This window comes from Gossypium arboreum, chromosome 2 (assembly GCF_025698485.1).
Source record: "Gossypium arboreum isolate Shixiya-1 chromosome 2, ASM2569848v2, whole genome shotgun sequence".
NCBI classification, from domain to species: Eukaryota; Viridiplantae; Streptophyta; class Magnoliopsida; order Malvales; family Malvaceae; genus Gossypium; species Gossypium arboreum.
Window position 1 is genome coordinate 33,472,567 of NC_069071.1, and position 72,089 is coordinate 33,544,655.

Below are 72,089 nucleotides of genomic sequence, written 5' to 3' on the forward strand. Positions count from 1 at the left end.
TGAGTAACTCATAATCTTTCAACAATTCGACCCATCTTCGTTGTCATAACTTCAAGTCCTTCTGAGTCATCAAATACTTTAAACTCTTATGATCGATAAAAACATGACATTTCTGACCGTACAAATGGTGCCGCCATATCTTTAAAGCAAACACAATAGCAACTAATTCCAAATCATGTGTCGGGTAATTCTTCTCATGTGGCTTCAATTGTCTCGAGGCATAAGCTATCACCTTGCCTTCTTGCATCAACACACATCCTAGTCCATTCAATGACATATTGTAGCACCCCTAACCCGTATCCGTCACTAGAATAGGGTTACGAAGCATTACCAATCAATACTCATCATTCTCATACATCTAAGCATTCATAATCAAAGTCCATTAAAATCAATCATAAAGTCCCTTATATAGGTCTACAAGACCTTTAAACATGCTTAGAAATGGTTCGGGACTAAACCGATATCATTTGCAAACTTTGAGATACATAGAAAATTTTCAAACATTTCAGGGTCACACGCTAGTGTGAATAGGCCGTGTGCCTCACACGGTCATCAAACACGCCAGTGTCACAAGCCGTGTGAAAACAGGTCGTACATACTGACTTCACCACATGGCTGGAGACACGCCCGTGTGCCATGGCCGTGGAAAAATTGGAGGGGTTACTGACTTAATTTTGAAAGGCTACCCCAAGGGACACACGGCCGTGTACCAAGACAATGTGTCACACACGGTCGAGCCACACGACCGTGTGCTCAGCCGTGTGGAGTGAAAATAGGCTTGGTTTAAACCATATTTCTCACCCTTCTCATGCATACCTAAAACACAACAGTTTGCACCATTTTAATACATTAATAGTCAGCCAAAATATGTTATTTTATGTACCAAACACATAATACCAATTCCCTCTAATTCATCAACTCAAATCATAACCATTTCCTGTACAAAACACATACCAGAACTAGCATGATTCATTTCTCAATTTACACCTATTCCATCACATACCAAAACACATATCACATTCATTAATTCAACCTATTTCAAATATGTATTTTATCATCATCAATCAAACACAAAGCTTGACTTATAAATCATCTATTAACCATTTATTTATTAAGTCCAAATTCATGTTTTTCATAAGTAAATACTCAACATATACCAAATGACCAAATGTTCATCTTGAACATCACCAACCATACCAAAATATACCATTACACAAGGAAAATTACACATCAAACATAAGTCTTTATTAAGCCAATATAAAATGATCAAATACATCACCAAAACCTTTATCAAAAAGACTCAAGCCTATACATGCCATAAAACCAAGCCACGGGGTGTAAAATACCAAAAATCAATAACTGGATAGTGTGATGCAATCTCCATTGACTCCCAACCCGAGCGAACGTCCAACGCACTATAAAACATAGAAAAATAACACAAAGTAAGCTTCACAGCTTAGTAAGCTTGTATGAATATTAAACTCATATATCAAATAACCATATTATAAGTAGTTACACAAGATATAATATAGCTTATATGATTTCATCATTCTCTCGTGTACTTATTTACAAACTCAATCATGAATTTCATTTGACTACACAATTTCATGCTCGTTTGATTTTAGTACAACTTATCAATTCATCCACAATTTCATATGCATGAACAGATAAAAATATACTACATTCAATTCAATAGCTATCACCTTTATATAGCCAAATAATTCATAGAGAATCTCATAAATTTCCACTTACTCATCATATGAATTTCATAGATATCACTTACTTGTCGATTTTCGTGCAAGTACCTGAATTGATTCACATCATCATTTATATTTCTTCGCAACATCATCTTTACTCATTGACTCATTTAAACTTCGGTGAAAACACATTATCTCAATTCAATATTAATAAATATAACATATTAATAAACCTTTCTCATTTTATTCACAAATTTAACTATGAATTTCACAAGTTTCTTTGATTCAATGCTCATATAACTCATGTACATACCTATACTTTCTCATATTTAACCCTTTCTTATTCACATCTTTGACATATCTGTTATCCATTGGGAATATTTTTGGATACTTGGAAAAACTAGCACACTTAGTGCCAAATAAATAGTTGAAGCTTTATCAACCTCGCATACATAGTGCCAATATATATATATATTTAGCAGAAACTATTTCAATCTCACACACCAAGTGCCAATGTAACATCCCGAATTAGGGCCTAATTGGAATAGTAGTTTTGAGACCACAAATCCAAAGTAGAAATAATTATTTTATGATTCTTATGAGGTCCATGATATGGTTGTATGCTTATGTTAAAGTTTCATGAAGAAATTCTATTGATAAAGTGTCCAATGATATTTAAAACTAAATTGCAAAGATTGCAAAATGTGAGTTCTAGAAACTTTAGGCATGAACTTGCCATGGATTATTAATTAGAGGTCCTTAAATAGTAATTTGCCCAATTTCTATTTTTTATGGATAAAAAAGGGTATGAATAGGAAAATTTTGAAAGAAAGGCCTAAAGGGCATTTTTGTCATTTGGTTAATAAAAGAATAAAAAGGGAAAAATAAGTCAAAATTTTGTCCATCTTCTCCCACCTTGGCTGAAAATCTCAAGGGTTCCATAGCTAGGGTTTCTTCAACTTTCAAGCTCAATAATCAAGAAAACTGGAGTCCAGACCTAAACCAAAGAAAGAACAAGGTTGTGGACTAAATTGAATAGTAGTCATATTTTGGGTATTGAGTTAAGTTTGTGTGTAAATAATGCAACATTACTTTATTATGTATTTAATGCTTTAATATTGCATGAATTATATAATTGTCTTTATGGATTTAATTAATGATGACTCGATGATGATTTGATGAGTTCGATACCTCAAAATCCCGGTTGAACCTTAGGAATGGTTAGGATACAAATGTCATGACATTAGGGTTATGTACGATCCCATGTAAAACCATGTCTAGGACATGGCTTTGGCATCGATATGTAATATCGTGTATGACCATAGCTGGGCTATCAGCATCAATGTGTGATCCTATGTAAGACCATGTCTGGGACATGGCATTGGCATCGACCTACGATCCTATGTAAAACCATGTCTGCGACATGGCATTGGCATCGATATGTGATCCCATGTATGACCATATCTAGGATATGGCATTAGCATCCTACCATGTTTATGAGAGTTCCCAAGTATCCTTTAGTATTCCAAGTGGTTTAACGGGTAATTCAACAATTATGCCAAAGAGATGACAAGGTATGATTATGTTGGAAGAATACATGTACGTACACAAAGCTCATAAACATTGAGATTATGAACCGATGAGACCTCAGAAGAAGTGATTGCATGAATTATGATTCATGAGTTTTATTGCACATTATGTAAATGGCATGATGTAAAATGTACCTATAATACTTGATAACATTGTGATAAATATTATTGTGTTATGTGTATAATGTTGCATGGTTAATGTTGCTAATTATTTACACGTAAACTTACTAAGCTTTATGCTTACTCCATTTTCTTTTTCATTTCCTTATAGCGTCGTCAAGCTAGCTCAGGGATTGAAGGACGTCGGATCTCGATTCACACTATCAAACTAATCTTTTGGGTATAGTGAATTTAAGTATTTTGAGTATGGCATGTATAGGGACTTGGTCTTTTTGTTATATGTCATATTGGTTCAGCCAAGTGTGTTGGCTTATAATGATTTGATGATTCGTTTTGTATATAGCCATGAGATATGGCTTATATTAACTATGGGGATGTAATCCTATTCGTACATGTGTACGTGTGCTATGGTCACTCATGTTGTGGCTAAATTCATTTGGCATGGATGAATTGTGGATATTGTGACAGCCCTAAATTGACCCTAGTCAGAGAGTGGTTTCGGGACTACGAAACCGAGTCTTATAAATAATTAAAGGTTATATTCTGTGTTTATGATGTGCGTAAATGCTTGTGTGATAGTTCCATACTTTAATTTGGTCAGTGTATGTGAAATTTATTAGTAGGGACTTATGTGAGACAATTTAGAAATATGCTAGGCAAGTGTTAAAATGGCCTATTAATACATGTGGGAAAGTGCTTGTCCTTGCATGTCAAATTAGCCAAATTGAAGCATAGTGGCCGGCCATGCTATGGGTGGAAACATGTCACAAACATGTTAGGTTAGTGATGTATGTTAGGAAAAATAAAATAATGAGCATGGTAATTAAATAATGAAAGGGAGGAGTGATGAAAAAAAAATGGTCTCATCCATGCCCCCCCCTTTTGCCGTGAATGGAAGAAAGAAAACAAAAAAAAAATGTGTGTTCATCCTTGAACATCTTTGACCGAAATTCAAAAGGAAAGAAAAGAAGAAGTGTTGAAGAGGTTCGGCCATGCATGTAACTAGGCTAAGGTATGTTTGAGGTTGCTCCATGAGATTCATGTATATTTTAGTTGTTAGCTTGAGTTCTAACTAGCCCATGGTTCAAATATTTACTATGTCATGGAGATGATATTCGGCTAAGGTGGATTTGTGTTGATATCATTTGCATGCTAAAAGTGAAGCTTTGTAATGGTGCATGTGATGGTGGATTGATGATTCTTGAATCTTCTTTTTAGCATTTTTGAGTGAGACATTAAGTCCTTTGTTTAACCATGACCAAAAATTGAAATGGTATGGTGTTGTGATGCATTCGGCCATGGTAGGAAGTAGAAGGGAAAATATGGTTGTTGTTAGATGAAGTAGAGTCTAATATGTGCATTAGTTGCTTGATGGAGAAGAATTGGCTAGCAAGTTGTGTGCTAAGGCCGAATATAATTTTTGTATATTAATGAGTAATGCATGTATTGAATTGATGGAAAGGGAGAGGATGCTTTACTAGGGTATATATGTGTATGGGCCAAGTTTTGAACTTGAAACAAAATGGTGTTTAGTCAATACAAGTGACCATACTTGTAGAATGTATTGAGTGTTGCAATCGGCCTCAACATAGACATGTATGTTCGGCCACATGAATGAGTACATAAGTTGATGTGTATGTTCGGCCATAGGTAAGCATATTGATGGCCTTATCTTGACTTAGAAAATTCGGCTAAGGGGAATATTAGCTAATATGTTGGATTCGATTCGTGATTTCGTACATATGTGACTCTAATGACTAATGTATATATGGACTAAGTACCTTGAAGTTCTCCTTTGATGTTCAAATGAATTGTGTTAAATTGCTTAATGTGATTAAAAATGCGCATGACCATTGTGTATTTGAGCTAAAGGGTGGCCATATGACCTATTAAACTCCTTGTCATATTCGGCCATAAGCTAGCATAATGAGACTTTAATAAGTTAAATTTGTTTGAATTCGCTCAAGAGCTTAGAGGACCACAGTTGGATAAGGGGAAGGAAAAAGTTATCGAATAGCCGCCGAAATCGTTCGACCACATCTAAGGTAAGTTTTCGAGTAATGGAACTTAGATTATGATTTGATTAGATCATGTTTTAAGCAAATCAAAATCATGCTCTTGTATGTGGCTATTGAGCCGAAATTGCAAGTGTGATAAGTGTCTTGTGTTTGAGCTTTGGTAATGAAAATGAAATACGGATTTGTCATGATTTATTGATAAATGTGCATGGTTATTCGAATGATGTCCAGGCTAAGTCCCGAAGGCTTTGTGCTAAGTGACTATATCCGGACTAAGATCCGAAGGCATTTGTGCAAGTTACTAAATCCGGACTAAGATCCGAAGGCATTCGTGCGAATTACTAAATCCGGACTAAGATCCGAAGGCATTTGTGCGAATTACTAATTCCGGGTTAAGTCCCGAAGGCATTTGTGCGAGTTACTATAACCAGGCTATGTCCCGAAGGCATTTGAACGAGTAGCTATATCCGGTTAAATTCCGAAGGTACGTGATTCGGGAATGAGCGATCTTGCTGTAAAATTTCAGTTAATACGCTTGTAAAATCCCAACAATGAGGTATGTTTCAGTATGTGCATTGGAATAGTTGATTCCTTGAATAATATTCGCTCGATCGAGTAATGAGCTTAGGTATTTGGCTAAGATGATCCCTTATGTATGAATATAGGGGTTGGAATGTGAAGTAGGAATGATTTGAGAATATGTATATATGGAATTATCCGTTTAGTTATATGAATGCTATACTTGATTGTGCTTAAATTCTTTGCTCAAAACTTACTAAGCATTTAATGCTTACTCCGCTTATTTAATTCTCTGTTTTATAGATTTTGGTTCTTCACTATCGGACTCGGGATTTTGAAGTCGAAGTCGCCCACACTATCAAAGGTCCTTTTGGTATACTTTTGGTTGAACTTTGAAATGGCATGTATAGGACTACCCTTTTGTTGTTGGTCGGTACCCTTGGTTTTGTGTAAATTTGGATAGCCATGCGAAAATGGCTTAAATATACTTTGATCATAGCATTATAATCGTTTTGTATGTTGTCCGTCGAGAGGTATGGAAATGTTGGTAACGGTTAGCCATGGGAATGGTTATTCATGATCACTTTTGGTATATGTATGACAAACTCTAGTTGATCCATGGAGGATCATGAAATAGGTAAAGTTTACCTTAAAAATAGATGCTGGCAGCAGCAGTGATGTGGATGTGACAAATCACTAAAAATAGTAGGAATTAAATAGTGAATAAATTATTTAATCGAACCTTGATGAATCTATTTTCATAGGAGAGTAACGAAATGTTCATATGAGCAATATATTATGAGATGTTAAAGTTTTCGTGAGACAGGGCCAGGACGGTTTCTAGATCCCCAGATCTGACTTTGGAAATTCTCTATAAATTAACCAGAGACAATTAGAAGTCATACCATATATTTATAGATTCCTTTTTGAGTCTAGTTTCATTAGAAACAAACGGCATAAGTATTGAAGCCCTGTACAAGGAGTTATCCAAGTCGCATTGCAGGAAGGTCAGAGTAGTCGAACCCTGTAACAGGGGAGACTTTAACTAATAAACTGTACTAATTGGCCTCACCAAAAATTCTAGAAAAAAATATGTAGATTGACATATGAGTCTAGTTTCAGGGAAAAATTACAAAACTGATTTTCGAGTTTTGTAACTCAAGATATGATTTTTAAGGTGACAATGACGCAGTTAGCCAACTGCCTGGAAATTTTTAAAATGGACTGTGAAAGCAAGTGGATTAAGCCCGTTAACCCCTCGTGTCCGACTCTGGCAACGGTCTCGGGTACGGGGTGTTACAGATATGGCCATGAATGCTTGATGATGGAATTCTGAGTAAATGGCATAATAACAACTAAGACATGAATGTGTAAAATGGAATTAAAATAATGTTTCATATTGTATGTGATTTGGTAAACTTGGTCCAAATAAAATATGAAGTCTTAAGTAAGTATAAATTGTTAAGAAGTTGACATGCATGAGTCATGATTATGAATATGTAAGTGCTCATTTGTGCCATGTAGGATGTCATTGATATATATAACTGTGCATGTGTTGTTGAGGATGATAAAAGGCTTGGAAAATAGCCTCAAAGTTGTCCATACGGGTAGACACACGGGCGTCTGACTACCGTATGTGACATACGGTTTGCCCCATGGGCGTGTGATCCAACCGTGTGTCCCCTGCACCCTATTAAATGCAAAATAGAATGCTCAGTAGTAAACACATGGGCAGAGACACGGCTGTGTGTCTCAGCCATGTGAAGCACACGATTGTAGGACATGGGCGTGTACCCAGGCCATGTGAAATCTGCACTTAATTTTTGGAATTTAGTTTGCTACACGGCCTAAGCACACGGGAGTGTGACTTGGCCGTGTGACCCTAATTGCATTGATGATGTCATAAACAGAGAGTTACACGGGCTGAGGGCAGGAGCATGTCCCAAGCCACACTGGAGCGTGCGACCACATGGCCTACCTACACGAGTGTGTGACCCTGTTTCATGAAAATTCTTCTAAGTTCTCCTAAATTTTTCTAAAGTTCTCTATTTAGTCCCGAACCACTCTTGTTATATGTTTTGATCCTCGTAGGCCCATATAAGGGACAACATGCAAATGTTTGAATGAATTTAATTTGAACGAAATTTTGTGACTCGATTTTTGTATATGTGTTTACGTTTAAGTCCGGTTGTAACACCCTAACCCGAATCTGATCACTGGATTAAGGCTAAGAGGTATTACCGAACTAAACATTTAACTATCTCATTCATACTGTCAAAAAAATATAACAGAGATCAAGCTGAAATACATATTGATATTTAAGTTATACGCCATTTTCGTATGGCCAAAATATTTACAATTTCAAAACATCGCTATCATCAGCCTAACCTATACATGCCATATCGAGTCCAAAATATAACTGTACCCAAAAAGATTGATAGTGTGATGAACTGCTGACGATCCCCGAGTCGGTGGCCAAAATCAACAATCTATAAAACAGAGAAATAAAGAACAGAGTAAGCTTCCAATGCTTAGTAAGTTTTAAGCATCACTAACAATTAAAGACTTATCGAAAATCGAAACATTCATTCAAACAGACTTATTCTCAATCCAAATTGCTTCATGGCCGATTACACATAAACATATACATAGATTTCTCAGCACATATTTTTCTTCTACTTAAAGTTCATACGATGCATTTAAATCAAATAATCTCATAAATTAACAACATTTGACCGAATAGGTCATTGTTTTACTCGTAGATATAACAATCATTCACATTTAAATATCATTATTTAATACTAATAATTTACAAAATCATTAACTGAACGTACATGAGTACATAAAGAAATTTTAACATATAATTCATATACAAATATACCATGACCGATTAAATCATTCTCATATTCGCAGATATAACCATCAATCATATTTATATATATATATTCTTTTTTGATGCTAATGATTCACTTCGAAATCAATTCTCCGATGAATAAGTAATACGTACCTGAACATCTTAAATGTATAGTACTTACTTGGCAATGGTTTACTGCGTACATTCAATATCATAATCTTACTTAACTTACTGGCATTAAGCCTATCAGGTCTTAGAACTTGAAACCAATTACAAAGCACAAGCTCTGGGAATTTAAACCGGTATAATACCATTTCGAAGCTCGGGACTTTAGCGGACATATTTCGATCGTAGCTGCGGACTTTAAGTCCGGTTATAATTCCAGTACATAGCCTGTAGACCCTAAGTCCGGATATAATTCCAACACATGGCCTGCAGACCCTAAGTCCGGATATAATTCACTGAATGTCATGTATACTTATTCACAAGAAAATTCAATTCACATAACATCTCACAATTTATTCCATTCGAATAACAGCATAACATGAGCACCATTCATATAACTTTTGGCTCAATAACATACATAAGAATATATATCCATTTTACTTTCCAAGCTTAAATTCTAATGTCTATTCGGCTTTAAGCCTTAAACATAAATTATTTGTCACTCAACTATATTCAAATAGAATCAATAGATCATGAGACAGGTTATCATACACATATCAAGACATTATCAATTACTTACTAAATGTGACTATTCAAAACTTACCTTGGATATACTTGAACGGTTGCGAAAAGGCTACTCAATTACTTCCTCTTTTCCCCTATCCAACTTCGACCCTCTTTGCTCTTGAGCTTAATTTAAAACAAATATATTTATTTAATTACTTAACCAAGATCATTTACTAATTAATCACTTATCAAATAGGCAATTTAATATAATACATGTATATCATATAGTTAAGGTACAAATGACCTTAATAACTAGTTATTTAAACACCATATATATATTCCCTACTCATGCACAACCGAACACATTACTAGGCATTATCAAGTTTATAATTATAAGCATGTATACGTTAAGACAAATTATATATTTAATAAATTCTACAGGTATGGTTATTTATATTTTAATTTCCAAATCACAAGTTGATCAAAACCATTTCAATTTACTTCATTTATAACAAACAATCAATATGGTCACCTATGCCAAACAATGACCGAACCACTTAATCATGCTCATGGCCGATCCTATCTTGCTCTAATCAAGGTCATAACCCACTTTAAAATTTCTAGCCTTTCATGCACTCATCTCTAATGTTAATTAAGTAATGCCGAATGTCACCAACTAAATGGCATACACACACTCACATGCATAAAAGTTATCCACACCTCCTATAGCTCATTCAGCATTTACAATTAACCTTACTCAAGCTTCATATAAATTTTTCTTGACCGGATATAAAATGAACTTAAAATCCAATCGATCAAACTTTAACATGTTCATAGCTCTTTTAACAAAATTTCATTCATGTTTCTATCACCACATAATTATGAACTATTTAAAAACTTTCATATTACACCATTTCAATTTATGCCAATATGCCGAATGCACAAACTTAACAAAAACTCAAAATTTAACCTCCTTCACTTCAATTAACGACTACTTATTCTTCAAAACATCAAATACAATATGAATAACACCTAAACAATTATATCCGAATTTGCTAGCACATAGGGCCTTTGGCCGAATGTCATTAAACTCAAGCCACAATTATATTATTCCTTAAGACACTTTCAAAAACCACATTCGGCACCTCCCTTCAACAATTTAACAAATCTCAAATTCACTTACAAGCACATATATATATATAACATATAAAGCATTAACATTTTTCATCATGAATCTATAACATAACCGAATGCTTAATTCATCACCCAAATTCAAAATTTTGACATGGGCTAAGTAAGGAACTTGATAATTAACTTAAAATAAGCTAAAATTTCAAAATCTAACATAATTTACTAACCTTGTCTCAAGCTTAAGATGACCGAATGGTTTGCTCCTTTTCTTTCTTTAAAATCGGCTAAGAAGAACAAAGATGAACACTTTGTTTTCTTCACCCCTTTTTTTCTATTTTTAATTATCATTATTATAAAATATAAATCCATTTAGTTGCCATTATACTAATAGTTAATACATAGATTTTATATTAAATAACAACATGGCTGGCCACTAACTTAAAATGGATAATTTGACATGCAAGTCCATTCTTTTTATATCATGCATTAATAGACCATTATAATTTAACCTATCACATTTTCAAAATGTCTCACATAAGTCCTATTTAATAAATTTCACATACAAATGATAAAATCAAAACATGAAACTTTCACACATACACTTACACATATAAATAGCCTAGAATATAACGGTTAATTATTTTTGTGACTTGGTTTTGTGGTCCCGAAACCACTTTTCGACTAAGGTCAAAATAGGGCTGTCACACTGGTAATGCCTCAAACCCTGTCCCGACATAGGATACGGGTAAGGGGTGTTACATTTAGTGGTATAAGAGCTACGGTTTAGTCAATTCTTGGATTAACGTAGCATGTGTACGAGTCTAGCTATACATGCCATAAATGAATTATGATAGTGTGATGACTCCTTACCTTTTTAATTGTGTTTTCATATAGAAATGAATCCCAATCGAGCTAAAGCTCATGATGTAGAAAGTAATACGTCGGCTCCCACTCAAAGGGCAGCGCCAGTTGAGAGTAGACCTGTGATTGTGAGTCAGAGAGGAAGAGATGAGGCTAGGGAAGCCTTTCTCCATATGATGAATGCCTGGTATACGGAGTTCGTTTGAAAGAACCTGGACGCTCAACCCCCTCCACCCCTACCTATTCCTCAACCTATCCCCGTAGCATCCCGACGTATAGATTTTGTGAGACTAAATAGACCTCTAGTTGATAAGATTCGAAAATAATGAGCCAAAGGGTTCTGAACTAGTATAGATGATGATCCCAAAAGGGCAGAGTTTTGGCTCGAGAATACCATCAGGGTATTTAATGAATTATTATGCACCCCAGAGGACTGCATGAAGTGTGTAGTATCACTTTTGAAAGACTCGGTTTATCAATGGTGGAACACCCTTATGTCAGTTGCACCAAGGGAGAGAGTTAAGTGGGAATTTTTCCGAGAGAAGTTTCATAAGAAGTACATTAGTCGGAGGTTCATCGATCAAAAGTGAAAGGAATTTCTTGAGTTAAAACAGGGTCGAATGTCTGTAATGGAGTATGATCGTGAGTTTGTGAGACTTAGCAAGTACACTCGGGAGTGTGTATCAACTGAGGCCATCATGTGTAAGAGGTTTGAGGATGGATTAAATGAAGACATCCGATTGCTAGTTGGCATCCCAGAATTAAAAGAGTTTGTTGTACTAGTTGAGAGAGCTTGCAAGGCCGAGGAATTGGCCAAAGAGAAAAGAAGAGCTGAGTTTGAGTCTCGAGATTCAAAGAAGAGATAGATGAGTAAGTCACTACAGTCATCATCTAAGAAACTAAGAAAGTTTAACACTCGATCGAGTGCTTCAGTTGGGTATTCAAATAGAAATAAGGGTAAGAAGTACTCGGTTTCAAAAGCTCAGACTACTTCAATTGCTAGTGTTGTAACGCCCGACCGAGTAGACTCGAATGTTCAGATTGTGGTAGACGTCACCTCGGCGAGTGCTGAGCTAATGATGGAACTTGTTTTAAGTGTGGTTCCCAAGATCATTTCATTAGAGACTGCCCTGAGATAGTTGAAAAGGAAAGATTTCAAAGTGTAAGATCGGGCAATGTTACTTCTAGAGGGAGACCACAGAGAAATCCGACAAATGGAGCAAGTAGTAAAAGTGCACCTAGAGATTCAACTATGAGACCCAAGGGTAGGGCACCTGTGGGGACTTATGTCGTTCGTGCTTACGAAGAGGCTTCATCTCCTGGTGTGATTACAGGTACTTTTTCTCTCTGTGATACTCATGTTATTGCTTTGATTGATCTAGGATCTACCCATTCATATATTTGTGTGAAATTGGTGTCTAGCATGAATATACCTGTTGAGTCTATAGAATTTGTGATAAAAGTGTCAAACCCTCTAGGCAAGCATGTGTTAGTTGACAAAGTATGTAGAAGTCGCCCTTTAATGATTAAAGGTCATCGTTTCCCGGCTAATATTATGCTTTTTCCGTTTGATGATTTTGATATAATACTTGGTATGGATTGGTTGACCATGCATGATGTAGTAGTAAATTATGGAAGGAAAATCATTGAATTAAAATGTGAAAGTGGTGACATTATTCGGATTGAACCAGATGAATCGGATAGCTTGCCTGTAGTGATTTCTTCTATGACTACTCAGAAATGTATAAGAAAGGGTTAAGAAGCTTATCTTGCCTTTGTGTTAAATACAAAAGAGTCTGAGTCGAAAATTGAATCAATGCCTGTAACACCCCTTACCTGTGTCCAATGCCGGGATGGATACAGGGCATTACTAGAATAAAACGCAAACATACATACAGAACAGAACCATAAAATTTCTTTTGAACACAAAAGTGTACATACACGTGCAAATCACCCCTATTACAGGCATACAAGACCCAAAGCATACATCGGGGGTGGTTCGGGACTAAACCATGAACTTTAGGAAATTTTTCATAAAACAAGGTCACACACCCGTGTGGACACAAGGACACGCCCGTGTGCCCTTGACAGACCCATGTCTCTAAGCCGTATAACTATCTGTTTACGACGTTAGCATCAATTTAAGATCACACAACCAAGTCACACGCCCGTGTACTAGGCCGTATGGCGAATTTAATTTTCACATTTAAGGTGCAGATTTCACAGGGCCTGGGCACACGCCCATGTCCTAAAGCCGTGTCCTCTACTTGATTGAGACATACAGCTGTGTCTCTGCCTGTGTGATTACTACCATGCATACTGGCTTGAACAATTTGGGTGCAGGGGACACACGACCGGACAACACGCCCATGGGGTTGGCCGTGTGTCACACAAGGCCTAGACACACGCCCGTGCATCTACCCGTGTGGACAACTTTGAGGCTATTTTCCAAGCCCTGTTGTCACCCTCAACAACCCATACACGCACTCATGTGATAGTGGTGATTATCGTGGCATAAATGGACTACTTAGACATCCATAACTTTAACTCATGCATGATAAATTTATGTCAAGTATACATAACTGGGACTCCATGACTTGGTACGTTCATTCAATCTATCTCTTTGCCTTTATTCATATTATGACCATGCCAATTAACACCCTTTATCCATCAAGCATAAATTCCACATTTCATCATCCATTGTTAACAACCAATTAGGCACACACCAAAAGAATAATAACAAATTTCATGCCATACTTAAATGTATCAAGTCAAATATACCCCAAAAGATTTGTTCATAGTGTGACTTGAACTCCAACATCCACAATCCCCGAGCTAGCATGGCGATACTATAAGAAAGAGGAAAAGAGAGAGGGGTAAGCATATAGCTTAGTAAGTCATGTGCAAATGATAAACAACTTAGGTCATGAAACTCATGGATTACATATACTATCAATTACCACCACATTATCATACTACACATAATGAACACATTGCGAATTGATAGTAAATGTATTTGAACATCATGCTTTTCTTACTCTTTCATACCTGTACCAAATTTCCCAACATGAATCGAGTCCAAAACTCAAGAGGTTTACGTACATACTTGTACCATGCATTATTACTCATTCTACCCCACATTCTTAATCATAATCTTGAATGGCTCGTTCAATTACTTAGAATACTAAAGGACGTTTGCTATCATCACACACCACATAAACTGCCAAAGCCATGTCCCCGACATGGTCTTACATTAGTCTACATACCGATGCCATATCCTAGATATGGTCTTATATGAAGTCTCACGTTGGTGTCGATGCCATGTCCCAGACATGGTCTCATACGGGACCTCATATCGATGCCATAACCGAGACATGGTCTTACACTGGCACAAATATCAATGCCAATGCCATGTCCTAGACATGGTCTTACATTGGCACACATATCAATGCCGATGCCATGTCCCAGACATGGTCTTACACGGGATCTCATTAACCATGGTGTCATGATGTCCGAATCCTAAGCATTCCTCAGGGTTTTCCGGGATTTCTGATATACAAGGCTATCATCAAGTTACCATTGAATCATCACAAGCCAATTTCATTAGAACATACATGCATGTATTACATAATATCAAATATTAAACATACAATAATGGAATTGTTGAATTACTTACACACAACTTACCTCGGTGCAAAATATGACAAATTTGCGATTTAATCCATAACCTTGCCTTTTCCTCGATCAAGGTCTATCCCTTGTCCTTCTTGATCTATAATAGCACATTTAGCTCATTTAATACACGCACTATTCAATTCAGTCCAAAAATCACGATATGGAAAAATTATAATTTTGCCCCTAAAATTTCACAAAATTACGAAATTACCCCTAGGCTCGTAAAATGAAATGTACCCATTTATCTCTTTATTCTAGCCTAGAGACATCATTTTCTCTCTTATACCAACCCACTTTTTTTATTTATTCACACATTTACACATAGTTTTTACAACTTTTACAATTAGGTCCTTTTTATCAATTTCCTCAAAAACTACCTAGTAAAAGTTGTTTATCACGCATCAAACTTTCATATTCTTCCATTAGACATCAAAGCACAAGCATGTCATTCATGGGTATATTTTTGAACATGAACCCTAGCTCAAACTAAGGGTAGAAATAGCTAAATCGAGCTACGAGGATTTCAAAAATATAAAGAACATTAAAAACGGGGCTAAAATGCACTTACTTTTAAGCTTGAAGATGAAGGAAACCCTACCTATGGCTTCCTTATGATATTCATACAAGGGAGATGAAGATGAACACAAATTTTGACGATTTTTCCTTAATTATTTTAATAATCAATGGACTACAATGCCCTTCCATTAATACTTTAATATTTTATCCCTCCTATGTCCATTTTTGTCCATAATGACATATAATGGTATAATTACTAAAAAAGGACTACAAATTTCAAATCTCAAATCTCATCACAATTAAGCCCTTAAATCAACTAGAACGTATGCTTTTTTTCACTTACTACAATTTAGTCCTAATAACTCAACTGGCCACCTTATCGGTAAAATTTCTTATCGATATTTTCACACAGGCATGCATATATCATGGACCTCATAACAACCATAAAATAATTATTTCTATCTTGGATTTGTGGTTTCGAAACCACTTTTCGTTTAGGCCCTAATTCAGGATGTTACAATTCTCCCCCTTAGGGATTTTCATCCCCGAAAATCTTACCGGTAAACAAGTGCGGGTATTGATTTCTCATTGCTTCATCGGCCTCCTATGTAGCCTCCTCTATCCCATGCCTATGTCATAACACTTTCACTAAGGCAAATTCTTTTTTCTCAACTGTTTGACTTCTCGATCCAAAATTTTGATCGGCTCTTCACTATAAGTCATGTCCGGTTGAATCTCAACTTCTTTCGGAGATATCACATGTTAGGGGTCTGATCTATAATGGCGCAACATAGACACATGGAATACATCATGGATCTTTTCCAACTCAAACGGCAAAGCCAACCTTTAAGCTACCGGTCCTATCCTTTCGGTGATCTCGTAAGGTCCTATAAAATGAGGACATAACTTGCCCTTCCTGCTGAATCTTAAGACTTTTTTCCAAGGGGATACTTTCAAAAATACATTATCACCCACTTGAAACTCAATTTCTTTCCTTTTTAAATCCACGTAAGACTTTTGTTTATCTGATGCCGTTCTCAAACAATCTTTAATTACTTTTACTTTGTCTTCAGTTTCCTTAAACAAGTCAACCCCGTGCAATTTATTTTCCTTGAGCTCTATCCAATACAAGGGAGTTTGACACTTCCAACCATACAGTGCTTCATAAGATGCCATTTTTAGGCTTATCTAAAAACTGTTGTTATAGGCAAACTCAACCAAAGGTACAACTACCTTGGAATTCTAGGACACAACATCTCAACATGTCTTCCAAGGTTTGAATCACTCTCTAGGATTGGCCATCGGTTTGTGGATGGAAGGCGGTACTAAAATTCAATTTTGTGCCCAAGGCTTCTCGCAGCCTTTTCCAAAACTACGAGGTAAACCTTGGATCTCTATCTGATATGATCGATAAGGTTATTCCGTGAAGTCTAACAATTTTAGAAATATATAACTCAGCCAATTTATCAAGCGAGTAGTCGGTACATACCGGGATAAAATGAGCCGACTTCGTCAATCGATCAACTATGACCTACAACGCATCTTTCTTACTCGGTGTCAAAGGTAAGCTTGATACAAAATCCATGGTAATTCGGTCTCATTTCCACTCGGGAACCATGATAGGCTGTAGTAATCCTAAAGGTACTTGGTGCTCAGCTTTTACTTGTTGACAAATTAAGCATCTTACAACAAACTCGGAAATATCTTTCTTCATACAGTTCCACCAATATATTTTCTTCAAGTCGATGTACATTTTCGTACTATCGGGGTGTATTGACAGACGACCATTGTGTGCCTCATTCAAAATCTTATGAATTAACTCGGTGTCTTTAAGAACACAAATCCTATCTCAGAGCATCAAGCAACCATCGGAATCAACCTGAAAATTAGATTCAAAACCCGACTCACACTAAGTTCTCTTAGCTTGCAATCCATTGTCGTTACTCTGAGCTTCAAAAATTTCTTGAAGGAACATTAGCCTAGCTCTTAACTCTGCTACAACAGCACCATCATTTGATAAGGCGATCCGAGCATCCATGGCTCTCAAAGAAAACAAGGATTTTCTACTTAGGGCATCGGCGACCTCATTCGCCTTTCCCGGATGGTAGTCGATTATTAACTCATAATCTTTTATCAACTCAACCATCTTCGTTGCCTTAAATTTAAATCCTTTTGAGTCATCAGATACTTCAAACTCTTATGTTCGATGAATATTTGGCAAGTCTCACCATACAAATGGTGTCTCCAAATCTTTAATCCAAACACAATGACAGCTAGTTCTAAATCATGTGTCGGGTAATTTTTCTCATGCGGTTTCAGTTGTCTAGATGCATAGGCTATCACTTTGCCTTCTTGCATAAGCACACATCCCAAACCATTCAAGGATGCATCACTAAAGATCACGAACTCCATTCCCGGCTCAGGTTGAACTAACACTAGAGCTTCAGTCAACAACGCTTTCAATTTCTCAAAACTCTGTTCGCACTTCTCTATCCGTTCGAACTTAACATCCTTTTGTAACAACCTCGTCATTGGAGTGGAAATCATTAAAAATCCTTTAACAAACCGCTTGTAATAGCTGGCCAAGCTTAAAAAGCTTCTGACCTCTGTCACATTTTTTAGTGGTTTCTAGTCAACAATGGTTGAAATCTTACTCGGGTCAACTTTAATACCGTCTCCTGAAACAATGTGTCCTAAAAACCCGACTTCACGAAGCCAAAATTTACCTTTACTAAACTTGGCATACAACTGCTTGTCCCTCAAAGTCTGCAAAATAGTTCTCAAGTGCCCAGCATGCTCTGCCTCATTTCTTGAATAAATCAAAATATCACCGATGAACACCACAACAAATTTATCCAAATAAGGCCAAAATATTCTATTCATTAAATCCATAAACACGGCAGGAGCATTTGTTAACCCAAATGGCATAATGAGGAATTCGTAGTGGCCATACCTCGTTCTGAAGGTAGTCTTAGGCACATCTGATTCTTTAACCTGCAACTGATAGTAATCGAACCTCAGGTCTATCTTTGAGAATACCCTGGCTCCCTTCAATTGATCAAATAGATCATCAATCCTTGGAAAAGGATACTTGTTCTTTATTGTCAACTTGTTGAGTTGTCGATAATCTATACATAATCTCATCGAACCATCTTTCTTTTTCACAAATAATTCGGAAGCACCCCAAGGTAAAAAGCTCGGTCTCGTAAAACCCTTATCAATCAACTCCTGTAACTAAACCTTCAACTCTTTTAATTCTGTTGGAGCCATCCTATACGGAGCAATCAAAATAGGCGTAGTATCAGGAGTCAAATCAATGCCAAACTCTACTTCCCTAATAGGAGGTAACCCCGGCAATTCTTCAGGGAACACATCTAGATATTCACATACTATCGGTACCGACTCAATCTTTAACTCAAACTCTTTAGTGTTCAACACAAAGACAAGGTAAGCTTCGTACCCCTTTCTTACACGTTTCTGAGCGGACATGGAAGAAATCACTGTAGGCATGCCCTTTAATTCATCTGCTTCAACTCGAAGAACATTACCATTCTCACATTTCAGTTTATTTTACCATTCTCACATTTCAGTTCAATAAACTTTCTTCCACAATGCACTACCACATCATGAGTGGTCAACCAATCAATACCAAGAATTACATCAAATTCGTCAAATGGTAATAGAATGAGATTAGCCGGAAAATAATGACCTCTAATCATTAAAGGGCAATTTTTATACACTTTATCAAATAACACATACTTGCCTAACGGGTTTGACACCTTTATTACGAACTCAGTAGATTCAACAAACAAGTTCATATCAGACATTAACTTCATGCAAATATATGAATGGGTAAACCCCGGATCAATCAAAGCAATAATAGAAGTTTCATAGATAGAAAATGTACTTGTAATTACATCAAATTCGTCAAATGGTAATATCATGAGATTAGTCGGAAAATAATGACATCTAATCATTAAATTGAATTTTTTACACACTTTATCAACTAACACATACTTGCCTAATGGGTTTGACACCTTTATTACGAACTCAGTAGATTCAACAAACAAGTTCATATCAGACACTAACTTCATGCAAATATACGAATGGGTAGACCCCGAATCAATCAAAGCAATAATAGAAGTTTCATAGATAGAAAATGTACTCGTAATTACATCAAATTCGTCAAACGGTAATAGCATGAGATTAGCTGGAAAATATTGACCTCTAATCATTAAAGGGAAATTTTTACACACTTTATCAACTAACACATACTTGCCTAACGGGTTTGACACCTTTATACGAACTCAGTAGATTCAACAAACAAGTTTATATCAGACACCAACTTTATGCAAATATACGAATGGGTAGACCCCGGATCAATCAAAGCAACAATAGAAGTTTCATAAATAGAAAATGTACCTGTAATTACAGCAGGACACGAGGTTTCTTCGCGAGCGCGAATGGAATAGGTTCTCGCTGGTGCCCTGCCCTCGGGTCTCACAGCAGACTCTGTAGGTGTACCCTTACTGCTTGTTCCACTACCCGAATTCTTCTGAGGTCTTCCCTTATTAGCAGTGCTATTTGACCTTGTTCCTTGGAAATTTCCTCTTTCTGTCCTCTCAGGGCAATCCCTAACAAAGTGATCAGGGGAATCGTACTTAAAACAAGTCCTATCACTCCCTCGACACTCGTCGAAGTGGCATCTCACACATTGGGGACATCCTGATCTATCAGGTTGAGCATTCCCAACATTAGCGATTGAGGTAATCTGAGCTTTCAGAACTGAGTACTGTTTACTCCTATTCTTCCTCGAATACGCAGCAGAGGCATTAGATCAAGTAGTAAACTCTCTCGAGTTCTTAGATGAAGATTGGAAAGATTTTCCTAGTTGCCTCTTCCTCAAGTCTCGAGACTCTAGATCGGCTTTCCGCTTTTCTCTAGCCAATTCTTCAGCCTTGCATGTTCTCTCAACCAACACAACAAACTCTTTCAACTCAAGGATAGCGACCAACAATTGAATGTCTTCATTTAACCATCTTCAAATCTTTTGCACATGATGGCCAGTAGATACACATTTTCGAGCGTATTTGCTAAGCCTCACAAACTCACGCTCATACTCGGTAACTGTCATTTTACCCTGTTTCAACTTGAGGAACTCCTTCCTCTTTTGATCCATAAACCTTTGACTGATATACTTATTAAGAAATTCCTCTTGAAAAAACTCCCAAGTCACTTTCTCTCTCGGCACTACTGATACGAGGCTGTTCCACCACTGGTAGGCTGAATCTCTTAGAAGTGATATTACGCACTTCATGCACTCTTCCAGTGTGCATGGAAACTCATCAAAGACTCGAATGGTGTTCTCGAGAAAAAACTCCACTCTTTCTAGAATATCATCAATGTTAGCTCGAAAGTCTTCAGCTTATTGCTTTCTAATTCGATCAACCGGAGGCCTTTCCCTTCTTACCATCTCAACAACTTGGGGAGCTACAAGAGTAGGCTGAGGAATAGGAGGGGGTGGGGGAGGTTGAATGCTCAGATTTGTCTGAACAAACTCAGTGTACCAATTATTTATCATGATGAGAAAGGCTTCTCTACCTCCTTTTCCTCTACTAACCGTCTCAGGTCTACAATCAAATGGCACTGCTCCTTTAGCAAGAACAGGCGCTTTACTTTCTACATCATTAGCAATTTTCAAGAGTTGTCACACTATCATAATATACGAATGACATGTATAGCTAGACTTCCACACTAGTTACATGGTCCTAGAATCTACTAAACCATAACTCTGATACCAATAAATGTAACACCCCTTACCCGTGTCCAACGTCGGGATGGATACAGGGCATTACTAGACAAAAACGTAAACATACATACAAAACGGAACCATAAAATTTCTTTTGAATACAAAGGTGTACATACACATGCAACTCATCCCTATTACGGGCCTACAAGGCCCAAAGCATACATCGGGGATGGTTCGGGACTAAACCGTGAAGTTTAGAAAATTTTTCATAAAAAAGGGTCACACGCCAGTGTGGACACAAGGACACGCCCGTATCACCAGGTTGTGTAACTCTCTGGTTATGACATCAGCATCAATTTAAGACTACACGGCCAAATCACACGCCCGTGTGCTAGGCTGTGTGACGAATTTAATTTTTGCATTTAAGGTGCAGACTTCACACGGCCTGGGCAATACCCACGTCCTAAGGTCGTGTCCTTTACATGGCTAAGACACATGGCCGTGTCTCTGCCCGTGTGTTTACTACCATGCACACTGACTTGAACAATTGGGGTGTAGGGGACACACGACTGGACAACAAACCTATGGGGCTGGTCGTGTGTCACACACGCCCGTGCGTCTACCCGTGTGGACAACTTTGAGGCTATTTTCCAAGCCTCTTGTCACCCTCAACAACCCATACACGCACTCATGTGACAATGGTGATTATCATGGCATAAATGGACTACTTAGACATCCATAACTTTAACTCATGCGTGATAAATTTATGTCAAGTATACATAACTGGGACTCTATGACTTGTTACGTTCATTCAGTCCATCTCTTTGCCTTTATTCATATTATGACCATGCCAATTAACACCATTTATCCATCAAGCATAAATTCTTCATTTCATCATCCATTGTTAACAACCAATTAGGCACACACCACAAGAATAATAACACATTTCATGCATGTATCAATATTTAGGGATTTCAACCCCATAATCAATATGAGCAATATTTCTTGGCCATATACAAAATGGAATAATATACCAAAATGAGCCATCACATTAGCTAACAAATATGACACATATAAAAAAATACTAAGTCCCCTATACATGCTATACTTAAATGTATCAAGTCAAATATACCCCAAAAGAGTCGTTGATAGTGTGACTTGAGCTCCGACATCCACAATCCTTGAGCTAGCATGGCGATGCTATAAGAAAAAGGAAAAGAGAGAGGGGTAAGCATATAGCATAGTAAGTCGTGTGCCAATAATAAACAAATTAGGTCATGAAACTCATAAATTACATATACTATCAATTACCACCACATTATCATACTACACATAATGAACACATTGAGAATTGATAATAAATGTATTTAAACATCATGCTTATCTTACTCTTTCATACCCGTACTAAATTTCCCAACATGAATCGAGTCCAAAACTCAAGAGGTTTACGTACATACCTATACCATGCATTATTACTCATTCTACCTCACATTCTTAATCATAATCTAAAATGGCCCGTTGAATTACTCGGAATACTAAAAGATGTTCGCAATCATCACATACCACATAAACTGCCAAAGCCATGTACCGACATGGTCTTACATGGTCTACATATCGATGGCATATCCTAGATATGGTCTTATACAAAGTCTCTTGTCAGTGTCGATGCCATGTCCCAGACATGGTCTTATACGGGACCTCATATCAATGTCATGTCCTAGACATGGTCTTACACGAAATCTCATATCAACGCCATATCCCAAATATGGTCTTACATGAAATCACATACCGATGCCGATACCATATTCCAGATATGGTCTTACACTGGCACATATATTAATGCCGATGCCATGTCCTAGACATGGTCTTACAATGGCACACATATCAACGCTGATGCCATATCCCACACAGGGTCTTACGTGGGATCTCATTAACCATGGTGTCATGATGTCCGAATCCTAAGCATTCCTCAGGGTTCCCTGGGATTTCTGAGATACAAGGCTATCATCAAGTTACCATTGAATCATCACAAGCCAATTTCATTAGAACATACATGCATGTACTACATAATATCAAATATTAAACACACAATAAAGGACTTGTTGAATTACTTACACACAACTTACCTCGGTGCAAAATATGACAAATTTGTGATTTAATCCCCAACCTTGCCTTTTCCTCGGTCAAGGTCTATCCCTTGTCCCTCTTGATCTATAATAGCACATTTAGCTCATTTAATATACGCACTATTCAATTCAGTGCAAAAATCACTATATGGCAAAAATACTATTTTGCCTCTAAAATTTCACAAAATTATGAAATTGCCCCTAGGCTCGTAAAATGAAAAGTACCCATTTTTCTCATTATTCAAGCCTAGGCGCATCATTTTCTCTCTTATACCAACCCACATTTTAATTTATTCACACATTTACACATAGTTTTACAACTTTTACAATTAGGTTCTTTTTATCAATTTCATCAAAAACCACCAAGTAAAAGTTGTTTATTGCCCATCAAACTTTCATATTCTTCTATTAGACATCAAAGCACAAGCCTGTCATTCATGGGTATATCTTTTAACATGAACCCTAGCTCAAATTAAGGGTAGAAATAGCTAAATCGAGCTACGAGGATTTCAAAAATATAAAGAACATTAAAAACTAGACTAGGATGCCAATGGCTTCCTTATGATATTCGGCCAAGGGGGATGAAGATGAACACAAATTTTGACAATTTTTCCCTTTTAATTTTTTTAATAATCAATGGACCAAAATGCCCTTCCGTTAATATTTTGATATTTTATCCCTCCTATGTCCATTTTTGTCTATAATGACATATAATGGTATAATTACTAAATAAGGACTTCAAATTTAAAATCTCATCACAATTAAGCCCTTAAGTAAACTAGAACACATGGTTTTTTTCACTTATTGCAATTTAGTCCTAATAACTCAATTGGACACCTTATCGGTAAAATTCCTCATCGATATTTTCACACAAGTGTGCATATATATCATGGACCTCATAACAACCATAAAATAATTATTTTTATCTCAAATTTGTGGTTTCAAAACCACTTTTTCATTTAGGTTCTAATTCAGGATGTTACAGTGCTGGTTGTATATGAGTATCCGTATGTGTTCCCAAAAAAGTTGCCAGGATTGCCTCCTATTAAGGAAGTTGAGTTTGGTATTGAGTTAGCTCCTGGTACTGCGCCTATTTCGATCGCCCCGCATAGAATAGCTCTGACAGAGTTAAAGGTGTTGAAATTTCAGTTACAAGAGTTAACGGATAAAGGCTTTACGAGACCTAGTTATTCTTTGTGGGGAGCACCGATACTATTTGTGAAGAAGAAGGATGGTTCAATGAGATTGTGTTTGGTTAATAAAAGAATAAGAAGGGAAAAAAAGTCAAAATTGTGCTCATCTTCTTCATGTGTGCGCCAAAAATTTGAAGAGCCATAGCTAGGGTTTTTCCTTCAACTTTCAAGCTCGATTGTAAGTACTCCTTATGTAACATCCTGGAATAGGGCCTAGTCAGAATAGTGGTTTTGAGACAACAAAGATGATATTAAAATAATTATTTCATGATCATTATGAGGTCTAGGATATGAAAATAAGCATTTGTTAAAGTTTCATGAAGAAATTCTAAGTATAAGGTATCCAATTGGAAATTAGGGACGAAATTGAATAAATTGCAAAACTTGGGTTCTAGAAGAAATTTACATGAAATTGATTTGAATTATAGATTAGAAGGTCTTAAATAGAAATTTTCCCAATTTCTAAGTGTGTGGACAAAAATTTGCTTGCATAGAAAAATTTGGAAGTTTTGTAAGGAAGGGCATTTTGGTCATTTGGTAATAAACTTAATAAAAAGGGAAAAAGAAAGCCAAAATCAAACATCTTCTTCCCCATAACTGACAAAATTCCTAGAGCTCCATAAGCTAGGGTTTTCAACATTTCAAACTCAATAATAAGTGCTTCCTAGCCTCGTTTTTAATGTTCTTTGTAATTTTGAGATCCTCGTAACATGCTCTACCCATTTCTACCCATATCTCAAGCTAGGGTTCATGTTTGGAAATTTAACCACATATAAGATGCTTTTGTTTTAATGATTTATGGAGGAATATGAGAGTTTAAAGGATGGTAAACAACTTTTACTAAGTAGATTTTCATGGAAATGGCCTAAAGGACCATTTTGTAAAAAGTATAAAATATGTGGTAGAAATGTGAAATAGAGGAAAATATGGGTTGGTATGAGCTTAGGATACATTCGGATAGGCATAGGTAACTAAGGAATTTCATGCATTCCATTATACGTGTGACAGCCTTAAAACGACCCTAGTCGGAATGTGGTTTCGGGACCACAAAACCGAGGCATAAAAATAATTTAATATTTATTTTATTGCCTATAATATGTGTTAACTCATGTGTGACATTTTTGATGTTTTGATTTAGAGTTATAAATGTGAATTTCACTAGAAAGGACCTAGTAGAAAACTTTGGAAGTATGATGGGGGAATGTGTAATGACTAATTAAAGATGCATGCAAAACAATGGCCTTGAATGTCAAATATCCCTCTTTTTATAAGAGGTGGCCGGCCATGACAATGAGGGATGGGCAAAACATGTCATAGACATGTTTTGTTCGTGCATTAGGGAGAAAAGAAATAAACAAATAAGCATGGGTAATAAAGAATGAAAAAAAATGTGTGTGAGTGAACCCCCCTATTGCCGTGTATTGAAGAAAAGAAAAGAAAAAAAAAATTGATCATCCTTTCATTCTCTCTTGACCGAAAATCCTAAGGAAGAAGAGAATTTTTGCTTCATGTTTGGTTTGGAAGAGGATTAGGAAGGGTTTGGCTATACTTGCATCAAGATTAAGGTATGTTTGAGGTTGTGCCATGAGATTCATGCATGTTTTAGTTACTAGCTTGATGTTCTTATTAGCCCATGGTTCAAATCTTTGTTATATCATGGGGATGGTATTTGGCCAAGGTGGATTTTGTGTTAATGCCATTGCATGTTAAATATGAAGCTTGTTAATGGTATATGTGATGGGGATTGATGGCTCTTGGACTTTCTTTTTAGTATTTTGAGTAAGACATTAAGTTCTTTGCTTAATCATGACCAAAATTATGGTGTTGTGATGTACTCGGTCATGGTATATCCATAAGTATGATTCATGCATGTTGCATGGTAGGTAAGATTTGAGCTTTGGATATGTGTTTATATTTGGATATAAACAACTTGAGATTCGCCCTTGCACCTACATGAATATGTGTTTGCACATGATGAATTGGTATGACATATATACTATTTCAAGGTGTATATTTGCTTGTGATGATGTTTGGTTATGTAGTAAATGAGAGATGTGTATTGATCTACAATATGTAATCGTTAGTTAGTAAAATGTATGCTGTTTTTTTGTGTGGTATTAAGTGTAAAATTGGCCTCAACATAGACATGCATATTCGGCCAAATGAAGTAGATTGGTGTGCATGTATTCGGTTAGAGGAACGTATTGAAGCCTTATCTTGGCTTAGATAATTGACTAAATGGGTAATAAGTGAGGATGGTTGCGAATATACAAACATACATATGCATGTGTAATTGAATTATGAATGTTTAGCAAGATGGTTAAACTAGTTGATTTATTGATTAAGCTCAAGGAGTTAAAGAAGGAGAATCAAGCAAGGGAAAGACGAAGGTCATCGAGTAGCCGACTTGGACCTGTTTTACCCAACACAAGGTAAGTCACTAAGCATATATTTTGTATTGATTTGAATAGACATAATGTCTATGTAATTATGCCGAAAGGAATGATGAATTTATATACATGTGTGTATGTGGTGATGGAAGTATTGAATGGAAGGAAAAGAGGTGAGATGTATTGAGTTGTTGATTTGGCACTAAGTGTGCGGGTATAAACATTTGTGATCATGAGAATGGCACTAAGTGTGCGGGTTTAAAACTTGTACAAGACTAAGTGTGCGAGTTTGATCATGTAGCACTAAGTGTGCGAGTTGATTATATAGCACTAAGTGTGCGGACTCACTATATGCTTTTGAATCACTATTGACCTTGAGTGTGCGACACTATTGAGTTGATCACGGACAGCGGATCGGGTAAGTACCTTGAGTTCATGGCTAATAGGCGCTATGTTTATATTTGGGGTCGAGCTTGGTAAGTTTGAACCTATGTGACAATGTAAATTGAAGTCACGTACATAAGAATTATCGCGGAATGAGTGAAAGGTCATGTAGATGTATGATTGAATCGAAAGGTCTAAGGAACTATGGTATAGTTCGGTTTGAATGGAGTAATTAGCCTCCTTCCATTTTGTTTCCTCTTGCGATAATGTTATTAATGGTTGTTAGTGCATTGCTTATGACTTACTCAGTTATATACTCATTCGGTGTTTGCTTGTCACCTATTTTAGGTTTCTTGGACTCGATTTTTTGCGTATTCGGGACCGTCATCGAAGTCATCACACCGGCTAACAACTTTTGGTATTTTCTTCGTAGTTGGTCTTGCAGTACATTTCGGCATGTATAGGCTATTATGTTTTGTTTGAACTTGGTATGTAAAATTTTGAATAGCCATGCGAAAATGGCTTATAAATGTTTTGAGCATAATGTTATAATCATTTGGTATGTATATGCTCATTAAGAAGCACGGAAATGTTTGGCAATGACCAGCCATTAGAATGGGTCATCATGATTATATTTTGGACTATATATGTAAAAGGGGTGGTTGAATCATAGAAACTATGTGTTAGAGAAAGTCTACCCTAGAAATAGATGCTGGCAGCAACAGTAACGTGGATGTGAAAAATCACTAAAAATAGTATGAATGGAATTAAATAGTGAATAAATTATGTAAATGAACCTTGATGAATCCATTTTCTTATGGAAGAAACGAAACGGTCATGTGAGTTGTATGTTAAAAGATATTTGGGTTTTCGTGAAATAGGGCCAGAACGGTTTCTGGATTCCCTGTTCCGACTTTAAGAATTCATTATAAATTAACCAGAGATAATTAGGAGTCATACCATATATGTATAAATTTCTCTTTGAGTATAGTTTCTATAGAAACAAACGGCATCAGTATTGAAGCCCTGCACAGGGAGTTATTCGAGTTGTAACGCACGAAGGTCAGTGTAGTCGACCCCTGTAACATGGGAGATTTTAACTAATAAACTGTACTAGTTGGCTCGATCAAAAATTCTAGAAAACAATCTGTAGATGGACATATGAGTCTAGTTTCAGGAAAAAATTACAAAACTGATTTTCGAGTTGTAAAACTCAAGTTATGATTTTTGAAGCGACTAGTACACAGATTGGCAGCTTGTCTGGGAAATTCTCAATAAGTGGTTTGAAGTCTGTTAACACCTCGTGTTCGACTCAAAAAACGGTCTCGGGTTCGGGGTGTTACAATTTTATTGGTATCAAAGCTATGGTTTAGTCGGTTCTAGGACTACCATAGCACGTATGAGTCTAGCTATACATGCCTTAATGTTAATGTTTAAATGTGTGATGACTTGACGGTTAAAATTATTGTTTTGATTAGTAAATGGATCCGGTGTAGAGAACCTTGGCGGATGGCGTTGAAAGTGTAACGGCTGCTCCTGCACAAGGGCGCCACCTGTTGAACCTCGGTCATCTGCGAATAATCGGGGTGAGGGGCTAGACAAGCCTTCTTTACCATGATGATTGAGTGGGTCGCATAATATGCCGAACCAATCCATTGTCCAACAATTCCGAATTTGAATAATCCACCCAAGAGCCCGTAATGCCATTAGTTATCGACCACGTGAATTTGAGTAAGCCACCTGTAGACTTGATTAGGAAGCGGGGCTGAAGAGTTCAGGGCCATAGTTACCGATGATGCCGAAAGGGCCGAGTTTCGCTTGATAACACCATTGGTGTTTGATGAACTATCATGCACACCGATGAATGTCTAAAGTGTGCTATATCCTTGTTGCGGGACTCACCTACTATTGGTGGAGGACCTTGATTTCCATAGTCCCAAACGAACGAGTTACTTGGGATTTCTTTCAAACAGAATTTCGAAAGAAGTATATTAGTCAACGGTTCATCGATCAAAAGCGTAAGGAATTCTTGGAACTCAAGCAAGGCCGTATGGCAGTATCTGAATACGAACATGAGTTCGTAAGACTCAGTCGGTATGCCCGAGAGTGTGTGGATGATGAGGTTGCTATGTGCAAGAGGTTTGAAGAAGGATTGAATGAAGATCTAAAGCTACTAGTGGGTATTTTGGAGATAAAAGAATTTGTAACACTAGTTGAACGAGCCTACAAGGCGGAGGAACTTCGAAAGGAGAAGAAGAAGGCTGAATTTGAAGCTAGAGACTATCGCAAAAGATCGACGGGTAAAGCTCCGTTCTCGGCTGTAAAGAAGTTCAGGGAGGACACCAATAAATCGAGGACGATGCGGGAATTTCCATTAGAGCACGACCAGTTGGCGGACTCGAGCTACTTGTAGCTAGTGTGGGCAATAACCGTCAAGAGAAACTGAATGCCCCCAATGTGGGAGAAGACACATAGGTGAATGTTGGGGTAAGTCTACCAATAGGGCTTATTACGGATGCGGTTGAAGGACCACTTCCTTAGAGATTGCACGAGCTTGATGAGAAGAATAGGATGCAAGGTGCAAGACCTAGTGGAATGATGACTAGAGGTAGACCACCAAGAATTTCGGGAGGTAGGGGTGGTAGTCGAGAGAGGGGCCACCGACACGGCTACTTCGATCTGAGACAGTACTCTGCTAGGGCATATGCCATCCGTGCACGAGAGGAAGCATCCTCCCCGATGTTATCTTTGGTACTTTCACTCTCTTTGATACTAATGTGATTGCTTTGATTGACCCCGGTTCTACTCATTCTTATATATCGAAACCTTAGCATCCAAGAAGACTTTACCTATTGAGTTTCTTGAGTTCGTAATTCGGTGTCAAATCCCTTGGGTCGTTACGTGCTTGTCGACAAAGTGTGCAAGAAATGTCCCTAGTAATCCGAGGGTCTTGCTTTCCGGCGGACCTGATGCTTTTTTCGTTTGATGAATTTGATGTTATTCTTGGTTTGGATTGATTGACCGTGCATGATGCGGTTGTGAATTGCAAAAGCAAGACTATTGATTTGAGGTGTGAATAATGAGATAATCCGAGTTGAGTCTACGGACTTAAAGGGTTGCCGGTGTAATATCAACAATGTTGGCCCGAAACATGTAAGAAAGGGTGCGAAGCATACCTTGCGTATGTACTTAATGATAAGGAATTGGAAAAGAAACCGAATCGGTGCGGTGGTTTGTGAATACCGGATGTTTTTCGAAGAATTAGGGTTTACCACTGTTCGGGAAGTAGAGTTTGGTATTGAGCTTGTACACGGGACTACGCCAATTTCGATAGCTCCGTATCGTATGGCACCAACCGAGTTGAAGGAGTTGAAAGCTCAGTTGCAAGAGTTGGCGGATAGAGGTTTCGCTCGACCAAGTTTTTCACCTTGGGTGCACCGGTGTTGTTTGTGAAAAGAAGGACGGAACCATGAGGTTGTGCATCAACTATCGTCGACTTAATAAAGTGACAATAAAGAACAAATATCCGTTATCAGCGTATCGATGATTTGTTCGATCAACTGAAAGGAGCCTCGGTGTTCTCAAAAATAGATTTGAGAGCGGGCTATTATCGATTCTTGAATTCGGGATCGGACATACCCAAAGCGCCTTGAGCGAGATATGGTCACTACGAGTTCTTAGTGATGCCGTTTGGGCTCACTAATGCCCTACAGATTTATGGATTTGATGAATCGGATCTTCGGACCGTATTTGGATCGGTTCGTAGTTGTGTTCATTGACAACATCTTGGTCTATTCAAGAGATGAGACCGAACATGTGGAGCACCTGAGATTAGTGTTGCAAATTTTACGGGATAAGCAATTATATGCTAAGTTCAGCAAGTGTGAGTTACGGTTAAGAGAGGTTAGCTTCTTGGGTCATGTGGTATCTGATCGGTATTCGAGTCGACCGAGCAAAATTTTAGCCATACTTAAGCTGAAGCCTCCAAGAAATATTACCGAGGTTCGAGCTTTTGGGACTTCTTTGGTTACTACCGATGGTTTGTAAAAGGATTCTCGATGATAGCCACACCCATGACTTAAACCGCTTCAGAAAGATGTCAAGTTTGAATGGACGGAAAAGTGTCAGAAAAGGTTCGACCAATTGAAAACTCATTTGACGGAAGCTCCAGTACTAGTACAGCCCGAATCTAGCAAAGAGTTTTTCATCTATAGTGATGCCTCCCTACTTGGGTTAGGTTGCGTATTGATGCAAGAAGGTCGAGTTGTGGCCTATGCGTCGAGACAATTAAAGCCACATGAGAAAAATTATCCGACCCATGATCTCGAATTAGCTGCCATCGTATTCGCCTTGAAAATATGGCGACATTACTTATTTGGTGAGAAGTGCCATGTATTTTCGGATCACAAAAGTCTCAAATATTTGATGACTCAAAGAGACTTAAATCTGAGACAAAGACGTTGGCTTGAGTTGTTGAAAGATTATGAGCTGGTCATCGATTATCACCCGGGAAAGGCTAATGTGGTTGCGGACGCCTTAAGCGAAATCCTTTGCTTGTTTTACGAGCAATGAATGTACACTTGTCTATCCTACCCGACAATGTGTTAATAGCCGAATTAAAGGCCAAACCATTATTGACTCATCAAATTCGTGAAGCTCAGAAAGTTGACGATGAGTTGGTTGCAAAACGGGCTGAGTGTGTTCCAAACAAGGAATCGGAGTTTCAAATTGATGATGACGATTGTTTGAGGTTCAGAAATCGTTTGTGTGTTCCAAGAAATTCAGAACTCATTTCGATGACTCTAAACGAAGCTCATTGTAGCCGAATGTCAATTCACCCAGGGAGTACGAAGATGTACAACGATTTGAAATGTCGGTTTTGGTGGCATGGTATGAAATGAGACATCTCCGACTTTGTTTCGAGATGTTTAATATGTCAACAAGTGAAAGCGGAACATCAAGTGCCTTCAGGGTTACTTCAACCGATCATGATACCCGAGTGGAAATGGGATCGAGTCACAATGGACTTTGTGTCCGGGCTGCCATTGTCAGCTAGTAAGAAGGATGCGATTTGGGTTGTTGTTGATAGACTGACTAAGTCGGCTCACTTTATCCCCGTGCGTACGGATTTTTCATTGGATAAACTAGCTGAATTGTACGTTTCTCAGATTGTGAGATTACACGGGGTACCGATTTCTGTTGTGTCGGATAGAGATCCGAGGTTCACCTCGCGATTTTGGAAGAAATTGCAAGAAGCTTTGGGTACCAAGTTGCATTTCAGCACCGCCTTTCACCCCCAAACCGATGGTCAATCCGAGCGAATAATTCAGATACTTGAGGATATGTTGAGATGTTGCATCCTCGAGTTCAGTGGTTCATGGGAACGATATTTACCTTTGATTGAATTCGCTTACAATAATAGTTTTCAATCAAGTATTAAGATGGCGCCTTACGAGGCCTTGTACGGGCGTAAATGCCGTACACCATTGTTTTGGACCGAGCTCGGTGAGAGCAACATTTTGAGTGGATTTGATTAAAGATCTTTGAAGAAAGTAAGAGTAATCCGTGAAAATCTGAAGATAGCCTCCGATCGTCAGAAGTCGTACGCGGATCTGAAACGAAAAGACATTAAGTATCAGGTGGGAGATAAAGTGTTTCTTAAAGTTTCGCCTTGGAAAAAGATACTCGATTTGGCGCAAGGGCAAATTGAGTCCGAGGTTCATCGGGCCATATGAGATATCCGAACGAGTCGGTCCGATTCGCGTATCGTCGATTTTGCCCCTAAACTTGAAAAGATTCACGACGTCTTTCATGTTTCGATGCTTGACGCTATAGATCTGATCCGTCGACGTAATTAGTCCATCGGAGGTTGAAATTCAAGCCGATATGAGTTATGAAGAAGAACCGATTCGTATCCTAGCTCGTGAAGTGAAGGAGTTGCGAAACAAAAGGGTTCATTGGTGAAGGTGTTATGGCTCAAACACGGGATAGAAGAAGCTACTTGGGAACCCGAGAACTCTATGAAAGAGCGATACCCAAATCTATTTATCGGTAAGATTTTCGAGGACGAAAATTTCTTAAGTGGGGAGAGTTGTGACGACCTTTAAACGACCCTAGTCGGAATGTGGTTTCAGGACCACAAAACCGAGGCATAAAAATAATTTAATATTTATTTTATTGCCTATAATATGTGTTAACTCATGTGTGACATTTTGATGTTTTGATTTAGAGTTATAAATGTGAATTTCACTAGAAAGGACCTAGTAGAAAACTTTGGAAGTATGATGGGGAATGTGTAATGACTAATTAAAGCATGCATGCAAAACAATGGCCTTGCATGTCAAATATCCCTCTTTTATAAGAGGTGGCGGCCATGACAATGAGGATGGGCAAAACATGTCATAGACATGTTTTGTTAGATGCATTAGGAGAAAAGAAATAAACAAATAAGCATGGGTAATAAAGAATGAAAAAAAATGTGTGTGAGTGAACCCCCTATTGCCGTGTATTGAAGAAAGGAAAAGAAAAAAATTGATCATCCTTTCATTCTCTCTTGACCAAAAATCCTAAGGAAGAAGAGGAATTTTTGCTTCATGTTTGGTTTGGAAGAGGATTAGGAAGGGTTTGGCTATACTTGCATCAAGATTAAGGTATGTTTGAGGTTGTGCCATGAGATTCATGCATGTTTTAGTTACTAGCTTGATGTTCTTATTAGCCCATGGTTCAAATCTTTGTTATATCATGGGGATGGTATTTGGCCAAGGTGGATTTTGTGTTAATGCCATTGCATGTTAAATATGAAGCTTGTTAATGGTATATGTGATGGGGATTGATGGCTCTTGGACTTTCTTTTTAGTATTTTTGAGTAAGACATTAAGTTCTTTGCTTAATCATGACCAAAATTATGGTGTTGTGATGTACTCGGTCATGGTATATCCATAAGTATGATTCATGCATGTTGCATGGTAGGTAAGATTTGAGCTTTGGATATGTGTTTATATTTGGATATAAACAACTTGAGATTCGCCCTTGCACCTACATGAATATGTGTTTGCACATGATGAATTGGTATGACATATATACTATTTCAAGGTGTATATTTGCTTGTGATGATGTTTGGTTATGTAGTAAATGAGAGATGTGTATTGATCTACAATATGTAATCGTTAGTTAGTAAAATGTATGCTGTTTTTTGTGTGGTATTAAGTGTAAAATTGGCCTCAACATAGACATGCATATTCGCCAAATGAAGTAGATTGGTGTGCATGTATTCGGTTAGAGGCAACCGTATTGAAGCCTTATCTTGGCTTAGATAATTGACTAAATGGGTAATAAGTGAGGATGGTTGCGAATATACAAACATACATATGCATGTGTAATTGAATTATGAATGTTTAGCAAGATGGTTAAACTAGTTGATTTATTGATTAAGCTCAAGGAGTTAAAGAAGGAGAATCAAGCAAGGGAAAGACGATGGTCATCGAGTAGCCGACTTGGACTGTTTTACCCAACACAAGGTAAGTCACTAAGCATATATTTTGTATTGATTTGAATAGACATAATGTCTATGTAATTATGCCGAAAGGAATGATGAATTTATATACATGTGTGTATGTGGTGATGGAAGTATTGAATGGAAGGAAAAGAGGTGAGATGTATTGAGTTGTTGATTTGGCACTAAGTGTGCGGGTATAAACATTTGTGATCATGAGAATGGCACTAAGTGTGCGGGTTTAAAACTTGTACAGCACTAAGTGTGCGAGTTTGATCATGTAGCACTAAGTGTGCGAGTTGATTATATAGCACTAAGTGTGCGGACTCACTATATGCTTTTGAATCACTATTGACACTGAGTGTGCGACACTATTGAGTTGATCACGGACAGCGGATCGGGTAAGTACCTTGAGTTCATGGCTAATAGGCGCTATGTTTATATTTGGGGTCGAGCTTGGTAAGTTTGAACCTATGTGACAATGTAAATTGAAGTCACGTACATAAGAATTATCGCGGAATGAGTGAAAGGTCATGTAGATGTATGATTGAATCGAAAGGTCTAAGGAACTATGGTATAGTTCGGTTTGAATGGAGTAATTAGCCTCCTTCCATTTTGTTTCCTCTTGCGATAATGTTATTAATGGTTGTTAGTGCATTGCTTATGACTTACTCAGTTATATACTCATTCGGTGTTTGCTTGTCACCTATTTTAGGTTTCTTGGACTCGACTTTTTGCGTATTCGGGACCGTCATCGAAGTCATCACACCGGCTAACAACTTTTGGTATTTTCTTCGTAGTTGGTCTTGGAGTACATTTCGGCATGTATAGGCTATTATGTTTTGTTTGAACTTGGTATGTAAAATTTTGAATAGCCATGCGAAAATGGCTTATAAATGTTTTGAGCATAATGTTATAATCATTTGGTATGTATATGCTCATTAAGAAGCACGGAAATGTTTGGCAATGACCAGCCATTAGAATGGGTCATCATGATTATATTTTGGACTATATATGTAAAAGGGGTGGTTGAATCATAGAAACTATGTGTTAGAGAAAGTCTACCCTAGAAATAGATGCTGGCAGCAACAGTGACGTGGATGTGAAAAATCACTAAAAATAGTAGGAATGGAATTAAATAGTGAATAAATTATGTAAATTAACCTTGATGAATCCATTTTCATATGGAAGAAACGAAACGGTCATATGAGTTGTATGTTAAAGGATATTTGGGTTTTCGTGAAACAGGGCCAGAACGGTTTCTGGATTCCCTGTTCCGACTTTGAGAATTCATTATAAATTAACCAGAGATAATTAGGAGTCATACCATATATGTATAAATTCCTCTTTGAGTCTAGTTTCTATAGAAACAAACGGTATCAGTATTGAATCCCTGCACAGGGAGTTATTCGAGTTGTAATGCACGAAGGTCAGTGTAGTCGACCCCTGTAACATGGGAGATTTTAACTAATAAACTGTACTAGTTGGCTTGACCAAAAATTCTAGAAATAAATCTGTAGATGGACATATGAGTCTAGTTTCAGGGAAAATTTTCGAAACTGATTTTCGAGTTGTAAAACTCAAGTTATGATTTTTGAAGCGACTAGTACACAGATTGGCAGCTTGTCTGGGAAATTCTCAATAAGTGGTTTGAAGTCTGTTAACACCTCGTGTTCGACTCCGGCGACGGTCTCGGGTTCGGAGTGTTACAATACGAGCCTAGGGACCAATTTGTAAAAATGTGAAATGTTGGGGGCAAAATGATCATTTTTCCCGAGGGTAAAATTTAGATCCGAAATGAATAGTATGAGGTATTAATAATTTATTTTTACTGATATAGACCCTGATGAACCAATTCCGGAGGTCGACTGTGGAAAACGAAAGGTTTCAAAATAACCGAAATACGAAACCGAAGCAATTACTAGGTAAGTTTATGTAACTCGAAGTAAACTTTAAATATAATTGAAAATGCATATTCTTAAACGTATGTTAATTTAGATATTGATTGCATGACAATCCATGAAATATGGTAGTGTAAAATGAAAAAGATGACAATTGTCTCGGTTGAATGAAAAAGGGAGATTCAATGGGTAAATTCTCGTTTACATGACATGAGATCCTGTATGTGTTACAGAAAGGGATTTAGCCGGGATGGGTAATTCGATGATCTCAGTACAGTAAGGATCCAGCTCGGACGGGTGTTCCTTAAGTGATTGAACCTCCTAATTGATATATGTGTATTGTGGATTTAGCCCGAATAGGTAACACGATTAAGGATTGAAATTAGCCTAGACGGCCATTTCAGATCCAAACGTTTTGGAGTAATTGTCGTTGTAAGGGATTTAGCCTAGAACGGTAATCCCAACAATACTCCTTGAATTTATATTATGAGGGATTTAACCTGGATTGGTAATCCCGCCGTAAGAGTGAGGTTCACAAGAGTGTATATTTAAAATGGTCACTAGCATGGCTTGACGGTAAATGGGATACCCATTGAGATTCTCTGAAAATTCAACGGGACTGTAATAAGACACGAGAATGGAAATGTTTGAATTGATAAGCTCACCAAGATTAATGCTATATTGCTTGAGAGGGAACTAACTTGATGATTGAGTGTATGTGATATGGAATTTACACTATGCATGTTTGGCATGAATATCTTTTATGGTTGTATGCAAAATAACTTGTAAGTTTACTTTCATGTTATCCGAACTTACTAAACATGTTAATGCTTACCCCCTTTCCTTTCCCTATTTTACAGACCTCATGGACTCGTGAAGATTCGAAGACGATTGGATTATTGTCAACACTATCAGTTTATCTTGCTTTGGTATATAGATAATTTTCTTTATTACAATGGCATGTATAGGTTTTTGGTTATTTTGTTATATGTGTCATTGGTTAGCCAATGTAAGGGCTTGAATGATATACCTATTCATTTTGTATATGGCCATAAGACATGGCTCATTTTGATGTAGGTTGTAACCTACTAATTTTGCATGTTGGTGTTTAAATGTTCATTAGATGGTTAAATGTGATATGTCATGAATGGACATATGGAATATGGCCAAATCACTCGAAGATGGCTAGGTCATAATTGGCAATGAGTTATAAAATGAGCCAAGTTTAAATGTGTTTGATGATATGGTAATCCTTAATACAAAAAGGATAATTTAGCATGTACTAAACCGGTGAGATGAGGTTAAAGTGCAATGAGTTATGCTAAGGTTGCATAAGAGTATAGTTAGGCCATGTTAAATACCCTTGACATCTTTAAGTGGGTATGGATGTTAGAGTGTGACCAAAGGCTTGGAAAATAGCCCTAGAAAATCCTACACGGGTAGACACACGAACATATGTCTAGGACGTGTGTGACACACGGTCAGCCCCCATGGGCGTGTTGCCTGGCTGTGTGTCCCTTGCACCTAAAATTTTGGGTCAGTTTGCATGGTAGTAAACACACGGGCAGAGACACGCTGTGTGTCTCAACCGCATGGAGGACACGACCTAGCACACGGGTTGTACCTTGGCTGTGTGCCTCAAAATGAATGATGATGTCATAAATAGAATTTTTGGGTTTTTGGACACAGGCGACCACACGGATGTGTCTAGGCCGTGTGAGGGACACGAGCCAAGCACACGGGCGTGTGCATTGCCTCTATACGGGCGTGTGAGGCTTAAACCCAGAAATTTTCCTAAGATTTTCTTAAGCCCTCGATTTAGTCCTGGACCATTCTTAATGCATGTTTTGGGTCTCATAGGCCCATAATAGGGACACTATGAATGTATTTGATTGGTTTTAATTTGGACGAAATTTTATAGCCCGTGATTTTCTGAAAATGTCATGTTTGTGTACAGTAATGCCCCGTACCTTGTCCCAGTCTTGAGTACGGGTAAGGGGTGTTACGCCTAGCCTGTTTTTAATGTTCTTTATATTTTTGAGATCCTTGAAGCATAATCTACATATTTCTAGCCTTATTTTGAGTTAGGTCTCATGTTTAAAAAGTGACCCATATGTGACATGCATGTATTTTGATGCTTAATGGAGGAATATGAAAGTTTGATGTATGATAAACATCTTTTACTAAGTGGCTTTTCATGAAAACACCTAAAAAGGGACCTTTTTGTAAAAGGTCTAAAATGAGTGGTAAGATGTATGATTTAATGAGAAACGTGGGCTGCTATGCATATGTCATAGGTTCGGCTAGGCTTGAGGAACAAAGAAAATGAACATATTTTATTTTACGAGCCTAGGGACTAATTTGAAATTATGTAAAAGTTTAAGGGTAAAACTATAATTTTTCCAAAATATAGTTTTTGGACTGATTTGAATAATGTGATGATTAAATGAGCTGAATTTGTTGTTATAAATCAAGAAAAAAAAGTTCAGACCTAGATCGGGGAAAGAATAAGATTTTGGATTAAATCGAATTAATTGTCCATATTTTGTACCGAAGTAAGTTCATGTGTAAATAATGCAATGTTGAATCATGTTTAATGCTTTATTAATGTATGAGTTTCTATGTTTAATTATTACGACAAGTGTATGAACGACTTTATGGTCGATGAGAATGACATTCTGAACGAGTTCGACCAATACGAGTTATCGAGAAAATTGCGTTTGAACCTTAGGAATAAGGTAGGATACAATGTGACATGTCACTAGGAACTATGTGATTATGAGCTCATGAAATTATGTGTATATGTGATTATGTGAATTCGGGTGCTAGTCTTGTACGTTCTACCAGTGGTTGGGTAGCCCGGCATGTGTTGCCTGTACCTGTCAGCTTGTGTGAGTAGCCCGAGTAGTTACGTCCTAACTGTCAGCTTGTGTGAGCAAGCCCATGATTAGCTCAAGAGTGAGCAATGTGTGATTGCGATATGAGGTAGCATGTAACTACGTTAGAAGCACTATGTGCAAGTCTTCCGTGTATCCGAAAGTATTCCGAATGTTCAACGAGTAAACTTGTGAGTTATTTGACAAGTAAGTCAATGATGAGGAAATATGACAATGCGTTAGGAGTTGATACAGGTATGTATGAAAAACTCATATAAATGAGCTCGTTATGCGATGAACTTTTGCTAAGATTGGAAATGTGTAAGTTATGTACTTTTGCTAAGATTGGAAATGTGTAAGTTATGTCTACAAATTTAAGTTACGCCTATGAATTCATAATGACACATATGTAAACCATGTTATGTAAATGGTATTTATGTATATATATATATGATTATGTTGCTATTTATTTGCATATGAACTTTATGCTTACTCCTTTTTTTCCTTTCTATTTTCCTTATAGTGTTGCCAAGCTAGCTTGGGGATCGAAGGACGTTGGAGCTCTATTCACACTATCAAATTAATCGTTTGGGTATAGTGAATTTAAGTATTTTAAGTATGGCATGTATAAGGACTTGGTCATTTTGTTATATGTCATATTGGTTTAACCAAGTGTGTTGGCTTATAATGATTTGATGATTCATTTTGTATATGACCATGTGATATGGCTTATATTAATTATGGTTATGTAATCCTATTCATATATGCATGCATGTGTTAAGATCACTCTTGATGTGGTTAAATTCATTTAGTATGGATGAATTGTGGATGTGACCATTGATATTTGGTGATGGAGTTATGAGTAAATGGCATAATAACAACTAAGGCATGAATATGTAAAAATGGAAGTAATTGATGTTTTATATTGCATGTGAATTTGGTAAGCTTAGCCTAAATGGAATATGAAGTCTTAAGCTAGTATAAATTGATAAGAAGTTGCTATGCATGAGTCATGTTTATGTATATGTAAGTGCTCATTTATGCCATGTAAGATGTCATTGAGATGAGCTAGTGTGCATGTGTTATTGAGGGTGACAAAGGCTTGGAAAATAGCCTCTAAGTTGTCCACATGGGTAGACACACGGGTGTGTGTCTAGACCGTGTGTGACACACGGTCTACCTCATGGGCTTGTGATCCGGCTGTGTGTCCCCTGCACCCTATTAAATATAGGACAAAAAACTCAGTAGTAAACACACGGGTAGGGACACAACCGTGTGCCTCAGCCGTGTGAAGGACACGGCCGCAAGACATGGGTGTGTGCCCAGGCCATGTGAAATCTGCACTTCATATTTGGAATTTAATTCGCCACACGACCTAAGCACACAGGCGTGTGACTTGGCCATGTGACCTTATTTTAGTTGATGACGTCATAGTTAGAGAGATACACGGGCTGAGGACACGGGTGTGTCCCAAGCCACACGGCCTACCTACATGGGCATGTGACTTTCCAAAATAAGAAAAATTTTCTAAGTGTCAAAAAGGTTCCAGAAGTTCTTGATGTAGTCCCAAACCGCTCTCGGTGTATGTTTTGGGCCTCATAGGCCCTTTTAAGGGAAAAATTGCATGTGGTTGAAAGGTTTTAAATTTGGATGAAATTTTATGGCCCAGATTTGTATGCTTGTTTACGTTTAAGTTTGGTAATGCCTCGAACCCTGTCCCGGCGTCGGATACGGGTAAGGGGTATTACATTTTTACCATAAACATAGCAGAACCTGGAACTGATACCAATTGAATTCAGGATTTCAATATATCAAAGTATATGAGTTACAAACATAAAGTCTACTACTTACTCAAGATTAAGGTAAGTCTCACCATGAATGTCACAAGTGAATTAATCCACAAAATGATTCAGGATGAATTCAACTTGGGTCTGATGTATTATTAATCCTAATAATCACATCCATATCTCTATCCTTTCGAGAGTCATCCACTCCAATACCTAAGACAATACATCTCCCCAATTGGACTTGATAAGCAACATAATAGTCTTTTGAATCAATTTTCCCAATTTTGATTCCTCAAACTATGAACCATTTAGATTACCTACTGATATAAGTTGTCTTCCCATCATGATCTGATCACATAATGCAACTTAATATTAGTTAAACTTCATGTAATAGTAAGCCATTATTTTTTTTTACATTCTTCTTTTCATGGAAAAATCATTGAAGACAATTATATAAAAGATAATAAGTTTAGCTATGAATTTTATTAACCAATCTGTTTGAAAAATTACAAGTATCAAAGATGAAATAACTATACTAAGGGTACTAGATCCTAACATGCGTAAGGAAAAAGAAATCATGGCTTTACTTCACAACACGTGCACTAACATTTGCATATACAAGTTTTTTCTCTTAGTGTGGGCAAACTTGCTAGTAGGCGAGGCAAGGAGATTATGGCAAACATGAGTGACGATGGTTCATTCTTTTGTCCATTTTATCTTTGTACACTTTAGCATGGCCTTAGTAACTTTTTTGTGTGTTGCAAAAATGATTGAACTGACACGAAGAACTGACATTACCACTTGTTATTCACTTCATCTATTAGAGTATTCCTAAAGACCAATCATGAGATAATTGTAATTACATACTCTTTTTATCTTATTTATTAATATAAGGCATTGTCATTATTATTTTAATTTCCTTTTTTTTGTGTATATAAATAAACTAAATTGTAATAAAGTCCTAAGAAAATATTATTATTCTTAAAAAGGTCCTTAGTCAAGTTATATTGTGGGCTTGAGCAACAATAATGCATTGAGACTAATGTGTAATTGGTTGATGACAATGAATTATCATTGACACAAGGATGTCAAAATTAATACATGAGTATGTATTAGAGAACAACATATTGGGCTGACTCGATATGAGTATGTTTCTTGGATTATTATGTAATAGTCACAATATTACTCATAGTGATAACTATGTACATGATCTTTAGACTTGAGATCATCATTGTCCCAACATCGTGAGCCATATATTTTGATACAGTCAAAACATCTATCATAACAGGTTGTACTATAAAGATTAATGTTGGATATACTACAATCCATGTAGTGGGATATGGTTGATCAAGATAGGATTTATCCCTCCTACATAATGGGAGCAATATCTTATGTCTCTTGATGGATTGAGACTAGAAATGCATAGTCATTTTTGAATAAGTTGATATGAGATATCACACTTATTTTGTTTATTGTAGTCTGCTCAAAAAATCAAGAAATATGATATTAGACTATACAAGTGTGATTATTCCATGACTTGTGTCCAATCTAGATATTAAGGATAAAAGATTATAATATATGAAAAGATTATCACAGAAAGGTTCTGTTGACTCATGACTTCTTCTAACTTGGGTGGCAATGATGCATTACTAGCCACTCGTTGCTTGTAATAAAAGAAACGTTCTAGTATTACTACCAATGTTACAAGAGCCTATAGGGTCACACCTTTTAGTTGAAATGAACAGAATCCAAATACATTTGGTATTGTATTTAGTCATCATATGAATTAAATTAATTTTGAATTAATTTAATTTGATAGTTAAATATTAAACATATTTTACGTACAAACTTGTTGTACACAAATAGAGAACATAGATACAATTAATATATGAATTTGATTCATACAAATTATTAATTGTATATATTTTACTTAATTTATTAATATAAATAGTTAAATTAATTAATTTCAGTCAAAATATAAAAGACATGAAAATTAATATTCTTTTGGAAAGAATATAATTAATATATGAATTTTAATTAATATATGAATTTGATTCATACAAAATATTTAATTGTATACATTTTACCGAATTCATTAATATAAATAATTCTATTAATTAATTTTGGTCAAAATATAAAAGACATGGAAATTAATTTTTTGGAAAGAATATAATTAATATATGAATTTGATTCATACAAAATATTAATTATATATATTACCAATTTATTAATATAAACAGTTATATTAATTAATTTCAGTCAAAATATAAAAAAATGAAAATTAATATTCTTTTAGAAATAATATAATTAATATATGAATTTGATTCATACAAAATATTAATTATATATATTTTACAAAATTTATTAATATAAACATTTATATTAATTAATTTCAGTCAAAATATAAAAATATGGAGATTAATATTCTTTTAAAAAGAATATAATTCATTTTCTAACTTTTCATTAGCTTTCTCTATTAATAAGAGAATAAACTTGGTTTTCCTTTTTAATATGTAATATCAAAGATGATAAAAGGATGATAATCCCTTTGTATGTTAAGGTTATCAACTTAATAATTTAAAAAGTCTAACAACCATTTTTAATTCTCTCTAAAAAGTTCAAGAGAAAGTGGTTGTTCGTTTTTTACGGGGTGGACTACGTGGTGGCCGAGATGTTTTCATTGTGGCTTGGAATCGACATTGAATCAACAGATCCTTTCAACGTTTTCAGTAAAGAAGGTATATTTTCAACCCGATTCCTTCTTCTTATATGGATCTTTGGCTATGGATCCCCGGAATATTTTTTCACTACGTCACGAGGCGTACCGATGGTCCCACATAATCACCATAGGGGGAGAGGCTTTGAAGGTTTCCCCATTTTTAAGGGTGTACTTTAGGTTCTCCACCAAACCTTGGAGCAATTGTGGTGGAGAACCAAAAACTAAAGGAAACCAATTAAAAGTAGTGGAAAGAGCTGGAAGATGAGGTGAGGAAGTTGAAAGGAAGTGAAGAACAAGCCAAATTTTTGAAGGATAATTTCTTCTTTTGTAGTGACACTCATTTGTCTAAGATGGAGACTTCTGTGAAGCTATTATTTGAAGAGCTAATGAAGGCTCAAGATGAACTAGCGACAAGGACTTGCTTGTGAAATTTGACGTGGAAAACCATGAGACTTCCTTTGACCGAGTGTATGACGAGGAAGGTCTAGTATTTTTTTTTAAAATGCCCTGAATTTACATCACACAATTATAATTAACATTTAGTTTGCTTGTATTCTTTTGGATCTGTAGGAGGTTAGGTTGGATCCTCCTCAATTGCGCATGAAACACAAATTCACAAGTTGAGCTTTGCTGCTAGAGCTTGGTGCTGCAAAGCCGATTCCTAATATACTTCGGCTAGTTCTTCATTGTTGTTGTAATTGAAACGTGTTTGTATAATAAAGGCTTTTGAAAAGTATGGTAGAAAGTGATATGAAAAAGTGTAGCTTATTAATTTGTAATGTTCTCTATTGCTGTAAAAAATTGTAGTTGAATGTTAAAATTTTCTTTTTAAACATGATAGTAAAAAGTAAAAATTAAATTAAGTTATATGATATTTAAATAATTTAATATAATTATACATGAACTATAAACTTTAAATGCCTTATAAGTAACTAATATAAATTATATGTAAAATTAATGATATATAAAATATTTTAATAATTAAATATGATCAATAATATTTAAATAATTTAATACAATGATACATGAAATATTTTAAAAGTTTAGTATAATACTATATAAAATATAAATTAATCTAATAGTTGTATATCTTTAAATAGTTAATATAAATAAAAAGATTTTGATAAATTTTACTTCCAAACGCAAAAGTTAAAAACATCTAAATCTTAGGTTTTTTTTTTTTGTTGAAAAAACACTTTTTAACTCCAAAAGTGGAGTGTTCTTTGTTACTTCTGCAATACAAAAATATTTTTAAGTTAAAAATAATTTTTTCATGACAATAGAGAACACACCCAAACTTAATTCTTCATTGTATTTCAAACTAGATTTTAAAACAAAAAACACTTTTGACACTATAAGAAATGACCAACAATGTCAATTTTCCAAAGTTGGAAAAAAAATTCTCTTCAGATGTAAAATTATTAAAATACCCGATTTATTCTTTTTCCAACAAATTAAAAGTTTAATTGATTGTCATATATATTTATTTTGAACTAAATGAATCCATAGCAGTCAAATATTTCTTTATGTTTTAACTTAGAAATTATTAGTGAGTCTATAAATTAATTAACAAGTTGTTAATTTTCTTATTTTTATGTTTAAATTAAAATTTAAAAATAATTTATATTAATTGTTTAATAGGTATTTAAATTTTATATTCACTTAAGTTAATTTATTTTAGTTCCTAACATTTTGTTTAAAGTAGATATTTTAACTTGTCAAGGTATTTTTTTTATAATAATGCTAAAAAATTTAAATTAACAAATCAAACCTTTTCATTGTCCCTTTCAAAAGCAATTTTCAATCAAGAATTTACCCTTCAAAATTAGATAGACCAAAAACGTATTAAAAAACCATAAAAAATCTTCATCTCAATAAAATTAATCATATTAGATTGTGTACCCAATTTATTATTTCATTATTACGAGTTGGTCATATGTTGATAAAACTATGATTATTGTTGAAGAAAGAAAACTTTGATAATCTGAAACATAAGATAGGGTCTAAACAGTGAATAGAATTTAAAGTAGTGAAATGGCTTTCTCATGTGAAAAATGATTCTGTGATGGTAAAAACGAAAATTTTGAGACGCATAGGTATCGTTAAAAGAGGGACATGAAAAAAAATTTGAGATGAAAACATGGATAACTGTGGCAAATAGTAAAACAATGGGGAAAAAAATTAAGATGCAAATATATAAAAATATAGCGAAATAGTCAATGACATGACTTGAAGTATCTCTTTAAAAGATTAAAACTACAAAATAAAGATTTTAAACACCGTCACTTTTGGAAATGGAAAAACTACCATTTTAATTAAGAAGTATAAAGGTTTAAAATTATATTTGGATTTACAGTAAATTTAATTTTAATAAAAGTAAAAATAATGATATGGTAAAATTAATTATTATAATTATTAAGTAAAACATTTTATTTTATCACACCAATCATTCATTCAAAAGCATACTAAATCTATAAAAATATAATTATCAATTATTAAATTCATCATTTTAATTAAATATTAAAATAAATTTATTTAAAAATTATATCTCTTTTAACTAATAAATTTTCTTTTTATCTTGTCTATTTCTAATAACTTTTAATTATTTTTCATCCACGGAGAGTGGGCATTCCAATTTCTAAGAATATATAGTGTAGGAAAAAGTAGAAAGAAAGCACTAGCGTGAAGTAAATGAAGTTGTAATAATTGCTCTAACAAAGGTTATTTGGTTGTGGAAATTATGGTTTACATCTTTGAAGAGGATTTAGGTTTATCATCAAACTCTCCGTCCTTCCCCTTTAAACTATTATCAAAACCATCATAGTCGAACCTCTGTCAATGTGATGGAAATTTAGCACTATCCTGGTTGTGCTTAAGTTCCTTTTCCATGTCAAATTTAATGCTTTTGTCATCTTTAATTGAAAGGATTCCGTCTTCTGAGACCCATGCCCGCAAATTCAGCTCTGAAGGTGGAATCCTAGCAAGGAACACTTCTTTGAAGTTCCTTAGTACGCCTTTGTTGAAAGGATTTTTCTTCTTATCATAACGGTATCGAAAGCTTTCATAAGTTGTCTGAGATTCAAATTGCATAAGCAGCCACAACTTTAGTTTATTAATTAATTAATTACAGTATGCATGGAATGAAACAAAACCATATTCAACAAAATAGTTAAATCACCTGGTTAGTGCAAATGAGATAGAAATGGAAAACTGTTAGGCCACCAACAAACCAGACAGCTAGGAAGCAATACACAATGAGAATAACAGATAGTACATCACGAGACATGGCAGTCCATAAGCCCTGCGGTTGTCGACGAATGTTGATCCAAGAGCACGAGAACACATATATGCATAAGGCAGTGGAAGATGATACAAAACAAATGAAGAAAGGGTAGTTGCGCTGCGAACCATATGAAATGGAGTATTTTTATTATTTTGGTAATTTACAACTTGTACTAGTAATTTATTACTTAAGTTTAGGCCTTATATATATTTGAAGAGAAACTTACCAGTCCGATGCATTGATCCACCCACGGACAATGGTGGTCGAATTTTTGCACACAATTGTTACGAATGGAGCAATGGGAAGCACGCGGAGAACGATATAGCAAGCATGTCTCGCAAAACTTGACTTTAACCGTTTGACCATTCTTCAATACTATATCCTTCACCTTTGGAATTTTAAGGTTTGTTTTGTTGATGGCCCAGTCCCATGGTGGACCCTGCGGTGACTTCTTTGATTCTTCTGACGGGGGTTCAGATGCTTTTGAATTCCTAGGTATTATTCCAGGGTCTCCACTACTTGTCAGAAATAGGAAACTTAAATCCTGCATGCGTGAGAGAAGTGACAAAATTAAATCCGGCATTGCTACACCCAGCTTCCCTAACAAAAGAATAATAACCTATAGTACAATTAATTAGTAAAGAAACATAGATGAACAACATTTAAGTAACTATTCAAGTACATAATAATTTACCAACCAAAACAGTAAGGATGAGGCCCCCAATCAATATGTGAAAATTTAAAGAATCATCTTCCTTCACATTCACCGACATCTTTATGCAGAATGCTATCGAAGGACATCCAATTAGAAACGAAGTTAAGAAAAGTGAAGATGCGTCAGGGCCTAAAAGCATTCTCCCACCGCAACAAAATTTCTGTTTTTTCAAAGAAATTCCACACCAAGTTTGGCATTAGCTTCTACACTAACTCTTACTTAACAAAAGCTCCAATTTTGTAACTTAATTATTACCATCAGATAACTCATGTTCATTGAAAGCAATCAAAACTCATCCAATAATTGAAATCGTTAAAAAGGAAAATGCAACATGCACAAAAGGCCCAATTAAAAAATTTCTTTATATAAACTAAAATCTTCATATATATATCGCACCACTTTGAGCATTAATTAATTGCTTAAGTTGAGTTTACATTTTCAACATTATATTGATATCATGATCTCTAATATTAAAAAGTCTCTCAAGCAAAAGCAATAATAAATATATATTGATAAAAGAGAAGTTAAAATTTATAATCTAATTGAGTACTAATTCGGTTAGTATCGATATTATTACCTACGTAAAAGAATGTGAGTTTTTGAATGCGTTGAAACGTATTTATCCTCCTATTTAAAGATTTAGTATGGACTATAGATAGTTCTAGACATTTGTATTTAAAAAAAAACTTAAAATCTATGATAGAGAAGCGGTATAAGAGGCATCATCTGCAAAAACGATCAATCAAGCTTTAAAAAAGGAAAAGAAAGAAAAATACATTGTTCCCCTGCCAAGCTCGATAAATCCTCTTGCGTGTGGGTTTAGGCATGTCAAAGGAAGAAGAGTCATAAATTTGATATTTCTTAACTCCCATTTTAAGATATTTTATTTGAATGCAAGATCCGAGCTATATGATAAAAGAGACAAAATACCCAGATAGTCAAAACTTGGAAAGAAGAATCAACAAAAACCACACCAAAAACCAAAAAAAGAATGGAAAAAGGGTCAACAGACTTTCTTCATTGTTTTGGCATCGTAAGAAAGCGAATGACAACGTTATCAAACGCTTGCTTTTATGGGTTATTTTTTGTTGTTCTTCTCTCACATCTCTCTCTGCAAATTTCCCTTGTACGATTGTTGGCTTGGCTTTACCAAATCATCATCTCCTTACAAATTTCTCTTAACAAACTTTTGATATGCATCTTTTAGGCTTTCTAATTTTGAGGGAGCTTTCCGCACCTTAAACTAATTCTAATTTTTTATATTTTCACAGGTACCATTTCACTTTTTTACCTTTAACTCATCTATCTAAATTTTCATATTCAATTTAAACGCACCTAGTAACTTTAAAGAGTAAGAATAAGCCATGTTCCTTATACATGATTAATTTAATAACTTATGCATAATCAATAAGGGCTTTATAGAGTAAGATTATGTGACATGCCATATGAAAGTATGTTGATTTGGCATGCTACATGAGTAAAAAAATTCTAAAATTAACAATAAATTTTAATAAATGTATATCTAGTTTGAATTTAATAAATAATATTTATATTCATATGAATCTAGACATTAATTTGTTTACACTCATTTTGTACATTATTATTAAAAGAACATAAATTATTATTTAAAAATTTTTATATTATTTTTTAAAATATAAAATAATTAAAATAATTATAGAAATATAAACAATTACTAAAAAATCTACAATCACAAACTTGGAGAAGGGTTTCTTTGTTAACTTCTTGTTACGGGATACAAAGAATCGATTAGAGTATTAGTAATTTGTTTTTTCTTATAGGTTTATTTATATTTATATTACTCATAAGACCTTCGTTGATTCCGGGGTTTTATAAAATATTTTACATTGTTCAATTAATGAATAGCAAAATATAATTACTATGAATCAATAGTTATTAAAATTTATTAAATAATAATTCTTATTTATTTTTTATTGTTCAATCCACTATCAATTTTATAGAATTTGTTTAGAGTCGTTAAATTGACTTTTGTTGTTTTGTAGTTAATCGTTTTAGATAGATTTGAAAGTAAAATAAAGACTAAAAAATAATTTATTTTTCTATGGAGATATTGAATTTAATAATTTGTAATTATTTGATATGTAAAATGTTTTTAGATCTAATTGGTATCTAAACTTAAAAATTATTAGTTAGCCTAGTATTTTTTCTTGTACCAAACTAGCCTTTGTTAAAATACGTTGATATGCCATTAACGATCAATATCATAATAACACGTGGTAATTTTACTTTTTGACACGTGAAAATATAAAATATAATAAGATTTATAAAAAATTATAATTTTTTTCGTATTTTTGTATTTTTTAATTTTTATGACATATCATATATTTTTATTTTTATTTTTATTTTAAAATATAAAATATTAAAATAAAAAATTATAAATTTATAAAAGTATTAAAATATTATTTGAAACTAGAATGCACTTGAACAATTGATTAAGTAGATAATTTGAATCTAAACAATCATTTCCAGGCATATCTTTTAAGTGATTTTATATATTTTTAAATTTTCATAAATTATCATATTTTAATTTTATTGTTAAATTAAAAATAAAACAAATTTTATATTTTATAAACTGTGATGTTTTATACAATTTATTTTTATACTTTTATAAATCATATTTATATATTTGGACAAATATGTTTTATAAAATCATATGTTTTATATTTTTTATAAATTTTGATGTGAAATAATATATTTTATAAATATATTATTTTATATATTTTAATTTCTTAACAATAATAATGTAAAATTATAATATTTTATGAATATATATATATATATATATATATATATAAAAGAACTCAAAAACATGTTTGGAATTAATCTAGAGTTATTTGGGTTCAAAAGTATCTGGACAACTAGTTGATCAGGTTCATTCTAGAGTAAAATAACATTAGAATGAATCTAGACAAATTATTGTCCAAATTCATATGAATGTGGAGAACCATTTGTCCAGATTCATTCCCTTTGTGTAAAAAATCATAATTTTTTATTCTTTTCCACGTTTCAAAATGTGAAACTGCCATGTGCCACCACACCATTGGTCGTCAGTGGCACGTTAGTGTATTTTAATAGTGTTAGTTAGCTACCTAAAAATAATATTAGGTGGACTTACGATTTTTAAATCTAGGTACTAATTAGGTCAAAAAAAAATTTAGGTAACAATTAGGCATAAGTTGCCAAGTTCAAATACCTCTCTATATATTAACTCTATTAAAAAATGGATTGGGTAGACATTCTCCCTTCTTTGAAATCAAAGCTTTTCCTATTCATCATCTTGATGAATTACACATAAAAAAAAATAAAATTACAATTCATATATATAATGAAATTTTTCTAAAAAAATATAAAGTTATTGAACCATTTAGATTTCTCACTTTTCTCACTTTTCAAGGATTCTTAAGTGATTTATTTACCTTGTATACTGAGATATGCAATCCAAGAAGATATAGAGTGACTTTGTGATCTTTTTTATCCTTATATGAAGGATCATTGATTTGTTGAGATTTGGATACATTATAATGAATTGAAGGTTACCTTGTGAAGATGGATAAATACTCTAAAAATGGACAACTTATTTAACCTTGATAGAGGTTTTATTGTTAAGTCAATTTTTTTAATGGATGTCGATGTGCCAAAAGAAGTGACCACTTTCGCTGGCACATCAACATGCAATAACTTACCTTATTTGAAAATTGAAATCATTTCAACCAAATCTGTTGGGAAATGACTTAATTGATTTTGCAAATGTATGCTAGCTCATATTTGAATATCCATCTTGTCGAGCAACAAATCTTTGAAGATTTGATAAAATCGAATAAAGCAATTAAATCCCATAAAATATAGATATTGAATCAAGACTGATTTCAAGACTTATCTTGAAGATTTTTTATTTATTCTGAACCATATAAGGATATTTGTAAAGCCTTTTTATGAAGCTATTTTAGTGGGATCTTGATTGTAATTTATCTTTATCTTAGTGAGCCTTAAAACTCTTATATATTAGAGGCTTGTGTAAGTTAGAACTAAGTACAAAGAGTGCTTATCAGTTCATAGAGGAATGTTGTTTTGTGAGTGCATTTGAGATTGTAAAACCTTTTGTGATTGGTTTTACAAACTAAGTTCTCATGGGGAGAATTTAGTGGTGAGAGGTTTAGTATTTAAGATACAGAAGTGAGGATTATTTACTTGGGTGTGTTAGAACTAGGATCATTGATTTTATTGTTTTAAAATATAATGGATCCATCAAACTAAGCTAGGCTCCGTAGACATAGGGAAACTGAAATACGTAAACTACTTTGTTGTCCCCTATTTATATTGTGTCTATAGTAGTTTTTTGCTTAAGTGCCCACTAATGCAATCATTTCAGCTCATACTTGGTTACTTACAGTTTTTCATCACTTTTAGACTTAGCAATTATATCATGTCAACAATTGGCACCAGATTCTCCAACTTAACATAACTAGTAGAGATTCCTAGTGTTGTTACTTACAAGCTATGAAATGATCATCAACCACTCGTCCTCCAATGTTGGAGATTGACCATTATGTTTACTAAAAGGCACACATGAAAGCTTATATCCAATCCATTGATGAGAAGGCTTGATGCTCAGTTCTTACAAGATAGGAGCCTCTTATGATTGATACTAAATGTAACACCCCTAACCGTTCTCCGTCGTCGAATTAGGGTCATAGGTATTACATCATGTCATATAATTAATCAATCATAATTACACATATATATATATACTAGCCTTTAACAATATAATATACAAGGGTAGGTCACAAACAATCAAATCATATCATACTAGAATATTATACAATTGAATAATGATTCATGCTAAGTAATACTAAACTTGGTCTTCCACTGTCTACACTCTTATCACTATTTATCTTTTCTTAAATCCCAGAATTCGAATACATACAAGACTATTCCAATTATTAGCATCAGAGTATTTAGTCCATACTTCGTGTACGATTATCTTTTTAATTTATCCTTAGTGATGTTAGTGGAATGCATTTAATTTAAGTTTGTTAATCCACCCCAATATAGAGTAAAAATTACTCTTACAACCCTTATTTCAAGTCTATGGGACCTCAAAAGTAGTTTAAACATAGGCAGGGACTAATTTGAAACAATTTTAAAAGTTTAGGAACTAATTACAAATATTTTGATTTCAAGGTCACACACCCGTGTGGCCAGGCCGTGTGCCTCACAAGCCTGTATGGCCAGGCCGTGCACCTCACACGGCTGAGACACACGCCTGTGTCTCAGGCCGTGTAACTCTTTGACTTCTGTCACACGCCCATATGTGTTTCCCATGTGTGACACATGCCTGTGTGGCCAGCCCGTGTGCACCCAAAAGTACCTTAAAACTCAATTTTACCGTTTCCTACTTACTTAGGCACTAAGCAACTCAATTACCAATCATTTAACCTATTCAAAACATGATTAAACATGCCCAAATACACCAAATTCATCACTTAATATGCCTAACCGATGTACCCTTATTGGTACCACAATTTATATGTTCAAATACATCAACAACACATCAAACATTCAAGACTTTCATTCATATCACATTTACCATATTTGAACTAACTTTCAACTTCTAAAGTTACCAAATATGAAGCTAAGCACATACCAAACATTATGCTAAGCTACCAAACTTTAAACTATCACACACCAAAATATAAACTAGGCTAACATACCAACATAGCCTCAACCAGAACCATATACATATTTAACCATCATTTCACTAGCAACTAAGTTAACCACACCTTATAAACAATATCAATCAAAAACTTCCTAGGCACATGCAATTACAAAATGAAATATCACCACACTTGAGCCCAGGATTTGTGATTTGATGCTGAGTCGGCAATAATTCGAATAGTACCTATAACACCCCTAACTTGTATTTGTGCCCAGGACAGGCTTACAGAGCATTACCATAAATTTCACTTCAAACGAATACAATTTTTAAACATTTTAAATCATATCAATAATCATATTAAAACCAATCCAAAACATACATATTGTCTCTTATACGAGCCCTCGAGGCCCTAAAAACATATTAGATACAAGTTCGACCTAATCGAAAACTCATAACATTTTTTAGAAAATAGTGAAAATTTTCAAAACTACAGGGGTCACACGATCGTGTAGCTAGGCCATGTGGGCATTTGCAGTAGGGACACACAGCCGTGTCCCAACCCGTGTTCGTGTCTGTATAACTCATTGACTTGGGTTACACGGCCAAACCATATGCTTATGTGCCAAGCCGTGTAATAGCCCGACTTGCAACCCTTTGAAAGCTACAAGGGACACACGGCCGTCTCGTCTGGCCGTGTGTCACACACGGCTGAGACACGCGTTCATGTGGACAAAAAGTAGGTCATTTTCAAGCCATTTTTCTCACTTATCCTAGCATATACCTACAATCACTTTGCACATATATACAAGCCATCAAAAGGCACCAAAATCATGCATAATCAAGATATCCAAATATGGTATATAAGCATACAACCAATATGCCCAAAAGGGCACCTAAATCTCAACAATCAAACTTGTACACTTATAAGCACAATTTGGCCAAATGTCCAACTAACCTTTAACTAAGGTTATACCAAAACATACTATTTGATTTACCTATCAATTTCATACCAAAAGGTATCAAATGTACCATTCAACAACTAGCACTTATAGCCATTCATGATATTTCTAACAAAAGTAGCAAAACACCATAATAAGCCAAAATATCAACCACTAAAAGGCAAATATATACAAGCCAAAACTAAATCCATGTCATCACTCAAAATGCCATATACACAAGTCAAGACCAATGGATACTTTATCAACCAAAATACCTATACATGCCATTATAACCAAACTTAAAAATATCCAAAAAGTATCAGTATAGTCTATGGATAGTGTGATATAACTCTGATAGGCTTCCAACCCGAACGAGCTTCCAATTCACTACAAAAAAACACAAAAAATAACACCAAGTAAGCATAAAAGCTTAGTAAGTTCATATAATGTGAAACACAACTTACCAATTCAATACATAATAGGTAAGATAAATATGGCATAATCCAACACAATTGGTCAAAGCCTAAACATGTTAGCCATATAAGTATGCATCATAAGCAAAATAATAATGGATGAATACAACATTTATCCATGTACCAAATTCATATATCATCTATCTCAATTCTCAGTATACATCTATCACCAATTCTATGTAAGTCACATGTGTTCGTGTCAAAGTTCATAATGAACTCTTACCGTTCTCTTTCCTAATCATGCCCGTTAAACCATTAGAATATTGTTGGATACCAAGGATAGCTCACACATAGTATGCTAACTCATATAACTGTAATCCGTCAAATCCTGTACATGTATGCTCACACGAGCTGTGAATCAGTATGCTCACACGAGCTGTGAAAATAGGCCTGCTCACACGAGATGTGGGTCGGAACGTAGCTACATGATGCTGCTCACACGAGTTACAGAGTATCCGCAACACATGTCAAACCTTAGCCATCGGTAGGTCGTTCAGGACCAGCACTTGAATCATGTAAACCCTAATGACATGTCATTTGTATCATACAAATTCCTAAGGTTAAAACGGGGCTCGGTAATAGTCGTACGTCATTGGACATACAACTGGTATGTACGTATAGCAATTCACAATACAATCATAATTCAATTAAAAACATATATACACGATTTAATTACACGAACTTACCTCGACAAGTAAACGTAGATACGAAGGTGACTAATTCGAGACTTTATCTTTGCCCCGATCTAAAGCTATACAAGGTTTATCTTGATCTAAACAGATAAATTTAGCTCAATTCAATAGGTATTTTATTCAAATTAACCCAATTCATATTTTAGCAAAATTACAATTTTACCCCTATACTTTTAATTTCTTTTCAATTTAGTCTTTAGCTCATAAAATGGAAATTCATGCAATTCAACCACAACCCATCATAGTCAAATATCAAATAGGTCCCTAGCAAGTAGAGGTGTGCATGGGTGAAATTTGGGCCCATATAAATTTTGGGCGATTTTCTAGGCAGGCCCATTCGGTCCAAATATGGGCCTAAAAATTTATCCAATCTCGGCCCGAAATAAAATTTTTAAGCCCGAGCCCGCCCCGACCTGGCCCATATTAAATTTTTTTAGCTTATTTCATTAAATAAAAATTTAAAATATAATAAATCAAATACAATTAAAAATATTAAAACAAATATTAAAACAAGAAACAAATAAAAAGTGAGACTAAAACAATTCTTAAAACAATACACAAATTGAAAATATAATAAAAAGTGGTTATACTAAAATTGAAAATAAAATGTAAATATGATTAAAATAATATATATATTTAGTATATAATTTGGATCGGCCTGGGCCAAAAAGTTTTATCCAAGGCCCGGCCCGTTTTCTAAACGGGCCTTATTTTTTTGCCAAAACCCATATTTCGAGCCTAAATTTTTACCCGAACCTTTCCATTTTTTTGGGCGGGCTTTCGGGCCAGGCTGGGTCTGGTAGCCCAGCCTATGCACACTTCTACTAGCAAGCCCTATATTTAATTTATTTCACAATTTCATTATGTATATTTTTCTATTTTTCTATTTAATCCCTATTTGACAATTTCATCAAAAATCACTTAACAAAAGTTGTTTATCTATAAAAAAACTGACCATTTTCTTCCATAAAACATCAAAACTCATACATATTCATTAATGGAAAAATCCTAATAGTTTAATAATTTCACAAATTAGTCTCCGGGCTAGCTAGATTAAGCTACAACGGTCCCAAAAACATAAAAATCATTAAAAAGGGGAAAAAATACATACCAATCAAGCCAGGATAGAAGACAGAATACTAAAGCTCAACAATGGCTTCCCAAGCCCTAATTTTCGGTTGAAGGTGATGGAATAAAGATGATAACCTAGTTTTATTTACTTAATTTATCATTATTTACTAAATTACTTTTATAACCTTTAAAAACCATACAAATTTCACTTATAACAAGCCATCATATTCCACTATCAACATTTATGGTCTAATTACCACATAAGGACTCATACTTTAAGGTTCTATAGCTATTTAATACCTTTAGCTACTAGAACTCAACTTTTACACTTTACACGATTTAGTCCTTTGTATCAAATTAAGCATCCAAATAGTAAAATTTCTTAACGAAATTTTTATACGGTACTACTATCATGCTGTAGACAATAAAATAATAATAAAATAAATATTTTGATGTCAGATTTGTGGTCCAAAAATCACTGTTCCAATTTCACTAAAAACGGGCTATTACAGTATCTAGACTGCGTATGGAAAACAAAACCACATGCTGACTAAAACTCAGTGGTATTTCTATAATCCGAATAACATAAACTTGATATAGGTATTTAAAATTCAAAATGAAACAATTAAGCTATGTTCATGTTTTTCAATTTAATAGTATAATTTTTGCTCATTCCTTATTCACATCTACTAAGATTTTCGTATGTTCAAATATATAAGTATAGATCAATGGCATTTCATTTAACATTTAAATACATCATCTCATGCAATGGCGCGATTCACATATTTGATCAATACTTGAATTCATTCAAGTTTCACATCTCAATTCATCATTTCATATCTCATTTCTCATCTCATAACCAATTCTCATATTTGCCATTTCAATATTTTCTCATCTCATATTCATTTCTCATATTTGTCATTTCAATATCAATCACATGAATTATTATTTTACTTTCCCCTATTAGCACAACACCAACTCAGACGGATACATGGATCCAACCAACACACTAGTTTGGCACCAAGTGCCTCATCGGATAAATCTGAAGTAATAACTAACCCCAACGCTATATAAATTGACACCCAGTGTCTCAGTAGTTAAATCGAAGCAAATTGGCACCTAATGCCTCATTGACTCGAGGTCGAAGTAATCCCTGAACTCTTCCTATCATATGACATGCCATCTATATTCGACTCTGCCCAATACAGTTAATAGGGATTCATTTCACTTTTCAATACAACCAATGTCTCAATTTCATGAATATATATCATCACATATAAGCATATATTCAATTTGAAAATGATCACATTTTTCTTGATACACATATATTCACAATCAATATATTTCATAATATACAAAATCAATCCATTTCATTTCAATTATGAATTTAATTCAATTCCCAAGTACCAAAGTCTCACCTCAAATGCTTACCATTTGCAAACAATTATATATGCAATAATTTACTATTTAATTCAGATTATAGAAACACAAACCGTGATTTTTGAGCTATTCGACATTGATTTTATCCATCCCTTTTTACTCATGGATTTTGGCACGACGTTAGCTATGAAATAAACACATTAATATTACACAGCTCAATTTCACATTAAATTTCAATTTTCACACTATATTTTGCTTATTCTTCAATTTAGTCCCTAAACCGAGACTAATTTTAACTTTCACAGTTAACTTCATATTTTTATACTAATTTCACTATAAACAACATTTAGCTTCTTCTTTTCCAATTCGACCCCTTAATTTCAAATTTTTCACAATTTAGTCTCTATTGTTCAAAATCAGCAATTAATTCCACAATTTGGTCCTTTTCAATTTCTAACTTAAGAATCTATCTATTTAATCCCTAATACTTAAACTATTCAACAATGTCAACATCTAAAATCTTGAACAATACTAAAAATTACAACATGGGCCTGGTAGCCATAAGTATTGGGATTCTGAAAACGTAAAAATTACAAGTATAGAGACTAAATTGCACTAACCAACTTGGATTTGAACTTCAAACCCCCTTAGGCCGTGCGCTTCTTCTCCTTTTCTTTCTTTCTTTTTTATTATTATTTAATTTGCATACATCCACAATTATTCTTTTTTTTCTTTTATTATAACTATTATTATTAAGTTTATATTATTACATATAATATATATACATGCATGTTACTTAGCCCATGGCTGGCCATCTATACACAAACAATAATTAAGTGGCACAATTGCTACTTTAGTCTCTATAGTTTATTTCAATTTATGATTCAACTTTAACCCTTACGTGATTTAGTCCCTGAACCTTAATAGTTCTTAATTTTACAAAATTCACTAATCCAAAATTTAATTAGCTACTAAACGAACCTCATAAATATTTAATATGGGTCCGGTTTATGAAAATATCCTGAAAATACACTTTTTGACGCTCCTGACTATCGGGTCATTACAATTCTCCCCCACTAATTAAATTTCGTCCATAAAATTTACCTAAAAAGAGATGGAGATATTGATATCTCATCGTCTCTTCGGGTTCTAAGTTACTTCCTTAACACTATGGCTACCCAAAGTACTTTTACTAACGGAACACGTTTATTACGTAATTCTTTCACCTCACGAGCTAAAATTTCGATCGGTTCTTCTTCATAAGACAAGTTGGGTTGAATTTCAATTTCTTCCTTTGAAATAACGTGAGACGGATCCAATCAATACCTTCTAAGCATTGACACATGGAAAACGTCATGTATTTTTTGTAATTTCGCAGGCAAAGCTAACCGAGATGCAACTAGTCCCACTCTTTCAATAATCTCATATGGTTCAATAAATCGAGGACTCAGCTTCCCTTTTTTGCCAAATCGTAGAACTTTCTTATAGGGTACCACTTTTAGAAACACCTTCTCACCAATAGCAAACTCAATATCTCTACGTTTCAAGTTTGCGTACGATTTCTGCATATCAAAAGTTGTTTTAAATCTATCTCGGATCATCTTAACAATGTCTTCCGTTTCTTGAATCAATTCCAACCCAATAACTTTTCTTTCACAAAATTCCATCTAGCAAACAGGTGTTCGACACCTACGACCATATAAGGCTTCAATTGGAAACTATTGTTGTATACAAATTCAGCCAAAGGTAAATAATGTTCCCAACTTGATTCAAAATCGATTACACAAGTGTGGAGCCTATCTTCCAAAATTTGAATAAAACGTTCAGATTGTCCGTTTGTCTGCAGGTGAAAGGCTGTGCTAAAATTGATTCTCGTACTAAGAGATTTATGCAATTTTTTCCAAAATTTTGAAAGTGAAACGTGGATCTCAATCAAAGATAATTTCAGACGAGGTATGGTCACTATGAATTTTTGGTTATGCCTTTTGGTTTAACGAATACTCCCATAATATTTATGAATTTAATGAACTGTATTTTTTGACCATACTTGGATAAATTTGTGGTTATTTTTATCGATGATGTTTTGATTTATTCTCGTGATAAATCCGAGCATGCCGAGCACTTGAGAACTATTTTGCAAACCTTGAGAGGAAAACAGTTGTATGCTAAGTTTAATAAAAGCGAATTTTGGCTTAGAGAAGTTGGATTTTTGGGTCACATTATTTTAAGCGATGGTATTAGAGTTGACCCGAGTAAGATATCGACTATTATTGAATGGAAACTGCCAAAGAACGTAACTGAGGTTAGAAGCTTTCTAGGCTAACCGGTTATAACGGACGGTTTGTTAAAGGATTTTCCATGACTGCTATTCTGATGACGAAGCTGTTACAGAAAGATGTCAAGTTCGAATCGATAGAAAAGTGCCAATAGAGTTTTGAGAAACGAAAGGCATTATTGATTGAGGCTCCAATTTTAGTGCAACCTGAACCGGGAAAAGAATTTTTGGTTTATAGTGACGCGTCTTTGAGTGGATTGGGTTGTGTACTTATGCACGAAGGTAAATTTATAGCTTATGCCTCGACGAAACTTAAACCGCATGAGAAGAACTATTCGATCCATGATTTGGAGCTAGCTACCATTGTGTTTGCATTGAAGATTTGGAGACACCATCTGTATCGCGAGAAATGTCGAGTGTTCACTGACCATAACCTACTACAACGAAGGTGGCTAGAGTTGATAAAAGATTTATGAGCTAGTGATTGACTACCACCCGGGAAAGGTGAATGTGATCGCCGATGCTTTGAGTAGGAAGTCATTATTTTCTTTGAGGGCTATGAACACTCAGTTGGCTTTATCAGATGATGGTTAGATTCTAGCTGAGTTGAGAGCTAGACCGATGTTTCTCCAAGGGATTTATGAAGCTCAGAAAGGTGACAGTGAGTTGCAAGACAAGAGAGCTCAGTGTGAGCCAGGTATTGAATCAAATTTTCGGATTAGTTCTGATGGTTGCTTGATGTTTTGAGATAGAATTTGTATTCCTAAAAATACCAAGTTGATTTAGAAGATTTTGCACGAGGCACATAGTGGGTGTTTGTCTATACATCTGGGTAGTATGAAAATGTACAATGACTTGAAGAAATTATATTGGTGGCCGAATATAAAAAGAGATATTTCAGAGTTTGTTTCGAAATGCTTGATTTATCAGCAAATAAAGGTCGAACACCAAGTACCTTCAAGCTTACTTCATCCTGTGATGGTTCCCGAGTGGAAATGGGACCGTATTACTATGGATTTTGTGACAGGTTTGCCTTTGACTCCGAAAAAGAAAAAAGCTGTATGGGTTGTTGTAGATCAATTGACAAAGTCGGTTCATTTTATACCGGTACGTGCTGACTACTCACTTGATAAGTTAGCCGAGTTGTATGTTTCTGAAATAGGCACGGAGTACCTTTTTCGATTATATAGGATAGAGATCTGAGGTTCACTTTACGGTTTTGGAAAAAGTTACAAGAAACATTGTGTATGAAATTGAATTTTAGTACCGCTTTCGATCTGCAAACTGATGGACAATCTAAAAGGGTAATTCATATTCTTGAAGATATGTTATTGTGCAGTGCTCTTGAGTTCCAAAGTAGTTGGGAAAAGTACTTACCGTTGGTAGAATTTACCTACAATAACAGTTTTCAGTCAAGTTTGAAAATGGAGCCGTATGAAGCATTGTATGGGCGTAAGTGCTGAGCACCCTTGTCTTGGACCGAACTCAGAGAGAATCAGATTCACGGAGTTGATTTAGTTAGAAAAACTGAAGAAAAGGTAAAGATAATATGTGATTGCTTGAGAGCCGCTTCGGATAGACAGAAATCCTATACAGATTTGAAACGGAAAGAGATTGAGTTTCAAGTAGGCGATAAGATATTCTTGAAAGTATCTCTGTGGAAGAAAGTTTTGAGGTTTGGCTGGAAGGGCAAGTTGAGTCCGCGTTTTATTGGACCATACAAGATTTCTAAAAGAATAAGGCCAATAGAATATCGGTTGGCTTTGCCATTTGAGTTAGAAAGAATTCATGATGTGTTCCATGTGTCTATGTTGCGCCGATACCGATCTAATCCTTTGCACATGATTTCACCAACAGAGGTTGAGATTTGACCGGATAGGACTTATGGTGAAGAGTCAGTTAAGATTTTGGCTTGGGAAGTCAAACAATTGAGGAACAAAAGTATTGCCTTTCTGAAAGTATTATGGCAAAGACATGGGGTTGAAGAGGCTACATTGGAGACAGAGGAAATCATGAGAAACCAATACCCAAACCTCTTCACCCGTAAGATTTTCGGGGATGAAAATCCCTAAGAGGGGAGAATTGTAATGTAACGTCCCGTACCCGAGACCGTTGCCGGAGTCGAACACGAGGTGTTAACGGACTTAATTCATTACTTAAACAGCTCAAACAATTTATTTTTAAAACTTCCAGAGAAGCTGGTAATCTGCATCACAGTCGCTTAAAAATTCATATCTCGAGTTACAAAACTCAAAATCCAATTTCGTAAATTTTCCCTAAAACTAAACTCATTTATCTATCAACTAATTTTTTTCTAGAATTTTTGGTTGGGCCAATTGGTACAGTTTATTAGTTAAAGTCTCCCCTGTTTTAGGGTTTGACTTCTCTTACCTCTGTGTATTACGAATCAAATATCTTCCTATAAAGAATTCCAATTACTATGAAATTTATTTATCATAAAACTATACTCAATAAGAAATCTGTACATATAAATAATGACTTCTAATTATATTTTTACAATTTTTGATGAATTTCCAAAGTCAGAATAGGGGATCCAGAAATCGCTCTGGCCCTGTTTCACAAAAAATTTAAATATCTCATAAAATATATCTCATTTACCTATTTTGTTTCTTCCATTTGAAAATAGACATAATAATATTTTATTTCATAACTTATTCATCATTTAATTCCATTTCTACTATTTTTAGTGATTTTCAAATTCACGTCATCTACTCTTGTCTGATTCTATTTTGTGCTAATTTCACCTTTTTCATGATTTCCATGGAATAACTAGCATTTAGGCATACATAACACCAAACATGTCTTTGATTAGCCATTCCAACAGCTAATCATTATCAAGCATTTACATACCAATCATTAGCCATATCATAAGATCATACACACAAAATGGCTACGATGCTATACATGCCATACTCAAAATGAAACGTCTAGCTATACCAAAATAATCCTCGTGATAGTGTGCCCGGACCTCCGACGTGCTTTACGATCCCCGAGTTAGCTTGACAAAACTATAAAAAGAAGGAAAATAAAAGGGGTAAGCATTAAGCTTAGTAAGTTTGCATGCAAATAAATAACAACATTCATAATAATTATCTTACTACTTGGCATGATACTACTTAATGCAACTTCATTAATTGTCATAGACATATTTAAAACTTCTTCACTTACTCACTTACTTAAATACTTACTTACTTAATCAATTTTATTAATACATTTTACTTACCTTTTTCCTTATCAAGCATACATGAACATTATGTACTTACCTTTAGTCTTCTAGCATGAACTTGTCTTACCTTTTTAGTATAACTCGTCTTACCTTACCTTACATTTTTATTCTCTTTAAATTTTCCCGTTGAACCACTTGGAATACTAAGGATACACGGGTACCTTACCATTGCCATGACTTGTCATGGTCTTACGTGGTATCCTTTTGAAACTTACCATTTCCACGTCTTGACATTGTCTTACATGGTAGCCTTGCCTTATGAACTCACCAATGCCATGCCTTGGCATGGTCTTACATGGAACCTTCGCCTTATAGTAACTTATCAATGCCATGTCTTGACATGGTCTTACATGATTTCCTTGCCTTAGAAACCTTACCAATTGCCATACCTTAGCATGGTCTTACATGGTATCCTTGAACCCTAATGTCATGACATTTGTATCCTACACATTCCTAAGGTTCAACTAGGACTTTCTGAAATTTCTTCTCCGTCAATTCATGCTTAAGTCTTCTTTGAATAATTTCATAAAATAAATATACACATGCTGGAAATTAACAAAATTAACATAAAATAATAGAATATTGCACTTATTTACCGCAAACTTACCTCGAAACAAAATACGATCAACTATATCGATTTAGTCCATTATCTTTTTCTTTCCCCGGTCTAACTCCGGATTTTGTTCTTCTTGATCTATAATAAAAAAAATTAGCTTATTTAATGCTCACATTTATTAAAACAATCCTTGACCCAAACTTTGGCAAAATTATATTTTTGCCCCTAAACTTTCACATATTTGCACTTTTTCCTCAAGGCTCGTAATTTAAACTTCATCCTATTTTATTATGTTTTATGACATGCTGATCATTTTTCCCTTCTATGACAACATCAAATTCACACTCTAACACGTACTTATGACTATTAGGTATTTTTACCGATTAAGCCCTTTTACTCATTTTCAATTAAAACCGAGTAGCACAAGTTGTCTAACATAATTTAAAACCTCATATCCTATCATAAAACACCAAAATACACAAATTTCACCTATGGGTATTTTTCCAAATATGAACCCTAGGTTGAATTATTGCTAGAATAAGCTTAATCAAGTTATCGGGACTCCAAAAACGTAAAGATCATTAAAAACGGGTCTTGGAATCACTTACTATGGAGTTTGAAAGCTTGAAACAAACCCTAGCTATGGAGAACCCTTGAAATTTCGTCCTAATGAAGAAGATGGACAAAAATTGGCTTTTAATTTTGTTTTTAATTCATTTTAATAACTAAATACCAAAATGCCCTTACTACTAAACTTTCCAAAAATTCCATCCATGTCCAAATTTTGTCCATAGACTTAGAAATTGGTCAAATTGCTATTTAAGACCTCCTCATTAATATTCCAAAGCAATTTCATACTAAAAACTTCTAGTATGCAAGTTTTGCAAATTATTCGATTTAGTCCCTAATCTCAACTTAAGCACTTTATGCATAGAATTTCATCACGAAATTTTCACACAATCATGCAATCATATCATGAACCTCAAAATAATAATAAAATAAATTTTCTACCTCGGATTTGTGGTTTCGAAACCACTATTCCGTTTAGGCCCTATTTCGGGATATTACATGTAACATCCCAAATTAGGGCCTAGTTAGAATAGTAGTTTTAAAACCACAAATCTGAGGTAGAAATAATTATTTTATGATTTTTATGAGGTCTATGATATGATTGCATGCTTGTGTGAAAGTTTCATGAAGAAATTCTATTGATAAAGTGTCTAATTTAATATTTAGGACTAAATTGCAAAATGTGAGTTCTAGAAGATTTAAGCATGAAATTTCCATGGATTATTAATTAGAGGTCCTTAAATAGTAATTTTCCCAATTTCTATTTTTATGGACAAAAATGGGAATGAATAGGAAAAATTTGAAAGAAAGGCCTTAAGGGCATTTTTGTCATTTGATTAATAAAGGAATAAAAAGGAAAAAATAAGTTAAAAATTGTGTCATCTTCCTCCTTCTTAGTCAAAATTCTCAAGGAACCATAGCTAGGGTTTTGTTCATCCTTTCAAGCTCGATTGTAAGTACACCCTAGCCCCCCCTTTTTATTTTTATTTTTTATGTTTTTGAGATCTTTGAACCATGATCTAGCTATTTCTACCATTATTTTGAGCTAGGGTTCATGTTCAAAAACTTAACCATGAGTGACATGCATTTATTTTGGTGTTTAATGGAGGAATATGAAAGTTTGATGCATGATAAACATCATGTACTAAGTGCTTTTTCATGAAAACACCTAAAAAGGACTTTTTTGTAAAAGTTATAAAATAGGTGGTTAAAAATATGGTTTGAAAGAAAATGTGGGCTGATATGAGTATGATATAAGTTTTACTAGGCTTGGGTATCAAAGAAAATGAACACATTTCATTTTACGAGCCTAGGGGATAAGTTGTAATTATGTGAAAGTTTAGAGGCAAAATTATAATTTTTCCAAAGCATGATTTATGGACTATTTTGAAAATTTTGATAATTAAATAAGTGAAATTTGCTATTATAGATCAAGAAAAACGGAGTCCAGACCTAAACCGAGGAAAGAACAAAGTTGTGGACTAAATCGAATAGTAGCCATATTTTGGGTACCGAAGTAAGTTTGTGTGTATACAATGCAACGTTACATTATTATGTATTTAATGCTTTAATATTGCATGGATTGTATAATTGTCTTTGGATTTAATAACTGATGACTCGATGATGATTCGATGAGTTCAATACCTTAAAATTCTAGTTGAAACTTAGGAATAGTTAGGATACAAATATCATGACATTAGGGTTATGTACGATTCCATGTAAGACCATGTTTGGGACATGGCTCTGGCATTGATATGTAATTTTGTGTAAGACCATAGCTGGCCTATCGATATCAATATGTGATCCCATGTAAGACCATGTCTGGGACATGGCATTGGCATTGATATGTGATTCCATGTAAGACAATATCCGAGATATGGCATTGGCATCCTACCATGTGTATGAGAGTTCCCGAGTATCCTTTAGTATTCCAAGTTGTTTGGCACGTAAGCCAACGATTATGTCAAAGAGATGACAAGGCATGATCATGTTGAAAGAATATAGGTACATACACAAAGCTCAAAAACATTGAGATTACGAATCGATGAGACCTCGGAAGAAGTGAGTGAATGAATTATGATCATGAGTTTTATTGTACATTATGTAAATGACATAACTTAAAATGTACCTATGATACTTGATGACATTGTGATAAATATTATTGTGTTATGTGTATAATATTGCATGGTTAATGTTGTTAATTATTTACATGCAAACTTACTAAGCCTTATGCTTACTCCCTTTCCTTTTCCATTTCCTTATAGTGTCACCAAGCTAGATCGAGGATCGAAGGACTTTGGAGCTCGATTCACACTATCAAACTAATCTTTTGGGTATAGTGAATTTAAGTATTTTGAGTATGACATGTATAGGGACTTGGTATTTTTTGTTATATGTCATATTGGTTTAACCAAGTGTGTTGGCTTATAATGGTTTGATGATTCATTTTGTATATGGCCATGAGATATGGCTCATAATAATTAGAGGGATGTAATCCTACTCATATATGCATGCATGTGCCATGTTCACTCATGTCATGGTTAAATTCATTTGGCATGGATGAATTATAGATATGATCATGGATATTTGATGATGGAAATATGAGTAAATGGCATAATAACAACTAAGGCATGAATGCATGAAATAGAAGTAAATTGATATTTCATATTGCATGTGAATTTGGTAAGCTTGGTCTAAATAAAATATGAAGTCTTAAGCAAGTATAAATTGATAAGAAGTTGACTTGCTTGAGCCATGATTATGAATGTATAAGTGTGCATGTGTCATTAAGGGTGACAAAAGGCTTGGAATATAGCCTCAAAGTTGTCCACACGGATAGGCATACGGGTGTGAGTCTAGGCCGTGTGTGACACACGGTCTGCCTTATGGGCATGTGCTCTGGCCGTGTGTCCCCTGCACCCTGTTAAATGCAAAACAGAATGCTCAGTAGTAAACACATGGGCAGAGACACGGCCGTGTGTCTCAGTCGTGTGAAGGACATGCCCGCAGGACATGGGCAAGTGCACAGGCTGTGTGAAGTCTGTACTTAATTTTTGGAATTTAAATCGCCACACGACCTAAGCACACGGGCGTTTGTCTTGGCCGTGTGACCCTAATTGTATTGATGATGTCATAAACAAAGAGTTACACGGGCTGAGGAGACGGGCATGTCCCAAGCCACACGGGCGTATGTGACCACATGGCCTACCCACATGAGCATGCGACCCTGTTTCATGAAAATTTTCCAAGTTTTCCCAAAGTTTTCTAAAGTTTTCGGTTTAGTCCCAAACTATACCCGATGTATGTTTTGGGCCTCGTAGGCCTATATAAGGGATAATTTGCATATGTATGAATGGATTTAATTTGAACGAAATTTTTATGGCCCGGTTTTGTATGTTGCTTGTGATTAAGTTAGGTAATACCTCATATGTTGTTTCGGTGTCAGGCATGGGTAAGGGGTGTTACATTCACAAAGTATAAACTCTTTTAATTCTGCAACATTTAGAACACGGATTTGATTTTGAAATCTCAAGCAATCACAATCATCAATACTAAAACTTTCTAGTACACCATTTTAAACCATGTCTATTTTCTTCGCTAACTTGACATCATTTAACTGTGCTACTTTAATCTGATAAAACAACACCGACTTGACCTTCAACTTGGCCAACAAGATCCCATCATCATTGATATTAAGTTGAGCAAACATCATTCACAACTCAATGGTTGTCTTCTTGCTCAACGTATCAACTACGATGTTAGCTTTATCAGGATTGTAATCAATAGCGCAATCATAATCTTTTAGAAGTTTGACCCAACATCGTTGTCTCAAATTTAACTCCTTTTGTGAAAGGAAGTATTTAAGACTCTTATGATCGGTATAGGTGTGACACTTTTCACCATATAGATAGTGTCTCTAGATCTTTAGAGCAAAGGCCACAGCAACTAACTCTAAGTCGTGTGTCAGATAGTTAAGTTCATGTGATTTTAGTTGATGAGATGCATACATGATCAATTTTCCATCTTGCATCAATACGCAACCGAGGCCACTTAATAAGGCATCACTGTAGCTCACAAAATCTTTTCCCGATTCAAGTAAAGTTAAAACTGGCACCTTAGTCAACATCTATTTTAGTTTCTCGAAACTCTCTTGACATTCATTGCTCCAAATGAATTGAGCATTTTTATGCAACAACTTTGTCATCAACAAAGCCATCTTGGACAATCCATTTACAAATCTTATGTATTAACCGGCTAAACCAAGAAAACTGTGAACCTCTGACAAATTTCTCGGTGCTTTCCATTGAACAATGGCTGTAATCTTTTTCGAGTCAACTCTAACTCCATCTGCCGAGTAACATGTCCCAAAAACACTACTTCTGATAACCAAAATTCTCACTTGCTAAGCTTTCCTTATAATTGTTTCACTCATAACAATTGCAAAACAATTCTGAGGTGTTTTTCATGCTCGAATTTAGATTTCGAATGGATCAAGATGTCATCAATGAAAACTACCACAAATTGATCCAGATATGGTTGGAAAATATGATTCACGAGATCCATGAATGTCGCTGGAGAATTAATCAGCCTAAAAGGCATCACCAAAAATTCATAGTTGCCGTAACATGTATGAAACACTGTCTTAGGTACGTCACTATCTTTTACTTTCAACTAATAGCAACCAGATCTCAAATCGATATTAGAGAAGACAGAAGCTCCCTTTAGTTGATCAAACAAGTCATTGATATGAGGTAGGGGGTATCGATTCTTAATTGTCAATTATTCGATTGTCAATAGTCTATACATAGTCCCATCAAGCAATCTTTCTTTTTAACAAATAACACTGGAGCTCCCTAAGGTGATATACTAAGGCGTATAAAGCCGCGGTCCGAAAAATCTTGCAATTGCACATTCAATTCTTTTAGCTCTGTGGGTGCCATATGATAAGAGGACATTAACACTAGAGTCGTACCAGGAAACACTTCAATTGCAAATTCAACCTCTCGATTTGGTGGTAATCTCGGTGATTCCTTGGGAAACATATCAGAAAATTCACACATGGTACGAATCTTACTGCTATGATTATCACCATAATTCAAGTTGATAACATAGGCTAGAAAAGCTTCACAACCTTGATTGAGAAGTTTATTAGCTCAAATCGTTGAAATGATATGAGTTCACCCACTCATTCGAACACCATTCACTTCAATTATGCTACCGTCTTCACTCTGACCATAAATTTATTTTTACGATAGTCTAGAGTTACTCCGTGCTTAGTAAGCCAATTTGTTCCCAAAATTAAATGAAAGTCTCCAAATGGAATTATCAACAAATCAACATGGAGAGTTATATTCTTTGTCTCTAACGGACATCGCCTACACACTTGATCCACTAGTCACCTCAGCCTTTTTATCAAGTCCCAAGGCTTGTTCTACCATCTTTTCCCATTCAACTAGATCAACAAACTCTATAATCTGATGTGATACCAACTGTACCTGAAGTTCATCATGTAACCCACGTAGAAATCGCCTACAACATTCAATGTCAAATGGTACAAATTTAGTAGTCTACTTACTAAGTCGTACAAACTCCCGTTCATAATCGGCCACTGACATCCCACTTTGTTTTAACAACAAAAACTCTTGCCTTCAATCTTTAATGTACAATTCTCTGACATATTGATAAACCACAATTTATACATATTTTTAACCCATGCTTAACACATTTTATGGATGATTTTTCCATAGATTTGGTGAATTCGATGCTCCTAATGCCTTAATTTCATGTTTTATACTTAGGAGAGCATAGGAGAGTGAAAGGAATGAGAAATGGGCCAAAAACGAAGAAAATGAGCCAACGTACGAAATCAACATGGCCTGGACTTCCTTACACCGGCAGACCATACGACCGTGTCAATTTGCCAGAATCTAAGCACGACTTACACGGGTAGACCACATGCCCGTGCCTATTTAATAGGCTTGACCACGGCCTGAAGTAATCGCACACGGGCGTGTCACACGAATGTGTCCTTGCCAAGGCCAAGTTTAGTCTAATTTGGAAAAGGCCAATTTTGAGGGCTCTTAGGCATTCGAAAGCCTATTTAAACACCTGAGGAGGCACTTAGACGGGGGAGTAGGAAGGAGGAACCAGGGAACTGCTCAAGGAAAGCCGATTGTTCCATCTCAGAAGCCGGATTCATCATCAAGACTGAAGATCTCCCCTCAATTTCCTTTCAGGAGTTTTGGGTTTTTCTTTATGTTTTGTATTCATTATTCTTCTGAGATGTTTACCTTTTTAGTTATGAACTAAAACCCCTAAATACCTAAAGGGAATGAAACCTAAGACAGATCTTGTTATTATTATCTGAATTGTATGATAAATATTTGACTTGTTCTTAATTATGTGTTCTTAATTATTGTTTTGATATTCCAGGATATTGATTCAAGTTAAGATCTTATTCAGAGGAGGAATAGACCCTGTCTAAGAGTACATTTGTCATACTTAAGCGGAGTTGATTGCGCGCTTAGAGATAGGGTGACAAGATTTTGCCGGATTAGGGTGAAACCTAATAAGGGGATCTATAGATCGAGTTAATGCAACCCTAGAGAGTTAATTAGAAAGAGATTTCAATTATTCAACCTATGGTTAGACGTTGTTAGTCTCGAGAGAGGTAATAATATAACTTAGGGATTTCTACGGATCAAGTCAAATGAATAAATTGTCCGATTCAGAGTCAAATAACAAGTGAAGTCTAGGTGGATTTTTCCTTAGGTATTGTCTCAATCAATCGAGTTTTCCAAAAGTAATTCCCCAATTCTATTTTCTGTGAATTCTTAGTTTAGTTAATTAGTTAGTTAAAACAAACCTCATTATTCTTAGGCTAGATAATAAAAAGACAGTCATTACTAGTACTTTTAGTTCCTTT

The 72,089-nt window shown here is 35.1% G+C and overlaps 1 protein-coding gene across 1 annotated transcript; it reads right to left on the reverse strand.

The window, feature by feature from the left end:
• Positions 1–46,840: 46,840 nt before the first annotated feature.
• LOC108466189 (probable protein S-acyltransferase 3) lies at positions 46,841–49,430 on the reverse strand. Its single transcript, XM_017766542.2, has 5 exons — positions 49,044–49,430; positions 48,251–48,427; positions 47,779–48,096; positions 47,448–47,669; positions 46,841–47,341 (listed from the first exon to the last, which is right to left on the reverse strand). The coding sequence occupies exons 1-5, from the start codon at positions 49,137–49,139 to the stop codon at positions 47,105–47,107; spliced, it is 1,050 nt and encodes a 349-aa protein (XP_017622031.2). The 5' UTR covers positions 49,140–49,430; the 3' UTR covers positions 46,841–47,104.
• Between the last annotated feature and the right edge of the window lie 22,659 nt (positions 49,431–72,089).

What these genes read in the sequence shown, in the direction of transcription:
- LOC108466189 (XM_017766542.2), bottom strand. Translation starts at nt 49,139, where the DNA reads ATGGGAGTTAAGAAATATCAAATTTATGACTCTTCTTCCTTTGACATG. An exon ending in GAGCTTGGCAGGGGAACAAT is followed by an intron (nt 48,428 to 49,043) that starts GTATTTTTCTTT and finishes TTGAAAAAACAG; the next exon opens with AAATTTTGTTGCGGTGGGAG. An exon ending in GCCTCATCCTTACTGTTTTG is followed by an intron (nt 48,097 to 48,250) that starts GTTGGTAAATTA and finishes TCACGCATGCAG; the next exon opens with GATTTAAGTTTCCTATTTCT.